General features: G+C 38.3%; 6 protein-coding genes, 1 long non-coding RNA gene and 1 pseudogene across 12 annotated transcripts in view; 6 read left to right on the forward strand and 2 right to left on the reverse strand.

Moving 5' to 3' along the window:
• Nucleotides 1-69, reverse strand: part of LOC141827985 (uncharacterized) — a 1,313-nt gene extending 1,244 nt beyond the window's left edge. The window contains exon 1 of the long non-coding RNA XR_012601728.1: nt 1-69. This exon is cut by the window's left edge and continues 99 nt beyond it. This is a non-coding gene — a long non-coding RNA (uncharacterized LOC141827985).
• Nucleotides 70-11,284: 11,215 nt separating this feature from the next.
• Nucleotides 11,285-13,056, forward strand: LOC141827950 (squamosa promoter-binding-like protein 16). Of its 2 annotated transcripts, XM_074715299.1 has the most exons (4): nt 11,285-11,515; nt 11,614-12,030; nt 12,146-12,279; nt 12,372-13,056. In XM_074715299.1, exons 2-4 carry the CDS (start codon nt 11,627-11,629, stop codon nt 12,926-12,928), a joined length of 1,095 nt encoding a protein of 364 aa, XP_074571400.1. In that variant the 5' UTR covers nt 11,285-11,515; nt 11,614-11,626; the 3' UTR covers nt 12,929-13,056. The 2 variants fall into 2 exon arrangements, with proteins under 2 accessions (XP_074571400.1, XP_074571399.1); XM_074715298.1 differs by having other exon boundaries at nt 11,285-12,030.
• Nucleotides 13,057-14,829: 1,773 nt separating this feature from the next.
• LOC141826635 (uncharacterized) lies at nt 14,830-15,109 on the forward strand. Its single transcript, XM_074713899.1, has one exon. The coding sequence runs from the start codon at nt 14,830-14,832 to the stop codon at nt 15,046-15,048; it is 219 nt and encodes a 72-aa protein (XP_074570000.1). The 3' UTR covers nt 15,049-15,109.
• Nucleotides 15,110-17,087: 1,978 nt separating this feature from the next.
• Nucleotides 17,088-26,540, forward strand: LOC141826633 (DNA N(6)-methyladenine demethylase ALKBH1A). 2 transcript variants are annotated; one of them, XM_074713898.1, is made up of 8 exons: nt 17,088-17,296; nt 17,379-17,524; nt 23,472-23,684; nt 23,751-23,818; nt 24,903-25,041; nt 25,190-25,256; nt 25,333-25,454; nt 26,254-26,540. In XM_074713898.1, exons 1-8 carry the CDS (start codon nt 17,196-17,198, stop codon nt 26,391-26,393), a joined length of 996 nt encoding a protein of 331 aa, XP_074569999.1. In that variant the 5' UTR covers nt 17,088-17,195; the 3' UTR covers nt 26,394-26,540. The 2 variants fall into 2 exon arrangements, with proteins under 2 accessions (XP_074569999.1, XP_074569998.1); XM_074713897.1 differs by having other exon boundaries at nt 23,472-23,818.
• Nucleotides 26,541-26,611: 71 nt separating this feature from the next.
• On the reverse strand, nt 26,612-27,061 carry LOC141827247 (uncharacterized). The gene has a single exon (XM_074714476.1). It carries the CDS (start codon nt 27,059-27,061, stop codon nt 26,612-26,614), a length of 450 nt encoding a protein of 149 aa, XP_074570577.1.
• Nucleotides 27,062-38,777: 11,716 nt separating this feature from the next.
• Nucleotides 38,778-39,845, forward strand: LOC141827248 (F-box protein At1g67340-like). The gene is made up of 3 exons (XM_074714478.1): nt 38,778-38,852; nt 38,939-39,101; nt 39,177-39,845. The coding sequence occupies exons 2-3, from the start codon at nt 38,949-38,951 to the stop codon at nt 39,843-39,845; spliced, it is 822 nt and encodes a 273-aa protein (XP_074570579.1). The 5' UTR covers nt 38,778-38,852; nt 38,939-38,948.
• An 8,316-nt stretch (nt 39,846-48,161) lies between these two features.
• LOC141827249 (F-box protein At1g67340-like) lies at nt 48,162-50,747 on the forward strand (annotated as a pseudogene).
• Nucleotides 50,748-64,371: 13,624 nt separating this feature from the next.
• Nucleotides 64,372-67,027, forward strand: LOC141828533 (TPD1 protein homolog 1-like). 4 transcript variants are annotated; one of them, XM_074715980.1, is made up of 4 exons: nt 64,372-64,453; nt 65,063-65,227; nt 65,395-65,460; nt 66,259-67,027. In XM_074715980.1, the coding sequence occupies exons 2-4, from the start codon at nt 65,146-65,148 to the stop codon at nt 66,624-66,626; spliced, it is 516 nt and encodes a 171-aa protein (XP_074572081.1). In that variant the 5' UTR covers nt 64,372-64,453; nt 65,063-65,145; the 3' UTR covers nt 66,627-67,027. The 4 variants fall into 4 exon arrangements, with proteins under 4 accessions (XP_074572081.1, XP_074572078.1, XP_074572082.1 ...); XM_074715977.1 differs by having other exon boundaries at nt 64,381-64,453; nt 65,019-65,227; XM_074715981.1 differs by having other exon boundaries at nt 64,381-64,453; nt 65,019-65,227; nt 66,274-67,027.
• The last annotated feature ends 4,009 nt before the right edge of the window (nt 67,028-71,036 follow it).

Raw genomic sequence — 71,036 nt, forward strand, 5'->3', positions numbered from 1 at the left:
ATCAAACCCTAAACTGAAGAAGAAGCTAAGGAGGGGAGAAGAAGAATATGGACTGAGGCCAGGAATACGTCGGCCAGTTGGCCGTCCTTTTATTAACCGAAGAGGATTGGGGCGTGGCGAAGATGATTAAATATTTCATTTTCAAATGCCGAATAATAACAATATACAAAATATTTTTTTAAAAAAAAAAGGACGAAAAAAAACGGAAAAGTGTCTCCGACAATCTTTTGTCTTTTCCGCTGGTGAGTACTTCGACCTCTCTGTCTCGACGTGGTGCGAGGTACGTGAGCGGGTGAATCTGTAGGGGGACGATTAGCCGGTGGCAGATTAGCGGGATCGAATGAACACGGAAGGACGGTGCGCCGTGTCCGGACGAGTCCGTGGTCGAAACGTGTCGTGCGCGGGAAGTGGACCCATGGCGGTACGGAGGACACCCCTGGCGTCGTCCGTAATTACGAGAGTGCCACATGGTGGGGCAGGGCCTGAGGGTGATGAGGACTCGACGTCGTACTCGCTGGTCGTATCCGAAATCATAACGCCTTATCCTGCTCGAGACCCGGAAAACTCATCAATGCATGTACTTTGTACAGTTGGATTTTGTTGTTGTTTGTGTGTGTTTTGTTTTTATAAAATTTTTAATTTTTTAAAAGTAAATCATTCACACTTTCATAAGACAGTTTTATTTTTCGACAGCGATAATAACTAAAAGCCTGTAAATTTCTCCGATCGTCTCCGTGCATCAACCTCCTTCCATCTCTTCAAACCATCAATGGAGGAACCGTGAACTCTGTAAACAGTGAACGCACGAATTAAAACAACAAAGTAATCGCAGATAAATGAGTTGATTTCCTACCTCCGCACTTGCTTCCTCCGGGAACATTCTTCCCGCACTTCCTGGCGACGAAGAACGCCTTCTCCAAGCTGATCGTCTCCTCGATCCCCGGCTGGAGATTATCGCACAGGCACGGCACGTTGGATTTCTGGACCAGGGCGCAGCACGCTGCGGAGGGATCCACCTTGGGGCCCGGGATCTTCACGTACTCCCTGCACGCGTCGGCGAGTTTCTCGACGATCACTCCGCAGATCCTGGTCTGGGCGCTCGCCGGTGAGGCGGCGGAGAGTAGGAATAATGCGGCGGCGACGGCCATCGAGCAGACGAACAGGGGCGTCCTGCGCTGCATCACGATCGAATTCCAAGAGCTTATCGATCGTCTTCTTGTCTTGAGTCGAACTGTGAAGCCTACTGTGCGGGATATATACAGATGTTAAGGCAGAATTGACGAACAATCTTGCAATAAGTCTGCCGTATTTGGATTCCATGTTTGGACGTTTAAGCTAAGGAAAGTGAACCAATTAGCTGTTATTTGATGGATGAATAGCTAGGTATTGAAGGATAAAATCTTTTCTTATCTTTTTTGATGGAAACAGTTTGTAATTTCCAAATCAACGGAAGCATATTCAATAATTTAATAAAATAGGAAATAAATCAAAATTGAAACTATTATAAAAGTTATTCTCTACTTCCAAATAAAACAATTATCAATTCTAAAGTTACCTTAAATGATGGAAAGCTTAAATGGAAATAACTTTAGGCTGTAGCGAGGGAGCATTTCATTCTATAACTTCTAGAGAACTCGTTAAGAATATAGAGGTTAGAGAAAAAATATAAATAAAGTAGTTAATAGGTTGATTGAAGATGTCAAATTATTGTACATTTATTAGATTTTGTTATGGCTAAATTTTGATTTTTTTTTTTGTCGAGTACGTATTTCTTCTCAGTAGATAGACTTGGCAAGTGATATTCCGTTCAAAATCAACACAGGTCCCGACTAAATTAGGATTTAACTACCGAGAAGACTTGTAGCGTTCACATTGTCATCAGCGATTTTTAGTAGTATTTTTTAAAAATAAAAACACATTTATAATAAACTTGTATATTTTTGAGTTTTTGTAATTTTTTTCTATAATTTTAGTTATTAATTTCTCAAATGCCTTCATGCCTTAATTTTTAATTTTCAAAAATAGAATGGCAAATTTATCCTTATAGTCTTTGCTGGTCGCGAACCCTAATGGGTTGACCATTGTCGGCCCAACATTGATCTGCTCCTCCTGTCAACTCAAATGTAATTCATCACTTCAAAAATGAGGAGCAAGCATGAGAATATATAAAGAATTAATGTGCGGAATTTACTGATTAACCCAAATGGATGTGGGTGGTCATGGTGAGTGTTTTGGTCAAATATTATGGATAGTTAAATCATCAATCAATGAATAATTTGACGTGCACATTCTTAAAAGATCGTTGGTGAAGAGGATGAGGAGAACCTTAAATGTACTTTAATAGAGGATTAGATTGATGTCAGAGAGTCCCAACAAACTACTCCGATGTTCAAATTAAGATTGCTTGAGGTATGCAAAGTAAAGCAAGAAAAAGAAGCAAGTCAGAGATCGATGGAGCCGAAAAAGAGAGTATGTGTGAGCCTAGAATTCAAACCTTTTACACGTGCTTTCTCTGAGGTTTATATAGTTATCAGAAGAGAATCTCCACATTGGACGCCACCTTCCTCTTCATCATCTTCGTGTGAGCTAGTAGGGGACTAGATTCGATAGTTATTGGTGGCTAATCCATTATATGAACACCACATGTCTGATGGGGGATATCTAGGGGATCGGATCAAACAACCTCCTAACTGTTCCATCATTCATATAGTGCCACATGTTTCAGAATATTTGCAATTTGTTCGCACATGTTCTCAGTGGGTTCTATAGAGTATAGGTCCAGTCCAAAGAGAGAAGAGAAAATGATGTTGATATTGAGTGATCCTGAGGGTAGGCAGTGTCAACGATGGAGGTCGAGATAGTGATTGGACTATCGATACAACTATAGACTGAGACCTTCCACAAGCAAAGGAGGCCAAGGCAGGTTGTCGGCCGTTGCCAATCAATCTCGGTCGTCAGACGACCATTAATCATCTCTATGAAAACTTGTGAAGTTTTCAGAGATTATTCTATCTTCGTCGGAAAGGGTTCCAGCCATTTGTCTATATCGACGGTCAAAGGTTGACCATCCAAACTTACACCGAAAATACAATTGTCGATGATAGTTAGAAAATCCTGAAAATCTATCACGATAAATATTGTTGCGTGTTTTGGTTATTAGGGTTTTTCTCTCGTATCGATCATTGTCGATCGTCGGCTAGTACCGAAGATGGTGATGTGACTCATGACTTAGAAAGTCATCCAGACAAGAGCTTGGCGTAGATCATTAGTAGAGGTGGAACTTCGACGAGGGCCGCTCGATTAATGTCATTTTCGCTGAGCGTTATATGCTAGATACACGCAGAATATTTATTATTCTGAAAAATTTTAAATTTTAGTTATGTCGTGTACCTGTTGTATAATTGTATGTGTGTGTTGTGAGTGTTATAATAATTAAGTTTAATTATTATTTTTCTTCAACTGCGCACGTTTGTGAAACGTATAAACACGCGCAATGCACCGAGACGATCCCAACAAGTACTTCGGCAAGGATGATACCATTTTGAGGGCATGCATTTTTTATAGTGCCTTATACTTATACATACCTTTTGCACACTGATAGGTCCCCTTTTGGGAGCATGCATTTTGATACACATAAATTAGTTAGGATTGTGAGGGTATGCAATTTGGTAGTGCCATGAGCTTAGGGTCTAGAGTATACATTTTTAGAGAACATGCATTTTTTAGTTCATAGAGAGCATGCATATAGCTAGGCCCACGACAAACCCATAGACTATTTTAGAGCTTGCATCCTACATATGCATAGAGTTTTGTAGTATCTCAGCGATCTACTAGGCCTCGTTCACCTATTCAACTAGATCACTTAGATAGGTGTGGGTAGTTGACCTAGGTTGTAGTAGCCGAGTCCATGTCAGACATCTCGTACGTCACACAGTGGTCTGCCAGACATACATTTTCTATTTCATACTGTATAGAATTGGGGGCATTACTCTAGTTGGCATCTCGTCAGTTTAAGGTAACTACCCTCGATAAAAAAAAATCCTTGATTAGTACTTGAGATGGAGACGTTAGCAGCATGGGACTCTACATGGAGAGATTCGTACAGAGGAGTGGACTGGCAGTTGATACGAGACACTCTGCTATATTTTGAGGAGGTGGATTGCGGTACGGCTGGTGAGATATACACTGGAGGGGAGGGCTATTTTGGCATTCTTGAGGAGCACCTTGCTAGCATAGATGGAGATTCATCGAATACCTACTATGAGATTATATATGCGAGTAGTGAGCACACACCCTATTATAGAGAGACTTACATTTGAGGTATATGAGGTATAAGAGAGCATATATACAGTTGTTTAGGATGTATTGGTGAATAGATCTACCAACGAAAGATCTATCTAGTCTACAGTAAATGACTCACAGTAAAGACGTTTAAAATTAATTCGTTTATGGCTAGGGTTTTGCCAAAAATCCCAAGAGAGTAAATAGATCCACTAGAAAATCTATCTAGTCTGCAACAAACGACTCACGGTAAAGACATATCAAATCTTTTGATAACTAATCACTTGATAAAAGTGAATAGAGATGATGGGTCATGTGCAGTAAGAGAGGTCCTATGCTGATGGAGGCTAAGGATCTTGGACTTGCGGTGCGAGCATGCCCATACATGTCCTCAGTTTGCTAGAGGATACTAAAGGACGCGGACCCCTAGAGGATGGTGGATAGCCTGAGAGGATGTTTGATTACATGTAGCGTCGAGGCACCTTTAGGAGGTGACTGTTTTGACATTGACAATAAAAATCGATCGATGCCTGATCCCCCGTGATCATACAAAAGATGGGTAATCAATCGCAGTACTTTTGATGTTGAATACATCGAGAGTGAGAGACATGTGAGCACTTGTACATCATACCTCGGATACCTTCTCAGATATGATATTTTGTTAGACATGACATGAATATGTGCACTCTTTTAATGATATATATTTTCTTTTTCATCAAAAAAGAAAGACGTGACACTTAACACCATTTATATATTGGTGCAATAGAGAGGCATTTTTGAAGCAACACAGATGATCTTTCGGGTCTGACTATCTTATGTATTCGCCCAGCTAAGGTTGTCGAAAATGACAAGGCAATTCCTGTTCGAGGATTTCTCTAAAGAAATGTGTTTCTTCAGCTCTTGTTTTGTAGGGGCTAGAGCTTTTTCTTTACGGTCACAAGGAAGCATCCTGCCTACTCTTGACTTTATCTTGGATGAATTTTGAGCTTATGTCTGTATCTTGGACTTTATCTTGGCTAAGGTTTTGAGCTTATGTCTGTATTTTGGATGAATTTTAGGTCTTCATTCTATTTCTTATTAATTTATGATAATTTACGGATATTAATTGATTTTATTTGATTTTGCAGAAAATTAGGATGAAACCCAATTATAAAGAATTAAAATTGAGCTAAGGAAATCAAGTCAAAAAGCCCACAAACATGCCCAATTTGGAGAAAAATTAATCATGGTTCAAGTCTAGCTCGAATCAGATTCAAATCTGGTTTAACCAGGTTTAAAATGGGTTCAATCCAGCTTGGGTACAGCTTAGGTTCAAGCCGGTTCAATGCTGGTTCAAGTCAGCTGGTTCAGCGCGTGTTTATAACGCGAAGTTGGTTCATCGCGAAAAGGGGGCTCATCTAAATTTCTTCTCCAAAAATTGTCGACACTGTAGCTTCTCTTTTCTTCTCCAAATCGCGATTTCCACCGCGAGCTCCCATCCATTCCATCACACACTGCTTCTTCACTCCTCTTCCCGATTAGCACGATCGGCACCGACAACCTTTACGGACGACGAACGTCGACGCCACCACATGAGACCTTGCTGTGAGTGGTTTGCTCCGACGAGCGACTTCTTCATCCTTGACGGTCGCAGATCTGTCACCGTTGAAGTGGTTCAGCTTCAGCAATTGGCGGCCGATGACTATCTGCACTGCAGAGATGCGCCGTCATGAGCGATTTGTTCCGACGGAGCTCTCTGTCCATCCGCATCCACCGGAGTCCGGCACGGCATGCCAGGCCAAATTCTGATCGCATCCTCCATCGAGAACACGAGGTAAGACTTTGTTTGATTTCCTAATCTTGTCTGTGGTTTGTAGCAGGGGGAGGGCTGAGCAGCGATCGAATCCGTGGTTTTCCCCAACTTGAGCTCTCCAACGATTGGCCATCTCCGGCGAAGTTCGACCGCTCCCCGTCAGTGTGAATCAACCAAGAGTTCTGCGGGTTTCTGTTCTGTGTCGATTGGGGAAGGAAAAACCCTAAACCTTAAGCTAAATTTCTTTTCTCTATTCTTAGCTCTGTTCTTTATCTGTTCTTACATGTTCTGTTCTGTCTGATTACAGCATCAAATCCCCAATTTGTTTGATTTGGTTGTTTGTTGGTTGTGATAACTAGATTGTTAATGATTCGGTTGTATGTTGTTAATAAATTGGAATGTTAAACTTGAGTTGTTAATGAATTGGAATGTTGAACTTGAGTTGGAATTTGAATGTATTGTTGTTGTGAACTTGAGTTGTTGATTCGGTTATGTTGAATTTGATAGCTTTTCATATGGTGATTGAATAGGATTGTGTTAATTAGGTTGTGGATGATATGTTTTATGGAATTGTAGCCGGTTACATGATGTATTGTTGTCATGATTCAAGTGTAAATGGATTTTGTGATTTTGATTAATGTTTATGAATAAGTTATTTTGTATTGTATGTTGTGTGTATTAGTGTTGAATGTTATATGTTATCATTGTTGTATGTTGCATGATGTGAAATCCATGTTGTATGTTAAATTCGTGATTATGAATGTGTAATAGGTTTTAAGTTGTGATTAGGAATGTAGAATTTAATTGTGAATAAATGAATTTTTTGTGGATGAATACGATCAACAAATAAAAATTCCGCACCATGTGTCTAGGATAAACTTCCATCATTGATTCCATGAGAGATGACCCGGACCTCTGCTATATTACCTAAGTGATAATTAGGAGTTTGGTTAATTATAAATTTTAATTTTGAAGGGTGTGAGTGACAAAAAAATAAATAAATAAAAATAAAATTTAACAAACAACAAACATACCCTCATCAAAACCCCCATAAAAGGCGGGTGACATCTTACCCGGAAGAGGAGGTGCATCTACTAAGGGAGGAGGATTTCCTCCTAGGGGTGGTTGCAGAAGGGTGTGTTGTCGCAGTGCTTCTTATACCACCTTGAAGACCATTTTATTGAGATTTTTCTGTATCATGACTATTACTTCAGTGTGACTTCTTTCTTCCATGGAGTCACAGTTGTCGGTAATCTTTTCAGTGTTAACCATCGCAGCATCTTGGCTCAATTTTTTCATAATCAGTACTAATTTATTCTCGCTAAATATCATAGCTGATTAAGCCATCAGTTAACGAACATTCTGACATGCGCTCTCTCTAGAGATCGTCGGTGAAGAGGATGTGGAGGAAATAAAATACACTTCAACAGAGTGTTAGACTGGCGTTGAAAGCCCTGACAAGCCACTTTGATGCTCAAGTTAGGGTTGCTTAAGCTATGCAAAGTAAAGTAAGAAAAAAAAAGCAAGTCAAAGTTTGATGGAGCCAAAAAAGAGAGTATATGTGAGTATAGAATTCAGATCTCTTACACATACCTTCTTTATGATTTATATAATTGTCAAAAGAGAATCTCCACGTTAGATGTCTTCCTCTTCATCATCTTCATGTGAGCTAATAGGGGATCAGATCTAACAGCCGTTGGTGGCCAGCCATTAGACGAACGACATGTGTCTGATGGGCGGTATCCAGGGGACCGGATTTGACGACCTCTTGACTATTCCACCATTCATACAATGTCATGTGTTTCGAAATATTCGCAATCATTGTGCACACGTGTACTTAGTAGGTTCTGTAGAGTGTAGGTCCAGTCCAAGAAGAGAAGAGAAAATGAGGCCAATGTTGAATGGTCCTGAGGGTAGGCAATGTCGACGACTGAGACCGAGATAGTGAGGATATTGACGGCTGAAACTCAAGATCTTCCACAAGCAAATGATGCCAAGGTAGGTTGTAGATGACCGAGGTCGAGACAGATGACTGTGGCCAAGACAGTGGGGATACCAATGGCTGAGATTGAGACTCAAATGGTGCCGAGATATGAGTCCAAGATAATAGTGGTGCTAAGATATAAGGTCAAGACAATGGTGATGTTGAGATCTGAGGCCAAGATAGTGGAGATGTCGATAGATGAAATTGAGACAGAGATAACGCTGAGATTTGATGCCAAGACAGTGGAGATATCGATGACTAAGACTGAGATAGAGATGATGCCGAGATCTGAGGTTGAGATAGAAATGATGTTGAGATATGAAATCGAGACAGAGAGGATGTCGAGATCTAAAACCAAAACTATTGTGGTGTCAAGATTTGAGGCCGAGACAGAGACGACATCGAGATCTGAAGTTGAGATAGAGATAATGCCGAGATACAAGGTCAAGATAGAGATGATGCTGAGATCTGAGGCCAAGATAATGAGGATACCGGTTCGATCAAACTTGCATCTCATCTCGGTTAGGTTTGATTGTCGTTTGATTATATTTGACTTACCTTGACTTTAACTACAGATCAACATGATTATTGATCCTATGAGTCGTGTGGAGGTAGTAAGGGTTCCACCACATCAGTGAGGATGAAGAATCACATATAATCTTCACAAGTATGTGTGGAGGTCTTTTTCATAGGCATTGGATCTAAGCAGATTTGGGAGCGATTAATTTTGACTAATGATCAATCAGCGGTTGTTGAGTCAATTCTACTTAGATCTAGTGGCTACGAAAGAGACATTCACACAACCCTTTATACTATTTTGAAGCATGATGATTATATTGTTTGCTAAACATCAACGTTCCCCAAAACGTCCTGATCAGTTTGATACTTGAGGAGACATCACAAAACGTAGGAAGAAGAGTTAGTATATAAAAGCACAAAGTAGCATTGTGAGGAAGAACTCTGAGGTCTTTTCTTGTTCATGGAACAAATATGAAACGACGAGTGTCACTCTCTTGCTCTATTCTACCTGATCATGCTAAGAGTTACGATACAGTTGGTAAGTGTGTTTTGGACCATCTCATCAGATCGACTAGACGATTTAGTTTCATGCCTCCACTGTAACCTTGTTTGTCTTTAAACTTTGGATTATCCATTTCTTAAGACTGAAGTTTCAGGCAACTCCAGTCCAAGATGCATAATGTACGTGGCTCCACTTTGGACACCACCACGCAATCCATAGATCAGCTTTGATTCACTTATAGATTACATTTTTCACTCCTCCCATGATTTTGTCTCAGTGGTGTTTGGCCCACAATATCACCATCCAACAGATGCAGATCTCACCTTTTATTCTCCTTAAAGAACAAACAACTATGCAAATTAAACTACTTTACTGAAGCAATCCAACATCAAATTCATGCAATGACATTCTTGGGCAGAGAGCGCTGCTCCAATTTTTTCCTTTCACTTTGCTTTTTTTTTCTTCTTCTTTTCTTTTCCAGAGCGCTGCTTCCGGTTGATTAATAAAGACAACATCGACATTCTCTTCCACTAACCTTGTGCGAAAGTTCTGAAAATTTAAAAGTGAAAGAATTTGCAGCCACCCTGTTTCAGCTCTGCGATCAGTAGTAATCTTGAGCATTATTGATGATCCGATCTGGGTCTGAGATCGATTGAATTTTTATCGAATCATCCTCTATAGATTTTTACCAAATGAATTGCTATTTGATCTGTCAAGATAACTAACAAGTTTGTTTGTTTGATACATCCTTTGCTCTGTCATACTCAAACCCAACTTTATTAATCTGTTGGACCAAATCTTTCATGACTCGATCTAATTTTGCTGAAATCGACAAAATTATTCTGATTAGTTTCGAGCTTTCTCAAGTTTAGCCGATCTATTCCAATGTCATTTTGATCCTATAGATTCTATATCGACGGAATCAAATATCCGCCACATGAACCCTTCCCTATCACTCACATAAAATGAAAAAGCTTGTCTCCACCATTCAATGTGGCACTCGATCGCTTTAATTAAGCTCAAAGGAAGAAAACAAAAGTGTCATGAATATTTTTTTCTCTAGTTCCTCCACGATTTTATATTTGTAAGCAAAGATCTAATCATTTCTCGGGGATTGGTTATCAGGAGTTTGTTCATTAAACTAAGTCACTAATTAAAGTTTGTCTCCCCAAATAGTAGGCTTTTTGCCTTAAAGCAAATCAAAAAAGCCTAGTGAACGAGGCTTTAAGTTATTCATCTTTCTGATCCTTTGCCAAAGTGACATGAGCACTAAGAGCAATTTGTTTTATTTATATTAAGGCTAATTTGAATTTATCGGCAACTTTATAGAAAGATAAATCAAATGTTTTTAACCAAATAACGCTGCTTTTTTAAAAATATATAATTCAAATTGCAAATTCAAATCGCAAATTCAAATTCAAATTGAATCCGAATTCGACTAATTTCAAATCAGCCACCTCGTCTCTTCTTTGGCTGGGGCACCGCCACGTCCCCACTTAAAATATCTGCGCGCCGCGACAAAACTAACCGGGCTTAGTTTATTAAACTGACGTGAGTGTTTTTTTTCATCGATTAGATTTCCTGGCGTGCAGTTGGTGCTCACTAGCGTGATCTTCTTTTATGATCTCAGGGGATCATGCAAGTGAATCGTGACCCATCCGTGTCGCCTCAATCAAATCATTAGGGCAGTTAAATAATAATTGTCATAGATTCCTCACGCGCAGTGCACCTGACCTGAGGAGCTCAGGCACGGTGAAAGTTATGGAGCAGAGATTCTGCGACGAACAGTGGGGATGTTAGTTGCGTACTGAAGCCAGGCAACTGGCAAAGGCAGGCCAGAGCGGCAGAGGAGAGGGTGAGAAGAGAGACATGTTATCATGAATGGTAGCATGGCGACATGATCCCTGCCTTCAGACCTACCTCCTTCCCCACACCTTCATTTCTCCCAACCGAGCTCGCAGAGTGGACAGGGGTGGCAATCACACCCTGTCACTTTTAGTTAATGGAGTCACGCCGCTGTCTCCCTCTCTTTCTCTCTGTAAATTTGCCAACTTACAGTGTTTCTACTGCTAAATAATTCTTCTACCTCAAGCCTTTATGCCTCCTTCTCTCTCTCTGTCTCCATACGCGTCATGTCTACTTATAGAGAACCGCTGTCTTCGTGCTAACTTGGTCAGGGGATGAGCACCCACTCCGCCCTCCCTCCTCTCTTTTACCACCCTTATTCAATGCTTGCATAATAATTGAAGGCTTGTCAGAGTTATTGAATGGTGGTGAGAGGGGAGGAAAGCGCGAGCCCCAGATTAGTGGATCTGTCACTGGGTCACTGGTCTCGCTCATAAACCTTGCACTGTCTCTCTCTCGATCCCCTACAGCTCGGCCATCTCGCCAAGTGGAGATTGTTATTAGCTGGATCTGTCTGTTGCGTTCAGTGCAGGTTTTTATTACTTAGATTTGCTCTCTCGATATCTTTTCATGGCAGTTGATTCTTGATTGGTGTTGGGCTTCCTTCTGTTTCGAAAAATAACTCTCGAGGAGGCGGCTTCCGATGGAGTGGAGCTCCAAGATGCCGGCTTGGGACCTCGCCGATCTGGAGCAGAGCGCGGAGCTCAACGTGGGCTCTTTAGTGGGCCCGAGCTTCGTTCTCGGGAGCCAGAGCGGCGGGCTCATGGATTGCTCCGTCGATCTGAAACTGGGTGGGTTTGGTGACTTTCGGCAGCAGGAGAGTTGGAGCACCCGACCGCCGGCGGCAGTGACGGCAGTTCCGTCTAGGAGAACCCGGGCGGGCGGCAATGGCGGCCTCGCCGCCTCTTGCTTGGTCGACGGGTGCAAATCCGACCTGAGCAACTCTCGGGAGTATCATCGACGGCACAAGGTGTGCGAAGTCCATTCCAAGACTCCGGTCGTGATGGTGGGCGGACAGGAGCAGCGCTTCTGCCAACAGTGCAGCAGGTAATCAAGGGGATGGAACAGGGTAGTCTGCAAAAACATGTCCATAATAATTAAATGTAATTATTTCTCGTTGCTGGTTGACATGTGAACGATGTTTGTTCACTGATAACCGAAGGTTTCACCAACTGGTGGAGTTCGATGAGGTTAAACGGAGCTGTCGAAAACGACTGGATGGGCACAATCGACGCCGAAGGAAGCCTCAACCAGAATCCATCAATCCTGCTGGCGGCGCATTTGCAAACAACCACGGTAAGACTTTTAGATTTTCCTTCTCGATCGTAGCAAATGAACTTTGATTCCTGTTAGTTCTGAAGCCATCTGTAAGTTTGTGTAATGCTCAGGAAGCAGGTTCTTGATGTATCCCTATCTGACTCCCACTCCAACACAAGGCCACAGTTGGTCCATCCAACCTGAAGACGCACCACGCAGAAACATCAAGCAGTTTCCTTTTCTGCAAGACGACAGTTCTCCCTTCGGCAGGGCACAGACCACATTGCAACCCTTTCTCGAGACGGTCTCCTCTGCAAAAGGCAGCAGCAGCAATAGAATTCTCGCTGAGGGATCGCCGGCGCAAGTGTTCAACTCCGATTGTGCTCTCTCTCTTCTGTCATCGGCTCAGGATGCGAGCGTCGGCGTGGGCCAAGTGCTGCCTGCCCGTAGGTTTCCTGTTCACCAGTCTCTGGTTGCAGGCCTTCCCTTCTCCGATGCTGCTCGAGCTTCAAGCTTTGTTTCAGCAGCGACTGGGTTTTCTTGTCCAGGGGTTGAGGATGAGCAAGTAGGCAATGTGTTTGTCTGTGAGGCTGGGGCAGGGCTTCACTGTCAGAATGTGTTGAATGTGATGGGAGGAGGAGAGCCATCAGAGGAGGCTTCACGAGCTCTTCCCTTTTCCTGGCAGTAAAATTAGTATAATCCAAGTTCTAACACAGTTTGATCACCTTTCCAGCTTTTCTATCGCTCTCGTCGATCGAGTTTTGGTTAATGTTCGCGATCGATTCCAATCTCTTTTCCTTCTTGTTGGAGAGCCTCTGCGACATTTTTTGTATGAATATGACCTTAGTAAATGCTCTGAATTACAGATCTGAGGGTATATATGGATGAATATAATTAATAATAAAAAAGAATTTTTATAAATATATCGACAATATATTAATCGTTTTGCTGGTGATTTTTTTTTCCACATACAATCCATTAATTTGTTTAAAAATAAACTAAAATTCAAAATTTCTGTTAAGAATTTTAAAATTGTATTTAAGAATTTTCTTTAAAAGAATGATCGTGCTCATTATAAAGTAAAATTTCAGTTGGTTAGTTCTTTTATTTTATCATAGCATGTCATTGTCATCTATATTTATTAAATATGCCATTAATTGATTTCTTTATATCAAAAGGATTTATTTTTTAAATTTATTATATCTTAAATTAAGTCATAAACAAAGTTTAATTCAAATTTAATGTTCATTGAAATCTAACTTTTTTGCTTTATTTCATGAATTGTGGTTTAAAAATATTGTATGACAGTAGATCAGATGAAATAAAAGAGAAAAGAAAATTCGAATTATAGAGAACTAGATGTTATTGTCTTTTAAGAAATTTAATTATCCGTCTAATTAATCTATCTTTTCGATTGAAGATCTAGAATAATAGATGAATGCGTGTGAAGGTTCATGCTTCCAACGGTCAGATGTGATGCATGTAGCTGCTCCATTTAATTTCGACCGTTCACAATTAAATGGATAAAAAATTAAAAACAAAATTTGATGGTTTTATTACCTTTTGGATTCACTTTTTCATAGAATCTGCCACCTCAGCGGTCTCACACGATCGGTCTCACAACTATCTATGAGGAAATAAATTGAGAAGCTATAGTTGACCACGATGGAGGAAGGCATTGTCTCAGCTTCGTCGAGATTCGACATTTGTCCACTTCAGTAACTCTGTAATCAACTCAACTATGTCCTAGGAACAAAAACTGTTGCTTTTGGATTCACGTAGCTATAAATGATAAGATTAATTATCGTAGATAGTCCGACAATTATCATAAATTGTAACAATTTATGTATGTTTTTTCTAGTTAGAAGTGTAATAGGAGATCCGAAATCAAGAGTCAGGCGCTGTATAATAGGAGATCTAGAATTGAGAATTGGATGTCAAGTAGTAAGACTCTTGGAGACAAGAGGAGGGTTATGGATAAGTATTGTTGCTGTCGCATCAGATCCTAATGAGTCTAACTTAACTTGAATGCGACTCAAAAGTTTTTGGGTCGAGACCTCCTCTAGTGGCTCACTAAACTCGTCAGCGGTTCAATTGAAATGAAGTTCGGTTTGTCTTTGACTTGATTTCTAACTTGACTAGATCTGACTCTATCTGACTTCTAACATACAGGTTAGTTTGAATTTTGACCTTACAGTGCCACGTGGAACCGAACTATCTCCACCACATAAAGTATGAACAATGTCCCAGCCAGCTTCTTCCTTCAGTACTCTATTATTAAAGCCCTTCAATAATTTCACATTTACACTTTGCTGATATATAATTAACGAGCCACATCCAAACTTTCTTCCCATTAATTTCCTACAGCTTAACAAAAGAATCCCAACTAAAGTGACCGATCGATCACCAAATGAATTAGCGTAAAGCTTTGCATTCCATGAATTATAAAGCAATTCCTCCCCTTGCCTTTGGCTTCTCCAATCATGACTGCTTTAATTTCTTATTGCTTAAGTACAGCACCAACCTTTCATAATAAAATTGGAAGCAGAAGAATCAGGTAACTCAATTAGCTAGCTAGCTTGTTGATCGATGCCTATGGTGGATTGGGGTCCGGTGATCGCCGCGGTGATTCTGTTCATCCTGCTGTCGCCGGGGCTGCTGTTTCAGCTGCCGTCGAGGACTAGGGTGGTGGAGTTCGGGAACATGTACACCAGTGGCATCTCCATTCTGGTGCATGCAGTCATCTTCTTTGTCCTCATGACCATCCTTGTCATTGCCATCGGAGTCCATGTCCAGACCACTGCTTAATCGTAACCAATTGTGTTATTTCCAAGTCTGCTCTCTTCTTTATTCTATTTTCAGTTGTAAATTGTGGATTTTGTTCAGTATTTGTTGGATGTATCATGCGCGTGAATGAATAATCCAGCTCTCTCACAATCATGCAGGCAACTGATGGGTATGTACGTACGGAATCTCAACAGTTTGGAGATTGAGTTTCAATTCACTTTAAAATCCTAATTCTTCAGTATGGCTACTGATACGTGACAGAAATTTGTGAAGTAAAAGAGGGAATCTAGCTTGAGCATCTTAATTATAAAGTTAAGGCTAAAAATAAATCAAACCACTTTACACAATCTCATTAAACTAACATATATTCAAATCTCATCGTGTACCTAGTTGTATGTGAGCTAGCTTAGCGTTCAGTTGTCAACTTGTCCAAGCACAGGAAGGAATAAGATATATAAAAACTTAACGTAGTTCAAATGGAAAGACGAGATAGGAAGATATTTCCTTTGTTTCATGAACTGCATTCATTGAAAAGAAGGGAGTGAGTTATGCATGAGAAACTTCAATCGCAGATGGTGTTATATAACACAGAGAATGGACTCAGCCAGGAGACCTGCGCTCAAGACCTGTGTTCTTTTGTGGGAACAGAACGCGACGACGGTTAATTAAGAGGGCATGGGTCAGTCCGCTGTAGTCTGTGCAGTGACCTGCACAGTGACCTTTGCCAACTTTTTTTCTTTTCTAAAAAGATGAAATGTATCAACTACGATAAAGAAATAAATTAACCTATGATCTGACAAGTCTATGATTTATATGTAAATAGATAAATCGAAAAATTAAAACTTTTGACAAAAAAAAAAAAAAGAAAATTTGTACATATTGACCTTTGTCAACTCTGACAAATTTATGATTGTATATTAAAGTAGTAAACAAGTTATACGTATTAAATTCAGAATGATCAACTAATTATATAAATAAAAAAATCTATTTTATAGTAATTATAAAATTATAATTGTTATAAATTTAGTAACGTAAATATTATATAATATAAGTGTAATATTATATACAAAAATAAAATAAATATATATATATTAAAATAATTATGATTTTATATAAAATACATATTAATAATAGTCAAGTTCGTTAGATATTAAATAAATATATCAAATCTATGTTAAAATAATTATAATTTTATATTTATAATATAAATATTAATATAAAAAAATAAATAAGTCTACTATTTCGTATCAAACAAAATTTAAATTTAAATTTAAAATGAATGAGTTAAAAAATCAAATTGGATCAGTACTTTTAATTTTGAATCCATCCCTGTAAGAGAGTCGGACCACCGATGTGATGGAACACAATTTTAATTAAAAAAAAGACATGTGATAATTGCAAAAAAAAAAAAAAAAAATACTCCCTTGATTTTTGTCTTTTTTTTAATTGAAAATATCCTTTTTAGGCTGTGTATAACGTTATTGTTCAGATTTTCAAGGTGATTTATCAACCATATTAAGTGAAATTCAAACTTTTAAAACATTTCAGAACTATGATCATGAAGGAAAAGAAATCGATTGTATAGCACATCCGGAGCAGCATGTTAGAAATAGATAAATTTCAATTTTTAAAAGTAAAATACTTCAGAATTATAATTTTTTACTTAATGAAGGAAAATCGATCAAACAAACGAATTTAACTTTTTATAAAAGAACTCGAGCATCATCCATAATATTGTACCATTGGAAATAATGTTTGCAATCAACTTTACAGGAATATAAAATAATTTACTTCTTCAATTTTCTCAGGTTTTAAAAACTCAATCTTTTATTTTTTTTAACATGAAAATAAAAAAAATTATTTTACAGGTTTTGGATTTATTTCTTGTTGTTTTTCTTTTTTGATTACTTTGAGATTTTTCATTACGTTTTGGACTCCAAGCTCAGAACTTCCGTGAACCCAATGCGATCTAGTATTTATAAATCTTGAGGGGTGATATTGAAATTTTTCCGAAAAGCTTGTTAAAATTTTGTCTTGCTTGTGTATAACATTGTGGCCGCCCGCAAAACAATCGGTGCTTGCATTCAAGCAATCGATTCGCCGGTACACTTGAGCATCCCTGCTCCGGCGACGTCGGTTGACAGAGGAAGAACATCACTGGAGGAGAGATGTACGGTGCCCAGTCAACCGACGAGGAACCAGAAAGGACCGCCTTCCGGCTGGCAGAGAAGCGCTACAAACTCTACAAATCCCTGCCTCCCAAGATCCGGTCCGCCGTCTGCTAAAACCCTAATCCTACCCTTTCTCTTTCTCCGCTTGCCCTCGTCAAAAGTGTGACTCTCTAATTGCAGGAAGAAGCCAGTTCTTAACCATACTGATCTGTTCGACGTCGTCGATTTCCATGCCATCTTGGAATCCGTTGATCCCGTTGATGGAATATTCAGATTGGATTGCCCTGGCTTTGATCTTCCAGTTTTTTGCTTCAGGGACAGGCCAGGTACGAAGTTCTGTTTCTTTTACTCGTTACTTTCGCAGATATTAAAAATCTAACGTGTCGGAATAATGGATTTATATAAAGGATTGAGTGAAAAGGATTTTTTTAAAGAAATTGATGATTGTCATCTGGTAAATAACAGTAACGTTGCAGGGAATAGAAAGCTCAGTGAAAGATTGAAGTAAGAGGGTTCTACTATTATGATTTGAGTAACTTAGTGTCGGGAATCCTCCTTATTGAGAAATGTAAAAGTCACATCCCTTGTGAAGACACACTTAGAAGGGTAAAGGTCGCATCCTCACATCCTCTGGAGAAGAGTTTCTTCCTTTATTGGAAAGTATGGAAAGTTGCTTGTAAGATGTATAAATAAGCATCTCTTACAAGAACCAGAAATACACAACAACAGCAAACACATTAGTGAGAGCCACAAATAGAGTGAAGAAATTTATGTTCTCTTTAAAGACATAAACTTGTGAGCCAGTTTTATACCGAAGTAAAATAGAAAGTGTGTGACTGTGTGTGTTGAGAGCCACCTTGTGAGGTGAAGAGACATTGTAATCCTACTTATATAGTAGAAGTGATTTTGGACGTAGGCATCAATTTGGCTGAACCACGTTAAATCTTTATATGTTTCCACGAGCTTCCACAACAACTATCTAGATTGTCAAAGTTCTAATAGTGGTATCAGAGCACGAGTTAAAGTCGTGTACTTCAAGATGGAAGGAAACAGTGGCATGTTTAAGTTGACAGTCGACAACTATTCATATTGGAAGTCGATGATGGAGGATCATTTGTACTATAAATATTTGTACAACCAATTCTCTATGAGTCGAAACTAGAAGAGAAGAAAGATATGACAGATGTGCAATGGGTGATCTTGAATCGAAAAGCTATAGGAACAATTCGTAAGTACATCGATAGAAGTTTATTTGAGCATGTGTCGAACTTCACAAATGCTTACGAATTATGGACAAAGCTTGAATCAATGATTCAAAAGAAGACCCCTCGAAACAAAGTCTACCTAGTGAAGTTGGAATATTGAGATGGTCAGAGTATGATTGAGCACCTAAATACATTTAAGGGACTTGTCAATCAACTGACCAAAGCCGATGTGAAGATAGATGATGAAATGCAACCACTGTTGCTTGTTAGCTCACTACCAGAGAGTTGGGATACATTGGTGATATCTCTCAGTACTTCAACCCCCTAAGGAAAGTGCACCATGGACCTTATCATTGACAACTTGATAAGTGAAGAAGGCAGGAGGAAGCAGAGAGACACTTATGGGCAGTCCGATGCTAATGTTGTAGACAATCGAGGGAGAAATGAAATCGACAAAAAGGTCATAAGAAAATGGAGTGCAGAAACTTCATAAGAGACTAGAAGTCTGGAAAGGTCAAAGTTGACCAAAATGTGTCAAAGAGAGAAGAGGCCAAGGAGACTGCTGCTACGATCACCACGATTGAAGAAGTATTCTTGATATGTGGTGAACAATACTTGAACATTATACAAAATGAATATTCATGGATTGTTGATTCTGGAGCCTCGTTCCATGTCACACCACACAAAGAAGTGTTCTCATCCTACCGAAGTGGCGATTTTGGTAAAGTCAAAATGGTGAACCAAGGAGTAAGTAGTATTGTCAGTATGGGCAATATCGACATGATGGCTGAAACAGGATGCATCCTTAGCTTGAAGGATGTTCGACATATTCCAAACATAAGATTGAGTCTCATATATGTTGGGAAACTTGATGATGCAGGAATGACAAGCTAGTTTGACAGTGAAAATTGGAAGCTAACCCATGGAAGCTTGATAATGGCTCGAGGAAAGAAAGAAGGGTCCTTGTATACTATGCAAGGATAATTGACCAAGGGAGAAGCAAATGTCGTTGTCAACAAAGAAAATCTGATGCTGTGGCATAAACGGCTCGGGCACATGAGTGAGAAGGGATTGCAGATCCTCGCTCGAAGGCAAATCCTCCTTGATGTTATTATTAAGAATCTTGAGCCATGTATTGATTGTCTTGCAGGAAAACAACACAAAGTTGCATTCTCTAGATCGGGTTATTCACATAGAAGGAAGCATGTGCTGGATCTAGTGCATACAGATGTTTGTTCTATGACTAAGAAGTCTCTTGGAGGTGCATTATATTTTCTCAGTTTTATTGATGACCAAATTCAAGAAAAGTTTGGGTGTATCTGTTGAAGACTAAAGACCAAGTTTTGGAGACTTTCAAGGAGTTTCATGCTCGAGTTGAAAGAGAAACTGGCTATTGGCTGAAGTGTGTTTCGGCCGACAATGGTGGAGAGTGCCGAGGTCCTTTTGAGTTCTATTGTAAGATTCATGGTACCGAGCATGAGAAGACCCCACCATACACCCCAATCGAATGGAGTAGCCGAGAGGATGAATAGAACAATTGAAGAAAGGATTCATTGCATGCTATCACATGAAAAACCGTCGAAGTTATTCTGGGGAGAAGCATTAATGACAGCTGTCGAAATAATTAATTTGTCACCATCTGTTCCTTTGGATGAAGCTATCCCAGAGAAAATTTGGTCAAAGAAGAAGATATCCTACAATCATTTGAAAGTGATTGGTTGTATAACATTTGCCCACATTCCCAAAGATGAAAGAGCCAAACTTGATTCTAAGACAAAGTAACGTATCTATCTTGGATCGCCAAGAGATGAGTTTAACTACCGACTATGGGACCCTGTTAGTAAGATCAGAAGTTGGGAAGTCGTGTTCTTCGAAGATCAGACAATCGAAGGCACAAAGAAAACTGAGACACCAGTACCTAGATTTGTCGAAAACTCTGATGATGCTCCAATCCCCGTGATATCCAGTACTCACGAAGGAGGTATGGATATTGACGAAGATGACAATACAGAAGAGATTGTCGAACAAGGGGGGGGGGGGTTGATCATAGTTAAGGAGATGAGTCGACCTAGTCGACCAACACTTAAGAAGATCTTATCGAGTCCCAGTTACGACGATCAACCAGGGAAAGACGACCCTCAGTAATGCACAACCCTGATGAATATATAATTCTAGCAGAAGAAGGAGAGCCTCAAAGTTATGAGGAAGCCATAATCGATGAGTAGAAGGAAGAATGGAACAAAGCAATGAAGGAGGAGATGTAGTCATTACATGATAATCACACATACGAGTTGGTAAGACTTCCTAAGGGTAGGAAAGCCTTGAAGAACAAATGGGTGTATAAGTTGAAAGTTGAAGAAAACAGAACTCAACCAAGGTTTAAAGCTCGATTGGTTGTGAAAGGATTTGGTCAGAAGAAAGGAGTTGATTTTGAAGAGATATTTTCTCCTGTCATAAAGTTTTCGTCGATCCGAGTTGTGCTTGGGCTTGCTGCTAGTCTAGATTTAGAAGTGGATCAACTTGATGTGAAAACTGTTTTTCTTCATGGAAAATTAGAAGAATAAATTTACATGGAACAACCTGAAGGATTCAAAGTTCCAAGCAAAGAAAACATGGTATGCAGATTGAAGAAAAGTCTTTATGGTTTAAAGTAGGCACCCTGATAGTGGCATAAGAAATTTGATTCGTTCATGGGTGAACATGGATTCAAAAAAACTCAAGTTGATCACTATGTTTTCATAAAGAGGTATGTCGAAGGTGATTTCCTCATACTCCTACTATATGTTGATGATATGTTGATAGTAGAAAAGAACCAAGTTGAAAAATGCTTTAAGCAAGTCTTTGGCAATGACAGACTTTGGACCAACCAAGAAGATTCATAGCATGCAAATTAGTCGAGATAGGTCGAAGAAGGTGATATGGTTATCTCAAGAGAAATACCTTGAAAAGGTACTTGAAAGATTCAACATGTGAGGCAAAGCCTGTTAGTACACCACTTGGTGGACATTTCAAGTTGAGTGCCAAGAAAGGAGGAACGTGAGCAATTGAGGAATGTTCCATATCAATCGATTGTCGGAAGCCTTATGTATGCAATGATTTGTACTAGACCTGATCTTGCATATGCGGTTGGTGTTGTTAGCAGATTCTCGTCAAATCCAAGACGGGAGCATTGGGTCGCAGTGAAGTGGATACTAAGATATCTTCGTGGGTCAACAAAATTGTGTTTATGTTTTGGTTAAGGAAAACCTATGTTGAATGGATACACAGACGCTAATCTAGTTGGAGATGTTGGTGGCAAAAAAAATCAATCTCTAGATATTTGATTACCTTTGCAGGGGGAGCTATTTCTTGGCAGTCAAAGTTATAAAAATGTGTTGCACTGTCGACTACTAAAGCAAAATATTTATCTGCCACTGAAGCTTGTAAAGAAGTGTTGTGGATGAAGAGCTTCCTACTGGAATTGGGATTTCGATAGGATAAGTATATCTTGTATTGTGATAATCAAAGTGTCATCCACTTAGCCAAAAATGCAAGTGTCCACTACCGCACAAAGCACATTGATTGTTGATATCATTGGATTCGACAGATACTTGAGGATAAGCAATTACAATTGAGAAAGTTCATAATGAAGTAAACTGGTCCGACATGATGACCAAGAACGTTTCGACAAAGATGCTCGAAGATTGTCGCTTGGGAGCCGGTGTGACAATATCCTCAAAATTAAGTCAGAAGGGGGAGATTTGTCGGGAATCCTCCTTATTGAGAAGTGTAAAAGTCACATCCCTTGTGAAGACACACGTCCTTTATTGAGAAGTGCAAAGGTCACATCCTCTGGAGAAGAGTTTCTTCCTTTATTGGAAAGTATGAAAAGTTGCTTGTAAGAAGTATAAATAAGCATCTCTTACAAGAACCAAAAATACACAACAATAGCAAACACATTAGCAAGAGCCACACGTAGAGTGAAGAAGTTTAAGTTCTTTTTAAAGACTTGTGAGCCGGTTTTATACCGAAGTAAAATAGAAAGTGTGTGAATGACTGTGTGTGTTGAGAGCCACCTTGTGAGGTGAAGAAACATTGTGATCCTACTTATATAGTAGAAGTGATTGTGGACATAGGCATCAATTTGGCCAAACCACGTTAAATCTTTGTTTGTTTCGACGAGTTTCTCCAACAACTATCTAGATTGTCGAAATCCTAACACTTAGCGATGTTGGGACCATTGTCCTTTGTATCCTAAATTCCACAAAATGCTCCCTTTTGTTAAAGAAATCACAATGGTATTTTTTAATCAAATAATTAAAATAATCTTTTTAAAAATATTACAATTTCAACAAAAAGAATCCTGTAACTATCTCCATCCCAAGCATCCAAATCCAATTCCAATTCCTCATTTCTTAATATATCATTGCTACTTGTTTTCCTCATTATATTTTTCTTTCATATTCTACTATTTGATTCTATGAAGTTCATTTTAGGTAGAATCAAGAGGCTGCACTGACTATGTGTTGTAATCCTCAGAAGGATAATAACTTTGTGAACATATTTCATGATTTTGCATGCTTGAGATGATATGGTCAACCATGATCGTGATCAGATCAATTTGGTTGTAATTTAGAATGACCTTTCTAAGGAGTTCCATGATGAGGAGGAATCGATAGGACAACATTTCAGGAGTGTCACCCTATCGTAGTCCCCACCTGCAAGGAAACCACCAGCAAGAGTCTAAGCAAGTTATCGAGTGGGATTGTTGATTTCTTAACAAAAATGACAGAGAATAGCTTTTTTAGAGAGTTGTTGAGTGCGATTGTAGATTTCCTAAGAAAAAGGACAGAGAATAACTTTCTTAGAGAGTTGTTGAGTGGGAAGTTGTTCCTTAAACTTGTCCATTGCTTAGACAGATATTTTGATGTCCAAGTTTAATGTGGTAGCTTTATATGATTGAGCGATCAATAGTATCTTTGTTAACTAATGCATTTTAAGAAATGTTATTGATTGACATTTTATATGGAACCTTGATTTCAGTTCTCATGCCATGATTCTGATGGTACTTATTTTTTGTTCAATTTAGGTTTTTATTTTATCCCACGTGCATTAACTATCGAGGAACAATGTTACTGGATTAGACAAAGTTTAGTTAGTTTTCCTCAGCCACCTAATAGAACAAGCCTTACTGCAATATATGGTCCAATTTCTGATTTATTTGCTGCTGTTCAAAACAAGAAGATTTTAGTTGAAGCAGAGAGCGCAGTTTTGAGTTTGGGCAATGACAAGATACATTCAGGTAACTATATGTTTTCAGAATCAAATGCCAACACATGCGTAGAGGCTCAAGGTTCATGCAAATCAGTTTCTGCATCAACACTATTGAGAAAACTTCGTTGGGGTACGCTTGGCATACAATTCAACTGGTCTAAGGTACAAAATCTCATATTCCTATGTTGAATTATTCTGTATATTTAAGTAAAACTTGTTTAGTAGGTTAAAATGATTCGATCTGTTGAAGGTCTCAGATCAGTCAAGTTGACTTAGAATTACAGGTAGTGTAAGGGCATAGAAGCAAACTTGACTATGAATTTTTTTTTGTACAGAATGGGATCAGTAGATATCATGAGTTGATAGGCTTATTGAGAGATAAATATTCATAGGATTTTGTTATCATGATAACTTCATAAGATTTGTGAGTTTAATTCACACTAATTATGTTTCTTGCTTAAGGCCATCATGTTAATATTTATGGAGTCTTGAGAATAATGTTTTAGTTTGTCAGACGGCTTCATTGGGCAGCATTCAATAATCATATCCATGTTATATTGAAAAGGCAAATATTGACTAATTGCCTGCATCTTTCATTTTTTTTCTTATGCAAAAGCTGACAAAAATTTGCTATCAGTGACCATTCCTGAGAAAACCTAGGTTCTCTTGATGTACCATTGATGCACACATTTTGAGGGTATGATCTGAGTACACTTAGAAGACTCTGAAATCTTCTAGTTCATATACATGTTATTTATTTATTCGTGAATGATATTTATTGTTCCATGTGTCAACCAATACCAAAACAACAGAAATACATTGTGTCGGCTTGTTATGCAATTGGATCCATGTTAGAAGGAGATCAAGCTGGCAATCTAAATGAGCGTCAAGGGAACTTCCACAGTGCAAACTGTTGGTCAGTAAGCACAAGGAATTGACAGAAATGGTGGAAACACAAAATCCTTAGATTGAACAACAGAGATGTTGACCCTGTGCCAGCCCAGCTAACTTGTGTCAAATGTACTGTCTCTTGGCGCACAGGTGTCAATAAAGAACCATACAATGAAGGACCCAAATGGATTTTGAAACCAATATTTTAAACCTTGTTCAGATATTTTATGAAGTTTTTTTTATTGTCATTCTGTTTGCCTGTTATTCCATTACTATAATGTCTATGTTCAAATTCAATTCCTCTGATTGTTGTCACACTACTAGTAGATCTAAGTATTATCTGTTGGTAATGTAGCGCAACTATGATTTCACCCTCCCTCACAATAAGATACCTGAGAAGCTATGTCAGCTTGCCAAGGGAATGGCTGTACCTGCTATGCCTTCTGGGGAAGAATTCCAACCTGAAGCTGCAATAGTGAACTACTTTGGTCCAAGTATGTCACTGTCTATCTAAGATCTATGTTTACTAATTAAATCATAAATGGATTCTGCAAGCTGGTAAGATTAAATTATTTTGAATGCTTTGAGTTATATTTAATCTATAATCCTATGATCTTAGCAGCCCAGATATATTCCTTGCAGGCGACATGCTGGGCGGCCATCTTGATGACATGGAAGCTGATTGGAGCAAGCCTATTGTGAGCATAAGGTATGCTCTTTTTCATTGGCACTGGGTGCTGGGCTCCTTGCAACTGGTTCATGAACTTCGTTAATCACTTTTGCAGCCTCGGGTGCAAAGCTATTTTTCTTCTTGGTGGAACGTCTAGAGAGGATATTCCTGTTTCCATGTTCCTTCGAAGTGGTGACATTGTACTTATGGCTGGGAAAGCAAGAGAATGTTTCCATGGTTCGATTTAGCTTTGCTTTCTCTATTTTTTGGTTTATTTTGTTACTGCTTATTGTGTCTAAGGTTCCACTTAGCTTGCTATTATCCTTTTCTCTATTATGTAATTAGTGGGGCCATCAAATGGTTTTGGTACCTGAATTTAAGTGTAAAGTGACAAATTTAAGTGTTCTTAGAGTATTATCTTCACTTCCCTTTAATTGAATCTGAAGTTTGCAAGTATGAATTGACAAATTATGAAGATGTCAAGATAGCTTGAGTTTTATTATTTCCTCTTCATATGAGGAGTTAACATCGAGACATATTAGAAGTTCAATATCACATGGAGAGATGAGAAGATTTTAGAGAAGAGATTGATTAGCATTATGACATCTATTATTAGGAAGAAAGGGGATATTGGAAAAATGCATAACCCTCTTATCTGCATACAGAATTAGTATTAGGGTTCCATTGCCTATTTTGAGTATAGGAAAATTGGGAGGTGACTAAGTTTTTGATCATTTACTTTGAGAGATGGTGGACTGAGTTTGAGAGGAGAGATGTTGGAGAAGACATCATGATCTATTGTATCTTCTTGAGTATCTTCACTTCTCCTTTAATTGAAGCTAGGATTTTGAAGTTTGCGAGTGTGAAGTGCAAAGAAAAGAGAGTAATTGTAGTTTATTTTTCGAGCTATTGTAGTTCTGAATTGTTATGAAATTTGCAATGGTGTTTGGCACAAACAGTAATGAAAGTAATAGGGTACTTTTCCTATTATGGGAAAGATTTTTGTAGTCTGAATCTCTTCTTTCTATTTGAACAGGAGTTCCACGTATATTCACTGATGACAAACATGCAGAGGTTTCAGTTCTCTTATCTCAATTTTCGGGCGAAGATGACTGCTGCATCACAGATTACATAAAAAATTCAAGAATAAATATCAATATCAGACAGGTCAACTAGTTGGGAATTCCAATTTTTGCAATACTTGTATCAATTTATTATTCACTTTTTAGCTCAAATGGCTTAGAATGATGTTAAATGCCGAAGTAGAATTGCAATGATAATGATGCATAATTGTTTGAAATGGATTGACTTGGAATAGTTAACTTGAGAGATGTTCATTTTATGATTGTGATCCATTTACTAGCAAGAACCTGAACCTTACATTCTAAGTTCTCCTATGCTTGGAATGGCTGACGACAATTGTGGCAAGTGATCTCCATGCAAGTAGAGCTGACCCTTCTGGTTGCTATCTCCTTTAGCCTCTCTGCTTTCTCCACGTCTTCTCTTGCTTGCTCCCATACTAGCTTGGCTCGTGCAAACTCTTTCTTTGCTAAGTCCAGCTCCCTCCTTGTCAGCTCCCTTGTTCTCTCAATGTAAGCCTTCTCAACAGCTGCAAGTCGGATCTGCTCAGCAGTATGCTGCCTTAATAATTGTAGTTTTTTGGCATAGCTGTTTGGTTCCTCTTTCACAGATGTCCATGGTGTCCTAACACTCATCGATAGACTAAGGTCAGGCAGAGAATGGGTAGTAGGATCACATCCTGCCATGGACTTTGGCGATTCAGAAGGAAGAGAGGCTGAGGACTGCACTAGTAGTTGCAGTTCTCTTGGATGATTATTTTCCATGGAAACCTAGAAAGGCAATTCAAGAGAGTTCTGTATTATGGCTAGTGACTAGTCGAACTCTTTATATACTAACTTCCCTATGCCCAACCTTTGTCAGCATCCACCACTCCAGTTAAGGAGTAAATTTGAAATTTGTAAAAAATTTTTTACAGCTCAGCAACTATCCTGATGGTTTGCTGTTTGTTATCTGCAAAAGTGACTTTGGTGTTTTTTTCCTGTCTTGATGAAAAACTATCTATATCCGTTGCTTGGATTTCATTGTGCTAATTAAAATAAAATAGTGCATTTCTGAAAATATGACTTATTTTAACATATTCAAGTGAAGGCTGAACCTTGATGATAATCCTTCCAGAAGCAAAACCTTTATCTTGTCATCTTTTTTCCTTGATTTTCTAACTTTCAATGTTTTAGGAACATTGACTTGGCACGATGTTATTGTTTACTGTTATTAAGGATGACATGGAATCTGATGTACGCTCATGGTCTTTTTCAAAGATGTATTTCGACTGAGATATTGACAATTTCAGAAATGATTTGATCATACATATCTATAGATATTGCTTTAATGAAGCAGATTCAAGTCTAAGTGGAAGTAGATTGTGCTTGTATATTTTCTTTGTTAAACAATCAGTTGGGCATTTTATTGTTGGTTATTATATACAGACTTTGAACCAGATTTAGACAAGTCTATTTGCCTCAGCAGCCTGTTCTTTCTGCTTTCCCTCATGTGGTTGGCTTTTTATAGTTCAACAGTTGTAAATGTTGCAATCATTGAACTGAGCACGTGCTTAGGTTGGGCAAAGTTTTGTGGAAGTTTTTGGTAGGTCTAGGTTTGTTTAACAGCTCACTATGTTTTTGTTGAATACCTGAGTTACCAATTGCTTTAAATTAGACTGTTCAACTAATTGATCCAAGCAGAAACAATGGTTCCATGAATGCAGAGCAAGCAGTCAAAATGACAAATTATTGATTGGTTTGGGCCATGCCAAGTTTGCTCGCTTTTGCTGGTTCAGTTGGCTTTCACATTGAACTGTAATTTGTCATTTTTATTTGGCCTCCACTTATTAACGACAGTCCTTTTTACAATTTAAGTGTACAAATCAGATGTAAACATTTTATGATAAGTCCTTTTCGAATCTTCCATGAATGTTTATATTTCTTTTCTATTGATGTTTGTGCTCTTTCTAGTTGGTATAGATTCCATTTGGGACTTAGATAGCCAACTTGTGATAACTTCTTTCATGTACAGAGGCTAGTGGGAAATATGTTTCCCACCTATTAAGACATGGAATTTGTACCTTTATTCTCTGGTAAGAATCCTTTCTTATTCTTGTACCTGCTTTGTCGTTTTGGGTGGGTCCTTCATTTTTGTAGTAAATGGTGCAAGTGAAGGGTTTCACATTAACCATCAATGCTTCATGTATTGATATGCATTTGCCTTTGTGATAATAGTTGCGAGAGCAAAAGGGGAGAGAATCGGGAATATGGAATATGCCGGGGACTCGGGGAGGCAACTCAGTTCACCTGTGCTCTGCTGTTTTGGCTCAGTTTACCAATTTGCTAAGAAAATTCAGAATTTGCTAGAATGCCTCAGAACGCTAAGTGAGTTTAATTTGCAAATCTTATCTATGATTCATGGGTGGATTTGTATATACCATTTTGGTGCTCAAGGCGTGAGCAAAAAGGTGAGGGTAAGTAGTAAGCAGGGACATAGAACGTGCTGGGGAGGCAGCTCAGCTCAGTTCAGTTCATCTCACCTGTACATATCTCAGGCTTTTTTGGTTGATGCTCTTGGCCGCACCACAAGAACCTGAGTAACGTAGATGCCTGCTTTCTTTTCAATGATTCATGCATTGATCATGGCTTCCCACCACCATCTTCAGACACACTATTACTCTTTGTCCCCTCTCTATTTACTTCAGTTGGCACATCAAACATGGTCCTGTGCCTGCGTGCTCGAGTGACAACCAATGTGGATGAGCCTGGAGTTTGAGGTGCAACTGCAACCAAAGGATTTGCAACTTTGCTCATGTCTTTTTGGTGGTGGTGTTGGTGGTTCCACTTGGCTTGTCTCACCATGATTGCAACTGATTTCTTGAACAGATGTTGAATATCGTAGGGTGGATGGTGGGATTCGCTGTGACGGATCAAATCTCGCATCAAAGAAGGCATTATTTATCGGTATCCTTGCACGTCAGTTCACTTTTATCCATTAGCCAATGTCATTGACGAGGCATCACAAAGGAGAACTGATTGACTACTTCCGGCGTAATTCACTTCGTTCTAACCTTCATCTCTTGTGAACACCGTCAGAGGTTTACGAATCATTTACTCGCTCTTTTTCTGCATTCTGATTCCCTCATTCCCCATGCCCGGCAAAGTTCATTCTCCCCTGTTCACAACTATTTACATGGTTGCAAGGATTGCAAAAAAAAAAACTTCTTCAAATAGGACAATGGGGAGGAAAGTTAGTATGAATGGGCTATGTGCTGTCACAGCATAACATGAGCTTGTTGGCACCTGTACAACCTGAGCTTGTTGAGCATGGGCCTAAGCTTCGGTGATCAGTTAGCCTATGTTTACTTCATACAATGGATGAGGAAAAGAAAGGAAAGGAAATAAATCCCTAGGGAAGGAGAAAGGAAATAAATAAAATCAATCCTTTCTAGATATTTGTTTACCTTGTTTAAGGAAAGAAAATTAAAAATATCTGTATTATCCAAAATACCCCGACGCATCTTCTTCTTCCTCGGGTCGAAACCGCTCCACCTCGCTGTCCCCCGCCGTCTCGTCGTCGCCCACGCCGTGAAGCTTCAGTTCTCCGGCACCCAGCCACCGCGCCGCCCCCGCCCAACCACATTTCGCCCAGCCACCGTATAAATTGAGGTGTTGGAAGCTTCCTACTTTGCCCCACTCGTAGCCATTTCTTTCTTTTTGTTCCTCCTCCATCAAAATGCAAGCTTCCATGGCTTCCCTCTTTCTGCTGCTGCTCCTGTTGTGTGACTAGCTCTTTGTTATTGATGGTGCTCGGCCTGATTCCATCGTCTTCCCTCTCTCCCACTCCCTCTTCCGTTCCCAAAATTCCAACTTTACCATCCTCCAGCACCTAAAGTCGTCGGCGCTCCACTCGGCGGTGCGCCACCGTAGCCGCTGGCACACGAAGGAGCGCTGCCGAAAGCAGGTCTCCCTCCCTCTGTCCCCCGGGAGCGACTACATGCTCAGTGTCGCGGGGTTTGACCGAGGCCCGCTCTCGTTGCCCGCCCAGCTCGCGGCTCTCTCGCCCTCCCTCGCCGCCCGCTTCTCCTACTGCCTCGTCTCCCACTCCTTTAAGCAAGACCGCCTCCTCCGGCCCAGCCCGCTCATCCTAGGCCGAATGGAGTCTAAGCCATCGGAACTGGACCAAAATCCGCCGAGAGGAGACGGAGGCGGAGAGCTTCGCGTTGAGTTTTGGAAGAAGACAAGGATAGTTACGTCTTTTTATTTTCCATCCTTCCTTTTCCGCCCGATTTGGAGGGGAGCGATTTTGACAGAAAATCCATCAACATATGGATTAACTTTCTCTCCCTTCGTAAAAATTTAGAAAAGTAAACAGTGGATGCATACATGCAGAGGAAAACTTTCCTCTGTTTCTCTTTCCACACCTCCAAATAAACTGAGCAAATGCATGTGGTCCAGACCCACGAGTCAAATTACTATTTAAGGGCATCCACAATACAATCAAATATTTCATCCAAATATTTGTGGTCCCCACATCCACATCATCAATCAAATATCTCCTTCCACAAATATCCTAACTTTCACAATCAAATATACCACAAATCAAATATTTATGGGTCCCACCATTATCCCTATCTCACTTCCAAATATCATATTAAATATTTCATTAATTAAATATTTATAAATCACACTACCATTTTATTAATCACACCCTACCTACCCTTTCATTTTTTTATTTAATTTTAATTATTATATTAATTTTTTATAATGAATTAATTGGAAATCACCGGGCAAAACTTTGTGCCCGGTGATTTCAAATGTTCTCTCAAATATCCCCCTCCAATAGGGGATATTTGAGATATGGGGATATTTCTCCAAATATCCTTTCAAATACCCCTCTATTGGAGATGCCCTAATAGGAATTTTAACATAAGAAACCAAGTAACCAAGAAATGAAAAATGTGATTTCACCAAACAAGCAAGCAAGCACTGATAAGGTGCGCCATCAAAAGAAGGGAAAACAAATTAAGAAGCAAAGGCAAAGAGGTGAAAGTGTGGGTACCGGTATTGCGACTTCTATGTATGCCCACGTATATTTTACTTCTTTTCTCCCAAAACTTGTCGTATTGCAACCAATAACTTGGTCCATACGAAACGATGAAGAGATGGTTAAACATTACACAATTCAGGGCCAATAAAAGCTTTATGATAGCAGCGCCCTTGTCTTGTAGGTGACACAAAGTGAAAAGTCGCGGACTCGATGCACGTTACGTACGTGTTGCCTCGGCGAGAGGGCGCCTGGATGGAAAGGGAGAAGATCACGTTTTCGCTTTAGAAAGGAGCCGTGCCGCCGCGTCCGACGGCGGCTGCCGGCGAACATATTCGACACGAAAATGATATAACTAAGTGGCAAGTGCCCCCGGCCCGTAGTCTTCACAGACAGCCGCAATACAGACTCAAATAATTAACTAAGTTTAATTAATATATTTTCTTTAGAAAACAGAATCAATATCTAAATCACCTTAATTTGTTTCTTATCTTTTATCTCCTTTTTTTTTCCTTTCCAAATAAAAAAAAAAGACGCCGTAAAAAAGACGAGATAAGGAATTGAAGTAGGATTACTATAATATATTTTTTTTGTCAATATCAATAACGTGACATCTCTCCTTCTACAAAAAAAAAAAACATATTCATCTCACTAACCCACTAACCTAATTTTAAAATATTTTAAAGATTTGAATTACTAAATCTATACTTTTCAATGTGTTCACAAAAATACACCAATAATTGTTTGATTTGGTAGTAAATAAAATTAGATTGGTAAGAGTTTTCATTAATATACTTGGGTTTAAATTTGCATAACAGTAATATAAATATTAAAATAAGACTGATATGGAGGAAGACTGCATGGGATCACATGCAGCTAATCTCGATTAGGCGTAGTATCAGGTCGGATCGGCCTGGTAGGTTGTGTTGGATCAGTCTGGTAGACCCAGTTCAACCCTTTAGATCTTCGAGCTTGGGTTGATCTGAGTGGACTGAGGGTTTTTGCACGTGGAGTAATGCATGGATGAGAGGGGAGCAATGGTAGAGTTAGCCGGTTGATCTCGAATCCTTAGGCTGTTTTTTTCTCTTTCTCATATTCATCTTTTCTTCCGTCCCTACAGCCTTCTTCTCAATATCGTTGTCGGCCCTGGGCTAAAGCTTGCTTAAGCTAATACGTGACTCCGCCCTTGGTGGGGAGACCACATCTAATTAGCATGTAACAGAGTGGGCATTAAGGTCCCCTCTCTCCTTTTCACTTATATAACACTACAAAAATAACCTCAATCAACGACAAATTTAATGATCGAATTTATTTCAGTTGCTAATTTTACGACTAATATTGTATTTCAATCGCTAAATAGCAACCGAGCTGGATTCAGTCACAAAATAGCGAGTGACAACTAGTTCAATCGCTATTTTAGTGATTGATTCCATGTTCGATTACTAAATTAGCAACTGAACTCGAATTCGATAGTTAAAATAGCGATCAGACACATATTCGATTGCTAAAATAGCAACCGAATCCATTTCAATCGCTAAAATAGTGATCGAATTCTATTCAACCTCTATTTTAGTGATCGAGCCCAAGTTTGGTCACTATTTTGGTGAGCAAACTCGTGCTCGATCACGAGTTCGATCACTAGATTTGGATTAGGGTTTAGGGTTTGGATTCGTGTAAGATTTGAGTTGGAAGTTAAACTTGGGCTCAATCGCTAAAATAGCGAGGGTTCGATTGCTACAATAGCGACCCAACCAAGGTTCGATCGCTAAATTTTTTTCCCTAAATCTCAAATCCATCAACCACGCACGTTTGTCTTCTCCCAAACACTAATATTTTCCCCCAATCCTCCGATCTCCTCTCTAGCGCAATATCTTCGATGGGATTTCTCTCCGACATTGTGGGGTGGTGATAAGTTTGTCTACTTCAATTTTTTTTTTGCTGGTTGGGGGGGTGGCGGCAGGGGCTGCCATTGGGTCGGTGTCGAGGTTGGTGGTTTTGACGGGTCTTGTCGCACGGGGGTGGTGGCGCAGCCAATCCCGTGGCTCGATTGCGGGGTTGGTGGCGTGGTCGGTCAGCCATAGGGCTAGTGGTGTGGTTGGTCAGCCGCAGGGCTCGTGGCGCGGTCGGTCTCGCGAGCGGCCACGGGGGCTAGTCACGCGATCTATCGATCGTGGAGTTGGTAGCACTGCCGATCCCGCGGCCAATCACGAGGTTGCCTGGGGGCTTGAGCTTAGCGCCGACCGGGTCATAACGGGGCTGCCAATAGGGTGTAGGGCTGCAGGGGCCGAGAGCAGGGATGTCGAGGCCGAGTGTAGGGTTGTCGAGTTGGCCGCGGGGCTGCGAGGCCGCGGGGCCGCAGGCCGAGGGATTGCCGAATGGTCATAGTGTCACTGCTTATATTTTTTTCATGTAATTTTGTTCCGAATGGTCATAGTATTGCTACTTATATTTTTAAAAAAAATTAAAAAATGACAATGTACTTCTGGTTCTACATAGAGACATGTAGACTAAGATATGAAAGATTTTTATTATCATGAATTTTTGATAAGTAATTTAAATATTATTTATACTAACCATTATTCTCTGATACATGTTTTTGATATTTTTGTAGAAAAAATATACTAGGAGTCAGACCACGAGGAAGAATTCAAAATAATTTAGAATAATTATTATCAAAAATTATACAAAGACCTTATGTACAAGTGAAGAAAAAAATGAGAAAAAAATCATCATATATGCCTTATGAGGTTTGGGATGAATGACAAGCATTTAGGTTGCAGAAAAATGACAGTGAAATTCAGCAACTGCTCAAAGCAATAGAAATCTTGAGGTCGATGGCATGAGTACTGAATCATCAAAGCATATAGCGGGATCACGATCAATTATAGAGCATGTAATAGACTTGGTGGATTTATAATAATATTATTTAGAATTTTTATAATTAGTAATAATTTTTAATTTTAAATATTTTATCTTTTCAGACAAATACTTTACATAGACCCAGTACTTGTTGGGAGATATTTTGCAATATCCACAAGAAAAAGATACACTTTTATGGATACGAGATCCAAGGCCATAGACATAAGAATATAAATTTTACTACTACTCACATTTAAAAATAACTAACTTTATTAATTATTTATTATCTAATACTAATAAATTTTTAACATGATAATATGACTAATTGAGTTGCATATGCATCTCAACCTGATGTAGAGGGAAATGACCTAGTGAGGTTATCAGATGAAGCAAAAAGAATGCCCTCTACCACCTTGGCTTCCATGCATGGATTGCATATGATCGTGTAATGGCTCTTAGGGCCAGGGGTCGATTTAGTTCTCAATACAATGAAGTGCGAGAATTACGTCAAGAAAATCAAGCACTGAAAGATTAGGTCACGATATTAGAGCAATCCAAGAAGTCGATAGATGCAATGGCGTAATCAAAATCTTCAACTGCCCTGGGCTAATTAATAGGAATAAGCTTAACTATTTTAATTTTTGAATTTTGATTTAATATATTAAATTAAAAATTATCGAGCTGCACTGGGCTCCAGCCCAGTAAGTGCAGCCTAGCATTGGCTAAGCTAGTGGATAGATGATCGAGTCAGGATAACAATAGAGTAATCAAAGCGATCGATTGATGATCGGGTCAAGACGACAGTCGATCGGTAAATGTGAGAATTCTTTGATCGCTATTCATTGATGTGTCATTTTGCTTTTTCCACGCCGCATGGTTTCAATTCACAGGAAACTCAAGACTCAAATGCTCCTGATAAGTAGATATTTTGAGGTGTGTTAACTTTCAATTTTATTTTTATATTTATGGTCCATTAAACATAATAATTGGTTTCGTTATACTTGATATTATATACAATGCTAATTATATTTAATTATATACAATGCCAATGATTTTATACTATATTTTGAATTAGTTTCAGAATATTAATTTCATAACATTGTGTATATCTGTTTTAATATTAGTTTCATTATTTTTTGTGTGTATTTGATTTAATAACTTATCATATTTTATTGTATGCAGGATTGGATGATGGAGTTATTTTTTTGTTGAGGATAATGACATGTTTGTCTATATCATTTTGATATGGTTTGTATCGTAGACTGATTTGTATCAATGATAGTGTTCATATCATTTGGATATTGATTGTATCATAAACTGATTTGTATCATGGTTTTATTTGATGCAGGATTGGATGATGGAGTTTTTTTTGTTGAGAATGATGACATGTCTGTCTTTATCATTTTGATATGGTTTGCATCGTAGACTGATTTATATCATGGATAATATTTGTATCATTTAAAATTGATTGTATCGTAGACTGATTTATATCATGGATAGTGTTTGTATCATTTGGATATTGATTGTATAGTTTGGATATTATTTGTATGGTTTATATATATATATATATATTGTATCGTTTGAATATTTTGTATCATTTGGATATTATTTTATTACATTATTTGATATGAATTGTGTATATGATATGTTTGTGATATGTATTGTGAATATGAATTGTTTATATATAATAGGTTAGTGATATGAATTGTAAATATTGATTGTATATATGATATGTTTACGATATGGATATGGATTGTATGTGATAGAGTTTTGATATATTTGTATGTAAATAGGATATAAAATAGAAAAATGGGGATGCTGGCGAAATTTTTTAAAAATTAATGATAGAATTAGCGGCCGAACTAGGATTCGATCGCTAAATTTAGCGATCGAATTCTAATTTGTTTAGATATATATTGTATCGTTTGAATATTATTTTATTATATTATTTGATATGAATTGTGTATATGATATATTTGTGATATGTATTGTAAATATGGGTTGTATATATATGATAGGTTAGTGATATGAATTGTAAATATTGATAGTATATATCATGGATTTACGATATAGATTGTATGTGATAAAGTTTTGATATATTTGTGTGTAAATATGATATAAAATAGAAAAATGGGGGATGCTGATGAAATTTTTTCAAAATTAATGATAAAATTAGTGACTGAATTAGGATTCAGTCGCTAATATTAGCAATCGAATCCTAATTCGGTTGGTAATATTAACAACATAACTCTAAATTGGTCACTAATATTAGTGACCTAATTAAAATTCGATCGATAAATCAAATTACGATAAAATTTTTTATGATTTTTTTCGGTTGTTAAACGGATTTAACGCAATCAAAATTTATTGCAATCGAAATTTCGATTGCTAAATGTGAATATTTTTGTAGTAAGGTAACGTTGTCATCGGGCAAAGGGGATATGTGATTTTTTACTATCTCAATTGCTTTGCCACTCTCATTTCTCTTACGTTTGACTTGAGAGGTTCGCTGAGGCCACAACATTCCTCCTGTGCTAGATGGATCTCAGATTTAATCCACAAGGGACCCGATCTATGCCCCACCAACCTGTGCCCCACTGACCCGTTGTGAGACCGATCCATTGCGAGGTCAACCTACAATGAGTGATCCGACAAAAATTGACCCAGAAAGAAGCAGGCTTGACCAGTACCCGACCCATGTCCCCAACCTATTCAAACTCTCTATTAGCCCTCAGCCTATCATCTGATTTCAATCAGATACATTTACAAACTCTGAACATCACCGCCAGATCAGCAAATTGATTATAATCCAGAAATGTGATTATCTTAGTGACCTATGATTTTCTGTAATTTTGGAGATTAACTAAAAATCTTTCCTTTGGTTACCCTATGATTTTAAAATTGAATTAATTGAAATGTATCGAGAAATCTAATTGAAGCCAAGTTAATTAATTCAATAAATTTTAATTTAAATACTTATAAATTTAAAAGAGATTATTTATTTTTAAATTTAAAAAAATAAAATTAATAAATTATATTTATTAATTTAATAATATATTTATTTAAATAATTATTTTATTAAAATATATAAAAATTTATTTTAAATTTAAAAAAATAAAATTAACAAATTATATTTATTAATTTAATAAATTATTTTATTAATAAATTTAAAAAATTTATAAATAAATTATATTTATTTTTTATATATTATCAATTTATTATCATCATTAATATTATTAATTTAATTTATTTTAAAAATAAATTGAATCAAGCGTAATATATAATATTAAACTGGTTAGGTTTTATTCTCTCCAAATAAATAAGTTGAAACAAACAACATTAGGTTATGTTTTGTACCTCATAATTTTGATTATGTGATTATTTGATAATCACATAACTCAGATTATGTATGATAACTTAAATCAAACACACTTTTAATATTTCATTCTAACTATTAACTTTATCAATTTTCTTGAATGAATACGGTGCAACACATATATGATCCTCCCATGATTTTATTTCTTTAAAAGAATTAATAACATTAACAAATAGGGAGCAAACCTCTAATAGGTTGTTTAGTTCATTACTTTTCTTGTCTGTATGATCCTTAATTTTAAGGCACCTGATTAGTCAAACAATAAATTCCCAACACTCATTTCCTTCCTAATTGTCAAACCCAATCACCGTCGAATATTCATAGTTAAGGTCGACCAAATTATCTCCATTCATGAACCAACCTAAAACGCCAAATTAATGTAGTGTAGTGGTTGGTTTCTTTTCTTGGAAGAAGAGAACACTGATGAACAAAATTTAATGCATGGTGGAGTCAAACACATGGACCATTACTTATACTATATATATATATATATTCTAATGTTAATTTGACGTGGAGTTAATAAACAAACAAAAAAAACTAGACATTATCATCAGAAAATGTGGAGTTAATTTTTTCATATTTTTTCTTGAAATTTTAATTTTAAAAATAATTAAGATTTCTCTCTTTTTTTAAAATAAATTTAGAATATTAGACTTTGTGTATTTTGAGTTTTTTAATTAAATTTAATTTTTGATAGTTTGATATTTATTTTGTATATTTTTAGCATCGAATTACCTTTTGATATTTTCTTATTTCTTGCTCAAAATTTACATCGAATTACCTTTTTTTTCCTAAAATTAATAATCTAAATTTTAGATATCCTTCCGTTTTTAGAATAACACGGTATTGCAAATAATTGTATTTCCAAAATTGTAATTTTAACGATCGAAATAAATACGCAGTCACGTAACCGATGCTCACGATCAGCCTTTAAAACGCATGCCAAATTCAATCATCCGAATTTGACGTTTCGAAATCGCTATAAAAACCACGGCGCCCTGATCCTCTCGATCCACGATCTCATATAAATCGGAGGCATGGGTTCGAGAACTGTCTGCTGCTTTGGTTCCGAATCGGAGCCCTGCAAACGGAGGCGGCTGCAGTTCGACGGAGTGGAAGATTCCGGCAAGAAGACTGATTTCTTCGATCATCTACCTGATGATATCGTCCTGTCGATCGTGGAAGATTCCGGCAAGAAGACTGATTTCTTCGATCATCTACCTGATGATATCGTCCTGTCGATACTCTGCTGCCTCAGTGCCGCCGCCGAGCGCCCGTCGGATCTGATAAGCGTAATGCGAACGTAGGAAATTTTGTTTCTTTGGTCCGAATTTTAGTGGTAAAATTCTGATCTTGAAGTTTTTTTTGTTGTTGGCAGATGCAAAAGGATGAAAAGATTAGGGAAGAATCCTCTGGTTCTTGAGAAGGCGACGTTGAAATCTATCTCGATCAGGGCTCACAATTGGTCGCCGCAGGCACACGGGTTCCTGAAGAGGTGTGCCCACGCAGGGAACTTAGAGGCATGCTACTTGCTCGGGATGGTGGGTGCCTTCACTTTGCTCATGCTTTCCTTCTGAATCTTTCCCTCAGCTCGTTTAATTTGTTGTCACTGACAGATAGAATGCTATTGCTTGAGAAGCCGCCACCCCAAAAAGTCGACGAGAAAGGCATTGCGCTATTTATTACGAGCCTCCCAGGGCGGTCATGAGCAGGCGATGTATTCACTCGCCTTGATTTTCTTTAATGGCACTGGAGTGGGCAAAAGCCAAAAGAATCTCAGTATCGGATTTTCTCTCTGTCTTCTCGCAGCCCAGCATGGCTACGTTGATGCGATTCGAGAGATTGGGCATTGCTTGCAGGACGGCTATGGCGTCCCCAAGGACGTGGCCCTTGGACGCCGGCTCCTCGTGGATGCCAACACCCGTGAGCTCGCTGCCCTTCTGGCCGAACAGCCATCTCTTTGCCTTGCGGCGTCCAACCACGACTGTCTCCATAGCGATTTCGGATACAACGTGCCCGCCCCCGAGATTCACCCTGCCAACCGCTTCATGGCAGAGTGGTTTAAGACGAGGCAGAAATTTGGCGAGAGCGTTCGACTGTGTGCCAACGCCAACTGCAGTCGGCCGGAAACGAGAAGATTTGAGTTCCGGGTATGTTCTATGTGTACGCTTGTTGGCTATTGCTCCCGGGCGTGCCAAGCGGTTCACTGGAAGACGGCTCATATGGCTGATTGCACAGCCATAGTTATCCCTCTCCCTGTTCTCCCTGCTATCTTTGATTTTTAATTTAATTTGTTGGCGAGATTTGTATGAAATCAGATCTCAATTAATTAATGGATTCGAATGTTCAATAATAATTGTTTGATATTGTACATTAATTAATCGACTATTAATAAAAATTTGATTAATTTGATATTGAGAACGCAATCAAAGGATGCTAGGCATCTGGATTGTCCGTCATATGCACTTCCCGATTTATCCTGGTAGTCGGTGAGAAACTTTCGTGGACCGGGCCGGCCATGAGACTGAATGAGATTTATCATTTTTTAAACTTTTGTGGAACTGACCGGCCACGATTGAGTCCATGAGACTGACTGGAATTTATCATTTTTTGATTAATTTGATATTTGATAAATTAAATAATTTTATATCGATACGATTTATTTAATTTTAAAAGTAAAATTTAATTCTTTCAGTTTGTCTAAAAAAAATTAATTAGTTTTAATAGTAAAACTCAATCAATTTGAGTTTGTTCATGTTTTATCATAAAAAATTAAAAAATTTAAGACGAATATTAAGGATGAAATATATTCATAATAAATTAATAATAAATTTTATGATGAAAGAATTATTTATCATGAATAAGTGATGAAATATTAATTCGTTGAATTTAAATTGACGACAAAATTAAATTTTTATCGCTGAAATTACGATGAAAATATTTTTAAATTAATTTCGTCGTCAAATGAACGAACATAGATTCATTGCCAATGTTAGGAGCATTAAACCCTAAATCGTGTTGTTCTCTTCTTTCTTTCTCTCCCTTTGTGTAGATCTCTCAGGAATGTCGTCGTCGCCTCTTCGATGTCGATGTTGGATCTCTCCAATGATCGAAGGCCGTGATATAAATCTAGTATTTCTTCCTCTCCCTCTCCCATTAAGACCTGCCCCCCTCTCCGCACGACGCTGGTGGCACACTGCGGGCCAGGGGCCCTGGCCACTGGCCGAGGGCTGACGCCCACTAGCTAGGGGTTGGGGCCCTACGACAACTAGTCGGGGCCCAACGGCAGCTGGCCAGGGGTCGCGGGCGCAGCTCGACGGGCACTAGCCAAGGTATTGATGCAGAGAACACTAGATAATTGAATAGATATTTTGATTCATGACAAAGAGTTTAAGTTAAGATTGTAATGTGTACTAATGAGCTAAAATGAGTGTGCAAGGAATATAGGAAAAGTCCTAGTTGCGGCTTGGCAAGGAAGTTCTGGTCTGGAGGACTAAACAAGAAAGTCCTGGTTTAGAGGACCAGACAAGGAAGTCCTAGTCAGTGGGCTGGGTAGAAAGACTTAGCAATCAAAGTACTAGGCAGGAAGTCTAGGCGGGTCAGTGGACCAGACGCTTAGTGGAGTGATGGGTCAGCGAAGACTAAACATCGAAGGAAAGTCCTAGGGAGCGAGGATCAGATGCTGAACAAAAGTCCAACTAGGTCTGGAGAACCAGATGGTTGACAAAGGTAATCTCTCTTGAAAAGAGTAAGTGAGGATGCATTCCCTTGAAGGAGAACAGTAGGCGTCGATCTGACCTAAGATTTCATTGAAAACTTAAAAGTCAAAATCAGACAGTTGAAAACTATCTGAATTTGAATTTCTTATAAAATATATTTTGTACTAACTCTGTGATGCAGGAAATTAAAAGACTGGAACTTGAGTTCCGAGCGTCGTATAGATTTGAGCGATCGGATAGTCCAGACACCCAGATTGGGTCCAGGCTCTCAGATGTCAGCCGATCAGGCCAGCAAGGTTGATGAGGTGGCGAGCCAGGAATGGTTGGTGACATCTCAACTTCCAAGCGCTCGAAAGGCGGAGAAGGATAAGCCACGACAGAGTCAAAGCTGACCCGACAACCCCACATCAGCATTCCAGGCGTCCGAAAGGGATACAGGTGCCTAAAGATGCTAAGTTAGCATCGAGAGCGGATCGACAAGTCGATGTGGAAGCTCCTAGAAGGAGTTTCAGGCGTCCAAAAAGAGTTTTAGGTGTCCGGATCAGTCAATAAAAGAAGTTGTGAAGGGGAACCCTAGTGGATCCATTCATACTCAATTCACGACAACTTTGCACGCAAATGACGCTTTCAAAATGCTATCGCAACACCGAAACATTGTACCGACAACCGCACGACCTTGCTAACTCGTATTTGTCAATAAAATTGATTTTGATTTTTTGTCTATACTGTAATTAATTGCTAGGATGGTAAAGTGTTACCGTTCCTACATCCTTTTGTAAAGGTGAAACTCTTTCTCGAAAGAGAAAGAGTTTAATAGTAAATTTTTCATTATAAGCGGCCAAGGATTGCGAGCCTTGGAGTAGCAGGCAGTGGTTGTAAACCAAGTAAAAATAAACATGAATTTACTTATATTTTTGCTGTATTTTTGCATACTCGAGTTACGGACTTTTCGAATACGTGAAAAAGTGATAAGTGCTATTCATCCCCCTCTAGCGCTTGCTTCGATCCTACAATTGTTATCAAAGCAAGAGACGCTTGAAATTAGTGCAACCACTAATCAAGCAAATTTTTTTCATCGTTTTAATTTTTTTAAATTTTAAATTTCTTCCCACATTATTAATCTAAGTCCAAGTCTTAGAACATTCTTGTTGTTTATTTTTTGTGCAAGAATTTTACGATGGCCCATTAGGAAGGCTACAACACCGCTAGACCTCCCATGTTCTCTGGAGAGTACTTCATGTACTGGAAGGGAAGAATAGAGTACCATTGAAAACTCAAGTGGAAATGTGGATAGTGATCCAGACCGACTTCATTCTCCCAACTGATGCAGACGAAATCTCGCAACCCTACGAGAAGTGGGACAACGCAACAAAATGCAAGATCGAGACAGATGCAAATGCCACCCAGACCTTACAATGTGGTCTTACAAAGGAGGAGCTCAATAGAGTGGGTCCATTCATAAGTGCAAATGACCTATGGGATTAGTTCATTGAGTTACATAAAGGGACCTCCGACACTAAGGTAAGTAAGCGTGACTTACTTCTTAATAAACTCTATAACATAAAAATGCAGGATGAAGAATCTACAAATGGACTACACGTGATGATACAAGACCTACTCAATAGTCTACATGCTATAGGACAACCAATGGAGAACCGCGATATCATAAGGTATGCTTTGAAAGCGTTCCTAAGGAACACCTTATGGGCATCAATGGTTGATGCTTATAAGGTTTCTAGGATACCTTTCAAAAATCAAACTTGATAAACTTTTTGGTAAGTTTGAACTCTAGGAGCAAACTAACACCAATCCAGCCAAAAGAGGTATAGCTCTTCTTGCAGGTCAAATGAAGAAATCGGAGTCAAAGGCAAAGCACCAACCCAAGCCCAAATTCAAAAATGAGTCGAATTTAGAAGGAAGTAATGATGAAGTCACCACTGAACTAGTCAACCTAGTTCAAAAAATATTCAAAAGAAAGAAGGGCTTCAGAAAGTTAGATATCAGGAAAGTGATCTCGAACAAGTAAGCTGGATCAAGTCGAACTACACTCAACAAGGTCGAAGTAACGTGCTACGATTACAACGAGAAAGGATATTTCAAAGCTGAATGTCCTAAACAAAAGAAGGAGAAGAAACTAAGGAAGAAGGCGTTGAAGGCAACATGGGACGAGTCTTCCTCAGAAGACTCAGACGAGGAAGAGAATGCAAGCTTCCTAGCTCTACTGGCACGAAAGCAACTAGTCGAGACTCCCGAATCCGAAGCTGAGTCCGAATCATGTCATGGATTCGTATCCGATTCAAAGCAATAAGTTAGTTGAAAATTATATTCTATAATTTACTACTTATCTCGTAAACTTGCTAAGTCACAGTTCGGATTAAATCTCTCCAAAAGAAGGTTACACTCCTTAAGGAGAAGACTGACTCTAGCTCCTCAATGGAAGATGTTTAGAGTGGAACTTCGACTCAAGTCCAACAACTTGAGAAAGAAAATTCTACCCTAAAAATTCAAGTTGAGGATCTTAAAAGATCACTGAAAAAGTTTACTTCAGGCTCAAAGTATCTTGACATGATGCTTGAGACTCAAAGGGTCGTGCACAACCAATCTGGACTTAGACGCAAATCAAGACATAGATCTTATCTGTCCTTAGTCAATTGAACCCACAAACCACGCGTCAAAGCATGAGTTCCTAAGGGGGGAAGGATATTGGGTATGAGTTTTTTGAACAAAACTCATAAAGTTGCTGGTAGATTTTCTATCACCTCTCCAGCCATAACGATACAAATACATAACTTGACTGAAGATGTTAGTCATTTGAAGGACATAATAATGTAAAGGGATCAGGAAATGAGACAAAGTGATTAGGAAATTAACGAATTGTGTCGACAACAAAATCTAATCATACAACATCTTCAGTTAAATTCTGCTCCAAGTCAGATTTCTCCCACTTCTCGTGATGATGGCGACAACGACGATGATGATAGTGGTGATTTTTCATGAGTTTTTTTTGTGTATGATTATTTTTTCTTAGAATTAGTATTTTTAACATTTGTTATTTAATTAAGTTTGTAAATCCTTCATTTACATAATTTTATTAGTACTGTTAATTTTTTTGTAATAGGATTGGTGAGGTCAACTAATGTGTTACAATTTGGAAATTCATATTAAAAAAAGTAAGTCTTTAAATAATTAGTTTATATGTTTCTTTTTAAGAATGATACATTTTTTTCTTTCTTTGTTTTTTTATGTAGGAAGAAAAGACATATGGAAGGAGAAGGAAGCAGTGTCTCCCAAGGAAGAAGACGATGACGATGATTTTGTATCTTTCTTTCGTCTTGAGACTTATTAATATAGATTTTGTCATTTGGATATCAGGACTTGGTGACTTGTTGATATGTATTTTGTTATTTGGATTTTGTATCATGATTTGAAGGAATGTTTGATATGGATTTTGTATTATGATTTGAAGGAATGTTTGATATGGATTTTGTATCATAACTTGAATTTTGTATCATGACTTGAAGGAATGTTTGATATGGATTTTATATCATGACTTGAAGGAATGTTTGATATGGATTTTGTATCATGACTCGAAGGAATATTTAATATGGATTTTGTCATTTTGAGATGTATATGTGATTTGTGTGGATTGAAATTGTGTTGTATGACTAGGTAAGTTATTGTGTCATGTTGTTTGTAAAATTTGCATCAATTCTATCCATTGTTTGTATAGATGAGAAAATGCAAAAATAGATAGGATGGTTGGGAGAAAAAAATCACATTTTGCGACGAATTCTACGATGAAACCACTTTCGTCGTAAACATATCGTAAATTACTATGTATCGTTATAATTCTTGATGAAAATCTAAATTCGTCATCAAATTCATCACCATTGATGGCGATGAATTTTGCGTTCAATCGACCAATTGACGACGAATAATTTTTTATCATGAATATTACGATGAAATTTTAAAATTTTATAACAGAACTTGACGACAACTTAATAGCAACGAGAATTTATTCATCGCATTGTCATCACAAAATTTTTAGCAACGAATTTATTTATAAAATTCGTCCCTAAATTGTGATTTTTTTTGTAGGTCTTGAATTTTTCTCTTGAAAGACTATTTTTAGATAGAATGTTATGGCTCGGGATATCCGAAAGGATTGAGTTATTTATGCTTTTGCTCGGGGATATCCGAAGATGGTTGTGCTATTCCTTGGGGATTTAGAGTTTTAGGATTTATAATCTGTTAAGATTTTTTCCCTTTTTTATTAAGATTTTTTTTTTGTATCTTAAGATTTTAGATTTATTTAAATAATTATTTTGAATGATATTAAAGTTCATATTTTTAGTTTAATAATATTTTTGACAATATCATTTATTTTTCTATTTTTTAATATTTTTTTTTGAATAAATAAGTTTAGATTATATTGATTTCAACGTTCGTAGTTAAACCAATAGAATTAATACAACCTGTAAGATAATCGTTATTCTGTTTGGCGTCAGTTAATATTAGAATTTAATAGATCCAATGAATGATCGTCATGGTCGTGACAGGCAAGTTCTGACTGAGGAAATCTGTCACCGCGATTACGGCGCCCAAAATAAGATACTTGAAGATCTACAAAGATAAGTTATAGAATTAACTCAGCGTCTAGTGATTTTAAATCTTAAAGGTCGTAAATTCTCTTATCTTAATTCGGAATCCACTTTTTCAAAACTCTATCACAATCGCGATAACTGTGGTTGAGATTAATTGTACACAGATATCAGATGTCTGTTGAACTTCTCGAATTTTCTAGTGCGTTGTAGAGCGAGAAGTTTTTTGATTGATTTAACAAAGTGGAGTTGATTTTTTATTATAAAGAAGTATATGATCATATGAAAGTACAAATAGTTGCCGTCAAACTCAAAAGTCAAGCATCCACATATGTGAGTAATTACGATGCTAATGAGATAGACAAGGCAAAAGCAAGATTATTGATTAAGAAAAGATGAAAAAATAAAATGAAAAATCACTTTCTTCTCTCCCTGTGAGAAATTACTCTCAAATTTTATTTCAGCAGTTACATACATTGAGGTAGAATGTAAAATCCCAACGCATCCTAGTTGGTGAAAAACCGCATAATAGGAAGCCAATGATCAAGAGCGACCAAAATAGTCGATCAGTTCACCCTCTGAATTCACACCCTACCCAGCAGTCATCGCAGATTGAGAAGGCTTTACATGAGAATCTAGTGGAATCTGTTGAAAGAAAGGTTGAATATGAACGGACAAAGGTGGAAGGAGCAGAATAGAAATTTGCTGAGGTTGAAAGAAAACTACTTGCAATAGAATATTTGCAAGAAGAAGCAACCAGAGCACGTAAGTCCACATTAAGGACATTAGATGATATTGAAGCTCGGGAAGATGATCTCAGGAGGCGCCGTTCTACTTTCAAGTCTGAGTGCGATGCTAAGGAAAACGAGATGAACCTTCAAAGACAACAAGCCTTATGTGAGAGCCAAAAGGTTCTGTATGAACAACATGTGAGATTACTGGATAGTCAGAGATTATTAAATCAGAGAGAGGAATTCATCTTTTAAAGGACGAAAGAGTTAGATTGCCTTGAGAAAGAACTTGAGGAAGCAAAGGGTAATCATGAGAAAGAAGCTCGATCTCTCAGAGTAGAAAAATCCAACTTTGATCTAGAAGTTGCTGCTTTTGCAACTAGAGAAGAGGCCATTGTTAAGCGTGAAACAATGCTTGATAAAAAAGAAACTGGTTATCATTCTTTAGCTTTTGTTTGTCCTCCGTCCGAAGGAACATCTCTGGCTTCTGCAGAACCTACTGCCTCATCCAAATTGGATTCTTTCAACAGTGTTTCTTCTGCATCAAAGGAAATGGAACATCAGCAAATTAACAAACTTGAAGAGCTATGGAAGATTGATGCTTCTTTAGATCATTGAGAAGCTTGGAGTTGATGATGAACCACAACCTATGTCATTGAAGTATGAAGATGCATACCAGTACCAAAATCTATTTGCTGCACTGATAAAGCTTGAAGATGACTATGATAAGGAAGATAATGAACTCCAGACTTGTTGTTGGAGATGAATTATGTCTGCCGTACTCTGGTGACACAGCTCATCCGGCATGACAATCTATTGGATATATGTGACTTTCAGCTCAAAAGTCACCTACGAAGAACCATGAGGCCACCCTTCACCCTGATCCTGACATCTACGAAGAGATCTCCATCAAGAAAGAGGCCACCTCTAGAGCCGTCATCGCTCTAAGCGCCAGCTTCCCTGCCGACTCCCTCACCAAGGAGATCGAGGCCCGCGTCGTATCTATTGGCAGCATAAAGCAAGCCAGCTGCATCCTTCTCCATAATCACACCCTTTACAGATGGAGAGAGGTCGCCAGCTTCCCTGTTAGTTACGACAGAACATATTTACAGAAGAAGGCAAGGATTCCCTCACCAAAGAAGCTTTTGTCTCGGTCATCCCTTCGCATTGCGAGCCTCTGCCTGTGTCGAATTCGGCCTACCACTTCCTCATCTCCCATGGCAACATAAATTTTGGGGTTGCGACCTGCTATAAGGAGAGGTTTCCAGTAGAGCCAACCAAGGCAAACGTGATCATTGTAGGCGCTGGCCTCGCTGCCGCAAGACATGATGTCCTTTGAGTTCAAAGTTGTGGTTTTGAAAGGAAGGAAGAGGGGTGGAGGTAGTGTACACAAAGAGGATGGAAGTTACAAACAAGTTTAATTTGCGGCAACTGATCTGGGTGGAAGCTTGTTGATTGGCACCCTAGGGAACCCGCTTGGAATCATAGCCAAGCAATTGGGTTCGACACTTCCTAAGGTCAGAGATCGTCCATTGTACAAGCCAGACGGGATGCCGGTGGATCCGGACTATATCAAGGTGGAGAATGCTTTCAACCAGCTTTTAGATAAGTTCAGCCAGCTGAGGCAGTTTATGAGAAAAGTTGCGTATAACTGCATTGGGACTGCGCATGAGCTGCGCGACCTTTCCACAAGTGCTGACCCATACCATACCTCCAGATACGCTACCTTTCCAGAGTGCGACCCATACCATTCTAGATACGAAGATACATTGTTAGAGGTAAATTGGCTCGTCAAAGTTGATTTTCGTAAGATTTAAAATATGTTAAAAATTTTTTCTTTTTTATTACTATTTTTTACATCTTAAGATTTTAAATTTATTTAAATAATTATTTGAATGATATTAAAATTTATATTTTTTAATTTAATAATATTTTAAACAGTATCATTTATTTATTTTTTAATATTCTGAATTAATAAGTTTTAGAAGAATAATTTCAACATTCACAATCAAACTAACAAAATCAATATAATTGGTAAGATAATCATTATTCTACCGGTAATACCAATGATGTACTCACTCACTGTTAGGCTGAACAAAAGCTCGATTAAATCGAATAAGTTGACCGAATTGATCGAATTTAAAATTTTAATTCGGTTATTTCAGAAATTTAATTTTTTTTCTAAAAAATTAATTAATTCAGTTTGATTTCGATTTTAAAATTTTTTATTCAGTTAAACTGAATAAATCAAATTAATTAAAATTAAAAAAAATTATAAATTCTTAAATAAGTAAATTTATAAATCTCTACTTAATTAGTAATTCTCTCATAATATTTAAAAAATTTAGTTATTTCTGTTAATTCAGTTTTCGACCGAATTAATCGATATTTTATCGATTCAGTTTGTTCAATTTTTATTTAAAAATTTGATCAATTTTTTAATTAGTTTAATCAAAAATTTAATTCGATTCAATCTCAGATAAAATTGGTTATTTTAATTTAATCGGATTCAATTTTAATGGTAAAGTTGGATATAATTTACACTTTTACTCAGTTAACAACCAATATCTTTTTATAAAATTCAATTCAACGTTATCTTATAAAAAAGATAATTATTTCAAGTGAAAATAACCCGTTTAAAATATTAATAACAATAATATTAGCGTACCCAGAAGGTTCCATAAATAGCATATAGGTTATAAATAGCATATAGGATGTATGGTTAGATATTAATTCTAATCTTAATTTTTTTTCATCTTCTATGTTCTTTTTCTTTGCTCATCCCATGACGACTTAGATATCAAAGAGATTTCATTGGGGGCAACTCATAGTGAGCTCTCTAATGCATGTTATTCTTGCAAAGTAGACCATATCACTAGAAAAAAGCATCGTCAACAACTTTTAATGATGCATCAAATTTTTACTGTGCATAAACTAGGGTTATGACGCTAATGTTAAAAAAGAAAGGCATCGTCAAAGGTCACACATGGCAAGAGGAGCGAGAGAGTCGAGGTCTCCTTTGTAGATCTGGTTTCGCTTTCAGTTTGGTGGTCGAGCATGATGAAGGTTGACTGTTCGACTTCTCCATGAGATGGACGTGTTGGTGCAGGGAGCACAAGAAAGTACTAGTTGCGGCTAAGCATAAGAAAGTCCTAATTGCAGCTAAATAGTGGAAGTCCTAGCTGGAGGCTAGGCAAAGGAAGCTCTGACTTGAAGGATTAGGCAGAAGATCTGGTTTGGATGACTGGACAAGGAAGTTCTAATCAAGAGGACTGGACGAGAAAGTCCTGGTCAGGAAGACTGGATAAAAAAATCTTGATCAAGAGGACTAGGCAGAAAATCTTGACGGATTAATTAAGAATACTAGATCAAAATCTAGACCGATCTTGACGGATCAAGAGCATCAGATGGAAATCTACGCGGGAACTTAGAGGCATGCTACTTGCTCGGGATGGTGGGTGCTTTGACTCTGTTCATGCTTTTCCTTTATATAGAATACCATTGCTTGAGAAGCCGCCACGCCAAAAAGTCAACGAGAAAAGCATTGTGCTATTTATTACGAGGCTCTCGAGGCGGTCATGAGTAGGCAACATATTCACTCGTCGTGATTTTCTTTAATGGCACTGGAATGGGCAAGAGCCAAAAGAATCTCAAGATCGGATTTTCTCTCTGTCATCGCGCAACTTAGCTTGGCTACGTTGATGTGATTCGAAAGATTGGGCATTGCTTGCAGGACAACTATGGCGTTGCCAAGGATGTGGCCCTTGGACGTCGACTCCTTGTGGATGCCAACACCCGTGAGCTCGCTGTCTCTCTCATTAGCCAACCCGTCGCATCCACCGCTGCCCTCCTGGCCGAACAGCGCTCTCTTTGCCTTGCAGTGTCCAACCACTATCTCCATAGTGGTTTCAGATGAGGTAGAAATTTGGCGAGAGCGTTCGACTATGTGACAACGCCAACTGTAGTCGGCCGGAAATGAGAAGATTTCAGTTCTAGGTATGTTCTATGTGTACGCTTGCTGGCTATTGCTCCCGGGTGTGCCAAGCGGTACGATTCACTGGAAGACTGTTCATATGGCTGATTGCACAATAGCCATAGTGAGACTGATTTGGGTCCCTGCTATCCTTGCTTTTTAATTTAATTTGTTAGCGAGATTTGAATGAAATTAATAGTTTATTAGTGCAGTGTTATGAGATAAATCATGTGGGACTGTTAAGGTAACGAATTCTATTGAAGTTAGTAAATAAATACAATGTTCAATTTGTCAAACTCAACTTTAAAACTTAGAAAAGAAGTTTTGAAAGCTCTTTGTGCAATTCTTTAGTTGGGCAAGGTGGAAGTAATATTTTCCCATCAACTCTTTGAAGAGATAAGATTGGGAGTGAACAAAATATCGGTGTAAACTCAAATCGAATTTTAAAGTTTAGTTAATTTGAAATTTTAAATATTTTTTTAAAATCTCAATTTATTTGATTTGGTGTTGATTTTAAAATTTAGAATTTGATTAAATCGAATCGGTATTTTTTTGTATTGTTATGATGAACAATTGACTATTATACCTCAGTCGGTGTTTAAAAGAAAAAAAATTAAATCAGATCTCAATTAATTAATGGATTCGAATGTTCAATAACAATTGTTTGATATTGTATTATTAATAAAATTTTGATTATTTTGGTATTCAATTAAATTTAATGATTTTATATCGATTCGATTTATTTGATTTTAGTAGTAAAATTCAATCCATTCAGTTTATCTAAAAAAATTAATTAGTTTTAATAGTAAAACTCAATCAACTTGAGTTTGGTCATGTTTTATCACTAAAAAAATAGATAAATTTAAGATGAAATTAGCGATGAAATATATTCATCATAAATTAATAATAAATTTTATGACAAAATTCAATCCATTCATTTTTTTCCGTTAAGATTTTTTTATTAAGATTTTTTCTTTCTTTTATATCTTAAAATTTTAGGTCTATTTAAATAATTATTGTGAATGATATTAAAATTTATATTTTTGATTTAATAATATTTTTGACAGTATTATTTATTTTTCTATTTCTTAGTATTTTTTTGAAAGTATTCTTCCGACAAGTATGACCTACCCTATACTTACATGTAAATTGGGTCATGAAAGTTTCAAATTTTATCTTAGGGTTTTGAGTCTATTTAAGTTTTAGTATTTAGAATATATTAAAATTTTTTCTTTTTTATTATGATTTTTTACCAGATTTTAAGTTTATTTAAATAATTATTTAGATGATATTAAAGTTTATATTTTTGATTTAATAATATTTTTGATAGTGCCGTTTATTTTTTTATTTCTTGGTATTTGTCTGAATCAACAAATTTTATAAGATTAATTTTAACATTCGCAATTGAATCAATAGAATCAAAACAATGCGCAAGATAATCATTATTCTATCGGTATCACCGATGATGTACTCACTCGCCGTTAGGGTGAGCAAAAGCTCGGTTAAATCGAACAAATCGACCGAACTGATTAAATTTAAAAATTCGATTCAGTTATTTCAAAATTTGAATTTTTTTCTAAAAGAATTGGTTAATTCGATTTGATTTTGATTTTAAAATTTTTATTCGGTGAAACTGAATAAACAGAATTATCAAAATAAAATTTTTTTTATAAATTCCTAAGTAAGTGAATTTATAAATCTCTAATTAATTTATAAATCTCTCATAATACTTTAAAATTTTAATTATTTCAGTTAATTTAATTTTTAATTAAATTAATTAATATTTTATCGATTCGGTTGATTCAGTTAATTAAAAAAATTTAATTCAATTCAATTTTAATTAATTCGATTTGATTCAATTCAATTTTAAGACATTCACTCCTACTTGCATTTTCTTGACTGACACTAGAATGGGCAAGAGAAAGAAGAATCTCAGATAAAATTGGTTATTATATAAATTTATTTTTATGTTAGTTTGATTTATTCAATTTTAATGGTAAATTTGGATATAATTTACACAATTTCATATCTACAGTTAACAACCAATATCTTTTTATCAAATTCAATCCAACATTAAGTTATTTCTTTTATAAAAAAGATAATTATTTCAAGTGAAAATTAATTTTTATATAAAATATTAATAACAATACTATTATCAACTCTATAGTACTTGCAATCTACAACTCCGCAATCCATTAACCCGTTTGGATTTGAAAGCATGAGGTTATAAATAGCATATAGTTAATGATGAATGGATGCAAGCAACCTCGGTGAGCTCTCTGATGCTTATTATTCTCGCAAAGTCGACCATATCGCTAGAAAAAACATCGTCAATAACTTTGAATGATGCATCGAATTTTTGATGTGCGTAAACGACGGTTATGACGTTAATGTTAAAAAATAAAGGCATCTTCAGAGGTCACCCAAGACAAGAGGAGCAGGAGAGCTGAGGTCTAGATCTAGTTTCGCTTTCAATTTGGTGGTCGGGCGCAATGAAGACTGATTATTTAACTTCTCCATGAGATGGACGAGGCTGTAAAATCCCACTATTTATACGATTTTTTACCAAAGGACGCACCTAAAGTTAAATAATCCCCAAAGGGTGCACCAAAGTTTAAGATTTCTTTATCCATATTTTTTTAAACAATACATTTTTAATAAAAATTAAAAAATAATAATTAATGGACTTAGTAGACTTAGATTGTACCTATTCCAAGTCTTGTAAGTTTATACAGTGCCCGGAGTCTAATTGTAATCTCAATTATCATCTCGAAGCATTCCAAGCAGTGCTAAGTATTTTAGAAAATTTCAGACATTATGTCAATTGACACAGATCCATAACTTTTTGATTGAGACTCAGAACCATAATTGTATAACATTTTTGTCTTCTCTATACTCAACTCTTCCCTTTTATAGCAACTTTTCATAAATCCATCAATGAGTTTCAATGAAAACTCATTAATGGACTTAGCAAACTCAGATTGCACACATTCTAAGTCCTGTAGATTTATATAGTACCCCAGAGTTTAAATGTACCCTCAATTACTGTTTAAGGCATTCCCCATACTACTCAAAAGGTTTTTTAACTTTTAGAAAATCGTGGTGCTGATTTTCGAATAATAACACCACAATGGTATTGATTTTCCGAAACCAACACTAACCTTTTTGAGAAGAACAAAATGTTGTCGTGTTGAACAACACCAAAATGGTGTTGATTTTTGAAATTAAAATCAGTACTAGATTTCGTGTCAATTGACACAGGCCTATAACTTCTTATAGGAATCATGATTACACAACATCTATACCTTATCCACACTCAACTCTTCTATATCATGATAATTTTTCAGAAATCCAAATCCTCTAGGTCTATTAATGGATTTCAATCAAACTCTATTGATGGACTTAACATACTCATATTATACCTATTCAAAGACTCGTATGTTTATGCAGTGCCCTGGAGTCCAAATGTACCCTCAGTTATCATCTCGAAGCATTCCAAGAAGTGCTTAGAAGGTTTAAAATTTTAGACTTTGTATCAATTAGCACAGGCTCATAACTTCTTAATTGAGACTCAGAATCATGATTGCACAACATTTATACTTTTTCCACACTCAACTCGTTCATTTCATGATCATTTTTGAAAATTCATTAATGAATTTTGATCAAAATCTATTGATGAACTTAGTAGACTCAAATTGCACCAATTCTAAATCATGTAGGTTTATGTAGTGTCTCGTAGTCCAAATGTGCTCTCAGTTACTGTTTGAAGGCATTTCTAATATTGTTCAAAAAGTTTTTAAATTTTTAGAAGACTATGATGTTGATTTCGAAAGATCCACTATAATGTTGTTATTCAAAGATCTGCATTGAGGTGGTGACGTTTTGATAAAATTAGCATCAAAGTCGTGATAATTTAATCAAAACATAACTAAAGTAATTTATTTATTTTTCATTTATATTTTTAATTTAATTTTATTTTTCTCTTATAATTAACTATTTAATAATAATAATAAATTTTATTTTTTTTATTTTTATTAATGTTCCTTCAATTTTATATTTTTTTATTAACTGTCTTTTGTATTTTAAAATTTTTATTTTTTAAAAAAAATGGATACATTTAGGAATCATCATAAGTTTAATGACTTAATTTTTATTAAAAATTAGTTTTTTAAGATCATGACTTTTATATGAATTCGATAAAATAATTAAATTTTTAATTTTTTTATTTGATTCAGTTCGATTTAAATAAAGAAAATTAATTTTTCCTTTAATTTAAAATTGAAAAGATGAGAAAGATATATAATAGAAAACAAATATGCTCGTTAAAAAATATGAAATTTTGCGCCCCAATATTACTCAACTTTAAATAGAGTGGTGATACACAATATGAAATGGTAGCATGAAATCGTAGCATGACACTCACATTGGTAGCCATTTGCATGCAGTGAGACCCACTACATGCAAAAGTGTCATGCTACACTTTCATGCTACCATTTCATGGTAAGAATCATTTCTCCTTTAAATAAGCCTTCGATAAAAATCTGCTTGTTTATAAATTATACGTGGGAGATCATCCTGTTGACCCAAGCCTCTTCGAGAACGTCATCCTCCGGGATCGAGGCGGAGAAGGGGATGGGATGGTGGAGCAGCTGGAGTAAGATTCGGACCTAGCAAGGAAGGGGTAGCAAGAGAGGTGACTTTTCCTTTCTCGGCCATCTTCGTTGCTTGCCCGCTCTCCGCCGTGGCTGTCATAGCGGAGACGGAGCACTGATAGCCGTGGGGAATGCTGGGAGGGTCCAAAGAGACATCTTTTTTGGGATCCATCCAAGCAGGTGTTAGAATATTTAATTTATTATATATATTAAATATTCTATTAAATATTCTGTTTAGAATAAATCGTATTAAATATTCTGTTTAGAATAAATCGTCTAGAATAAGTCCCTATACTCATGTATAAATAGGGACCTATGGCTTGTAATATTTCAATTCAATTCAGAAAGCATATGTTTTTTACCGACATGGTATCAGAGCCCTAGATCATTGGCTTCTATCTGGCGCCGCCGCCACCATCCGGACGCCGCCACCATCCGAAACGTGCTTTCCCTTCTTCCCTCCCATCACGCTGCTTTCCCTTCTTCCCTCCCATCACGCTGCTGGTCGCCGAAGAAAGAAACTGCTACAGCAAACAAAGCAAAAATTGGTGGCCCATGCAGGTTCGAACTGCCGACCTTCCAATTGGTGATTTCTTCTTCTAACCATCATCCTAAAGCCATGATGCTACAAAACTGCTGCAACCATTGCCTTTATTTGGGAGAGGCGACGTCCTTTATTTCCATGACACCTCGTTATTGGTAGACTCCTTCCACTGTCGACGCCCAAGCCACAACAAGACGCAGCGAGGTCAAGGTACTCTAGCAATTTTGATGGCTCCGGTGGTCGAATTTTGATCGTCGACTCCTGCTTCGATCGTCGACGCATCTGTGTGGTCAGATTTTGATTTCGTTACTTTCGGATCTGAATTACTTCCTTGAATTCTTTCTTTATGTCTCTCAATATGGATCGTGTTAATGCTCGATCGGACAAGTCTGCTAGATGTCGTCGTTGTCCGAATGCTGAACATGCTTACACTCATTGCCCCAACATTGAGTGTCGTTATTGCCACAAAAAGGGTCATGTCCGTCAGAACTGCCCAAAACTGAGTCGCAGATCTTCTACAGCTGGTTCTTCCTCCTCCATAGCCGCCGTCACAAAGGTTTTGCAGCCGCCTCAGCCCACTACTCCTACCCTTATGGATATCCATAAACTACTCACTCAGGTTTTATCTACCAAACCTTCATTAGCCACCACATCAGGTAACCGACAATGGTTCTTAGATTCTGCTTGTTGCAACCATATGACCTCTAACATTAATCTGCTACATTCTATAAAACCTCTCACCACCTCGCCTCCCATTCACACTGCAAATGGTGCCCCCATGAAAATCACACATACTGGTCATGCCACTTCACCATCTCTCCAAGATGTCTACTACATTCCCCATTTAACATTAAACCTTGTTTCTATTGGTCAGTTGGTTGAGCAGGGACTTACTGTTATTTTCACGTCTTCTGGTGTACAGGTTCAGGATTCGCAGACGGGCCAGATTCTTGGGACGGGGCGCAAGAAGGGTCGCCTGTTTGAGCTTTGTTCCCTTCAACCCTTTCCTTCTATCTCTGCTGTCGTTTCTCCTTCTTCCATCTATCAGTGGCATCTCAGACTTGGACATGCTTCATCACATAACCTCCGATCTCTTGCTACTAAAGGTTTTTTTGGTTCTATTAAATTTGAATCTTTTGATTGTGTGCATTGCAAGCTTGGCAAACAACCAGCACTCTCTTTCTCAAATAATCATTCTATTGCTGATAAACCTTTTTCCCTAGTTCACTCAGATATTTGGGGGCCCTCTCCCATTGGAACGTTCAAAGGTTATCGATATTTTGTAATCTTTGTTGATGATTATTCCCGATTCACTTGGATTTATTTTTTGAAAAATCGTTCTGAACTTGCCTCGACTTACTCCACATTTGCAAAAATGATTCAAACACAATTCTCATGTCCTATTAAAACACTCCGCACTGACAATGCTTTGGAATATAATGATTCTACCTTTCTCAATTTTCTTTCTACCCAGGGCACTGTTGTTCAACGTTCATGTCCTTACACTTCACAACAAAATGGTAGGGCTGAACGTAAACATAGGCACATTCTAGATACTGTTCGTGCCATGCTCCTTTCTGCTTCGTGTCCTGATCGGTTTTGGGGAGAAGCTGCCCTTACTGCTGTCTATACAATCAACCGGATGCCTTCTTCTGTACTTCAGGATGCCATTCCTTACGAGAAACTCTTTGGTCAGCCACCAGATTACTCCATTCTTCGTCCATTTGGCTGTGTCAGTTTCGTCCACCTTCCCCCACATGAACGAAACAAATTGGAGCCTCAGAATCGTCTGTGTTGTTTGTTGGGATATGGGGTAGAACATAAAGGCTATCGTTGTTGGGATCCTGTGTCAAATCGAATTCGTATTTCTCGTCATGTCACCTTTTGGGAACATAAGATGTTCTCTTCTGAGTCCAAATTTACCATTCCTTTTCATACTGATTCTCCTTTCTTTGTTTTGGATCCACCTCCTTCTTCTGCAGATCCCGAGCTCACACAGATTCATGTTGACACTGCCGATGCTTCCCCGTCAACAACTGATTCCCCTTTCTTTGTTTTGGATCCATCTCCTTCTTCTGCAGGTCCCGAGCTCACACAGATTCCTATTGACACTGTCAATGCTTCCCCGTCACCTCAAGCTGACTCATCTGCGTCTCTTGAACAAGCATCTCAAGTCCCTGCTGCCACTGGTCGACGTTCAACCCGTGTAAGTCGTCCTCCTTCTCATCTCCTTGATTACCATTGTTTCTCTGCCATTCTATCTAACCATGAGCCTAGGACTTTTCGTGAGGCAAACTGTGATCCAATGTGGCGTGAGGCTATGTCTGAGGAACTGCAGGCTCTTGAGAAGACTGGGACTTGGGATATCGTTGATCTACCACCTGGCAAGAAACCTATTAACTGCAAATGGGTGTACAAGATCAAAACAAATTCTGATGGATCTGTTGAGCGCTACAAAGCTCGTCTTGTGGCCAGAGGTTTCTTACAGGAGTACGGCATTGACTATGAAGAGACATTTGCTCCTGTTGCCCGTTTGACTTCTCTACGTTGTCTTTTAGCTATTGCTGCTGCTCGTCGATGGTCTCTTCACCAGTTGGATGTGAAGAATGCTTTTCTTCATGGAGATCTTTCTGAGGAGGTTTATATGAGTCCGCCGCCAGGTTCAGACATTTCGGGGAAGGTATGTAAGTTACGTCGTGCTCTTTATGGTCTGAAGCAGGCACCACGAGCTTGGTTCGCCAAGTTCAGCTCAGCACTTATTCAGTATGGGTTTACCGCCTCTCCCTATGACTCTGCTTTATTCATTCGTCGCTCCTCATCCGGGATTATTATTCTATTGTTATATGTTGATGATATGGTGATCACTGGAGACGATGCCTCTGGAATATCTGATTTGCAGACCTATCTTCATCAGCATTTTGATATGAAGAGTCTTGGTAAGCTGCGTTACTTTCTAGGTCTTGAGATTTCCGACACGGCAGATGGTATCTATTTGTCCCAGGCAAAGTATGCTTCTGACCTCATCTCCCGTGCTGGTCTGACTGACAGCAAGACTGCATCAACTCCACTTGAGGCAAACTGTCGTCTCACTCCTCTCGATGGCGCCCCTCTTGAGGACCCCACACTCTATCGCCAGTTAGTGGGCTCCCTGATATATCTGACAGTCACTCGTCCTGACATAGCTCATGCAGTTCACATCGTTAGTCAGTTCATGACTAGTCCCTGTACAGCTCATCATTCTGCTGTATTACGTATTCTTCGCTATGTTAAGGGCACTCTTCTACATGGTCTTCACTTCTCTGCTGATTCATCATTGGTGCTCACTGGTTACTCTGATGCTGATTGGGCAGGCGATCCCACTGACCGACGCTCCATCACTGGTTATTGTTTCTTCTTGGGTGATTCCCTTGTTTCCTGGCGAAGCAAGAAACAGACTGTCGTTTCTCGTTCCAGCGCTGAGTCAGAGTATCGTGCACTTGCTGATTCTACTTCCGAGCTTCTTTGGATTCGACGACTTCTCTCTGATCTTGGCATTCCTCAACCGCCAGCCACCGATCTTCATTGTGATAGTCAGAGTGCCATTCAAATTTCTCGAAATGATGTGTTTCATGAGCGCACTAAGCACATCGAGATCGATTGCCATTTTGTACGGCAGCATGTTAGTGCTGGCACTGTGCAATTGCAGTCCGTGTCTACCGAACATCAGATTGCAGATATCTTCACCAAGTCTCTCTTGCCGGGTCGCTTCTCTATGTTATTGAGCAAACTCAAGCTGATCTCTACTCTACCACCTTGAGTTTGAGGGGGGGTGTTAGAATATTTAATTTATTATATATATTAAATATTCTATTAAATATTCTGTTTAGAATAAATCGTATTAAATATTCTGTTTAGAATAAATCGTCTAGAATAAGTCCCTATACTCATGTATAAATAGGGACCTATGGCTTGTAATATTTCAATTCAATTCAGAAAGCATATGTTTTTTACCGACACGTAGCTCGAATCCATGCAAAGATCTTGAAAGCTAGGAATACCAGGTGGGCTTTGTCCCTAATTGCTTCAGTTATTCGACTACTCTAGCACGGGGTGCTGATGTGCAATTAAAGAAGGTTGGTGAACAAGTTCATTGTTGTGGGCTTTGAGTTCTTTGATGTTGTTATTGGAAATGCAATTATAAACCTTTATGTTAAACGGGAGTGAATGACCAGTGTTTGCAAATCTTTTTATGATATGAAAAATTGGAATGTTTATTCATGCATGACACTAGTTGGGCTATTTAGCGTGGAAGAAGTGTAACTTACAAAGTGGAGTCTCAGTTGCAGAGTTGATCCTGGTTGTACAGATTCGTGGCATCACTATCAAGATCGGTCTGGATTCAGAGGCCAACATAAGAGATGTATTTATGGGAGCTTGTGAAAAATCTTTAAATACGGGCAAATTGAGTGAAGCTTCTGGTTTTATGTAAGAAAGGTGGAAATCTTAAAGTTTTTGGTCTCTGTAGTGAGGACAAATTGTGAAAGGCGACTAAAGGAGACAGATAAAAAATAAGACAGTTGATTTATCTGCAGTAGCAAAATTTGGATAAGTCACCTTACCAATCAAGGATGCCAACATTAATGGCACAACAAGGGCTATCTGTCCTGAGTGGTAGTTATACAGTGCACACGAAGGATATATCACATTTCCAGACATGTCATGAACCAGATTCCTTTAGTTTATCTTCTATAACTAACATAAATTCTGTTATGGAGTAGTCAAGAACAAACCAAGGATTACTCAACCATCATTCAGGTTTTCATGCGGTGTAGTTTCTGCTTGATGACAATCCTCGATTGCTTGTTGATCAATTTGTCAAAATGAATTATCGATGCTCATTCTATTGGAGAAAATCTTCTTCAGTCACAACAGCATGTGCAATAGTCTAATCAAACTTGTGTACAGATTGTTTAGAACTAACATCAGTTACCGCAAAGGCATCAACAAAGCATGCAGAACCAACATCAACTGATACCAAAGAATGACCCTTTGAGACAGTCCTCGTCAGCCTCACATTTTGACTTACGGACCTAGTACCAGCAACATTATTCTGCTGAAGTTCATGACAAAAGTGTTCAAGTTTTAGGTCCTTGCTCAACTCTAAAGATTGTAGTGTTTCGATTTCAAAGGATTCTCAGTGGTAGTTGCATCCACACCAGCAGCCTGATGGATTTCAGTTGTGTATGTAGTGGATCAGAAGTGGAGGAACTCCTGCAGTTTCAGTGTCATCCTCAACTAATTCAACAACCCAAGACCGTTGATAAATTATCATTCCAATAACTTCAGGAAGAACTTTATCAAAGATTGTCTGGGAAAAACAAAGCTCGACAACCTCTTTGCTCTGCTCGAGAATTGGATCCCACAAACGGAGAATATATGAAGCGACAAAACCATTTAAAACAATAGAGATGGCTATTGCTTCTACATCATGCTCGCAGTGTCCCTCGAAAAAGGGAATGTGCAAAGAAGCTAACTGTGTGAAAGCTCAGGAGTTGATTATGCATATGGATACCTGTAGCAGGGATCTGCGCTAGTTTCTTCGTAATTGTGTAGCAGAGATGCTGAATTCGAAAGAAAAGCATGCGACGTGATAGACTTCGCACGTACTTGCATGTACTTGCACTTCTCCCAGATCCCAGGGGCGTCCCACAGTCTTTAGGATGGAACCTTGGCATCTCGGATAATCGGGATTTCTTCCCAAGTCCTTTTATAACTTTTTATATTGATTTACTAGTTCTAAACTTATGGAATCATTTCCTCTAATTACTTCTTGGAATTTTTCAGATTTTATATCTCCTCTGATATTAGTGACTAGCAAGTGCTTAAAGGTCCATTGAGTTAGGTGCAACTGATTCAGGTATTAAAGGTATGATGTCTGTTGTGCTAAGAGGAGGATGAAGACGTATGATATCTGCTATATCAAGGAGAGGATGTAGAGGTATGATATCTGTTCGGCAGAAAGAAGGATGTAGAGGTATGATATATATTGTGCTGAGGGGAAGATGTAGAGGTATGATATTTGTTGTGCCGAGGGGAGGATATAAAGGTATGATATTTATTATGCGGAGAGGAAAATGTGGATGTATGATATTTATTGTACCGAATGGACAATATAGAGGTATGGTATCTGTTGTGTCGAGGGATAGCTTGGGAATGATGAGGTGCGCTTGGGGATCTCGTGGAGTAGTTCAATTGGGGGGCATCGGGAGAATGGGGGAGTGACTCGAGGTTGAGCGGGACCAAACTGTGGAAGGGTTTATGTGTTGTGCCGAGGGATAGCTTGGGAATGATGAGGTACGCTCAAGGTTCTTGTGGAGTAGTTCAATTGGGGGGGGGGGGGGGGGGGGGGGGGGGGGGGGGGGGCATCGGGAGAATGGGGGAGTGATTCGAGGTTGAGTGGGACCAAACTGTGGAAGGGTTTATAAGGATTGGGTAAGGAGTCATTCGGAGAAGTAGTCTTTTGGATCAGAGGGGGTTAATTCCTTGAAGCCAAATAGAAAAGGGTGGTGCTTCGATTTTGAATGGGCAAGATAGGTTGGAGGGAGAGTAAGCGACTAGGCTAGAATATGAGGGATGATTGATAATGGAGTCAAAGGTAGGTTAGTATCTCTATGTAAATGACTATGGGGGAGCAAGTCAGGGCCCTACGCCCGAGACCTCCAGGCCCCTATGCTCGATGGAGTTATCATTATCCGAGTTCCTGTGCTTGAAGTGCCTAGGTCTTTGTTTCCAACGAAATCATCATTCGGGTTCTACGCCCGAGACCCCCAGGTCCTTATGCCCAATAGAGTTATCATCATATGAGTCTTTGTGCCTGAAGTCCTAGTTCCTGCGCCCAACAAAATCATCATCTAAGCCTTACGTCCGAGACCCCCGGGACCTTATGGATAGAATTATCATCATCCAGACCCTACACCTGAGACCCCTCGAGTCTATATATCCAGTGGAGTTATCATCATTTAGAGTGATTCGAGGTTGAGTGGGACCAAACTGTGGAAGGGTTTATGATTGGGTAAGGAGTCATTCGGAGAAGTAGTCTTTTGGATCAAAGGGGGTTAATTCCTTGAAGCCAAATAGAAAAGGGTGGTGCTTCGATTTTGAATGGGCAAGATAGGTTGGAGGGAGAGTAAGCGACTAGGCTAGAATATGAGGGATGATTGATAATGGAGTCAAAGGTAAGTCAGTATCTCTATGTAAATGACTATGGGGAGCAAGTCAGGGCCCTACGCCCGAGACCTCCAGGCCCCTATGCTCGATGGAGTTATCATTATCCGAATTCCTGTGCTTGAAGTGCCTAGGTCTTTGTTTCCAACGAAATCATCATTCGGGTTCTACGCTTGAGACCCCCAGGTCCTTATGCCCAATAGAGTTATCATCATATGAGTCTTTGTGCCTGAAGTCCTCAAGTTCCTGCGCCCACCAAAATCATCATCTAGGCCTTTACGTCCGAGACCCCCGGGACCTTATGCTCGATAGAATTATCATCATCCAGACCCTACACCTGAGACCCCTCGAGTCTATATATCCAGTGGAGTTTTCATCATTTAGACCCTACGCTCGAGAATTTCGGATCCCTGTGTCTGGCGAAGTTATCATCTTCTGGGTCTCTACCCCCAAAGTCCCTTGGTCCTTGTGCTCGATGGAATCATTATCCGAACTTTGCGCCCAAGACCCAAGGTCCTTATACTCAACGGAGTTACTATCATTCGAGTCCTTACACACGAAGTGCTCGAGTTCTTGCACCTGGCTGAATCATCATCTAGGTCTTTGCACTTGAAGCCCTCGAGTTCCTGCACCTGACGGAATCACCATCCGGGTCCTTGCACTCGAAGCTCTCGGGTTCTCAATTCGGCCACATTCTTATTTTCCCAACCTCTTGTCAGCAAAGGAGATCCAAATTTCATTGATTTTCCTACATCATGTCGGATTATCTTTAATTTATTTTTTGAAATATATTCATGTTCTAAAATCCACTCGGCCCCTAAAGTTTCCATGTTATGTCTGTGCTTTGGACCCTAAATTGAGTCTTGTTCGCACAATTTCTCGACTCTATTTGGAGGAGGTTCTCATATTACCCAGGAGGTTCTCATATTACCCCCGAGTACTGGCAATTCACAACCTGCAATTCACTGACCCATTAGGATTTGAAAGCATGAGGTTATAAATAGCGTAGGTAACCGAAGGAGGAAGCTATGTTTTGACATTAATCCTAATTCTAATTCTCTTCATCTTTTATATTCTTTTCCTTTTCTTGATCGTGATCTCACGATGACTTAGACAGACATAAGGATGAATCTCGCCGGAGCAACTCCTGGCTTTTAACCGAATATAATCGTCATTTACTGCTCCATTACTCATCGTTTCCACTATTTTCCTTTTGACATTTAAGCGCGGGCATTTCTGGTAAAAGGCTAAGTGAACAACAAGATTACGAAAATACCCACGCGGTTTGGTTCCCAGATGTTAAATCGGATTAGTGAACCGGTAGAACATAAACCGGGTGTCAACCCTATATAAGCATCCACTGATGAGATATGAATCATTCGACTAATCCTTCTCCTCATCGCTCATGTCTCGCCGCGCCTGGCTGCACGATTCCCGACAGCAATTGTAGCTTCCCCGTGCGCCCATGAGGTTCGATCTCTTCTCCAAAACCCTTCTCTGTTCCTGATTTGGATCTATGTTGTTTTTGTTTCCTATTCTTGGGCGCATCGAGCTCGGATCGGAGCGGCGGAGAATAGATCGCGAGCTTGGTTGTGTTTGTCCTTCGTTTTCCATTCTGGTGCTACTTCGCCGATCTGTGAGTTCTTCCTCCTCCTGCTCTGCCGCCTGCCGCCTGCCGCGAGCATTTCCGGCTGCGGGCCTCCTCTCGGCACCCGAGGCTGTTTCCGCTCCGAGCGACAATCGCTCGGCGCGGAGGGATTGCCCTCGTGAGGCCTCGAGTCCCGAGGCCCCATGCCGCAAACGGGAATGTTGTGGGAACACCACGAGTTTCCTTCCACCGAAGCGATCCTCCTTTTTGCCTTTTTGGAGATTTAGGGCAGCGACGGGACTGATTGATCGATCTCCACTCCCTGTTGTAGACTTGCTTTTGGCTCCCAACCCGAGGCGTCTCCAAGTCAAATTTTCCTCTTCTCCTTTTTCTTTGTCGATAAAGTTGTGCTTTACATTGACTTGCACCGCCCTTCTTCTGCTGCAGCGTAAGTCTCTTTATAAAGAGTTCTAAAGCGCAAAGGTTTCTAGTTTCTAGCTAGGGTTTCCATTGAGCCTGCGATCTCCTCCTGCAAACCAAGAATCGAGGGTGAATATTTCGAGACGTGAGGAGGATGAAAGGCGATTCAACACGGCTTTTCGCTGCGGCCACGGCGGCAATTTCGGCGGTTGCGCTCCTGCTTCTGCTCGCCTTCGGTCAGTGTCAAAACAAACTCCTCTTGCTACTTTAATTCTCCCTTCCTTTTTTTCGCAATTATAAAAATTATGTATTTTTGTTCATGGTTATTTTTATTTATCGATCTTTCCCCTCCACGGTCGATTATAATTTTGATCGATTAAGATTTGTTCCTCTCTTTGTCCAGTGTTCAATCTGCCGCGGATCAATCTCGTCTCCCAACACCACCGCAGGCTACTTCAAGTTCATGAAGGTATATCACTATTTCATAATTAATTTAATGGCATACCCCAGGATGCCCCAAGCCAATCCCAATCCGTTCAATCGCCATAACTGCGTGAGATCGAACGGCCGCACGAGCCGGAAGCGGGGCCCACGGGTGGTTGCGCTGCGCGCACCGTGCGTCCGCCCGGAGCTACCACCGTCCGCACGACAATTACTGAACCTGACAACTAATTCCCTGCTGTCGTAACATGTTGTCGAGGATCGAAATAGTAAATTAGAAACTGACAACCCCTCGCTCTGCTTCATCTCTCTTATTCTCATCTTCTTCTGATGTTCTGCCGGTCTATTTCTCATTTATACCCTCGTGTTGTTTTCCACCAGCGGTTGAGTTTGATTTTGCTTGGGTCTTGGTCTCTTCATGGATCTGGTTAGGCTAAGTAAAACACAGCAACTTCTGCTGCCGAGATGCAATGCATCCACCTCGTTTGTTGTACCTCATTTTTTAAACATAGCTTTCGCCTGAGTTTGGTTTTGTAAGTGTTTGATTAGTTTAGTGATGGAAGCTATTAAGATATGCTAAAGGAACTTTTTTTTTTTTTGTAAGTTGCTCTAGTACATGTAAGTCTGCGCGACGCGGCCGCACTCTCGCTTAGAATACGATTGTGGAGGCGCAATGCTCTCGGCCTTTTTATATGTTAAGATGTTGGGCTTCATGATGAGACAAAAAAGATTTCTTTGTCGCCTGTCACTTCAATTTTATTTTGTTTTTAATTGCGCTGTGCGTGACTTTTTTGTTCATGTGCTTAATTGTTTGCATTGTTGGAAGGGGATGATGGTACAGGTTCAACGTCATCGAGTTCTACGGAGCGGATTGGTGACGCGTGCAGCATCGACGACATCGTAGTGCACCAGGGCGCGACGGGGCCACTGCCGAGCGGGATTCCGACGTACACTGTGTCAGTCCTGAACCTCTGCTCCGTCTCCGGCGGCTGCGCCGTGGGCCACATCCATCTCAGCTGCGGTGCCTTCAGCTCGGCCCGCCTTATCAACCCCCGCGTCTTCCGCCGCCTCCGCATCAACGACTGCCTCCTCAACGACGGCCGCCCGATGGCCCCCGGCTCCGTCGTCTCCTTTCAGTACGCCAACTCCTTTTCCTACCCCCTTGCCATCTCCAACGCCTCGTGCGTGCGCTAGGGTGCCCATGATCCTGACACCACGACGTACGCCTATAAACAGACAAAAAAACAAGAAACTTACATTTTAATTCCTCGTCCTTTTCTCCCTCGCCCGACCTTTTTAGCTGTCTCTGATGCTGGCAAGCGTCTACTTTGTTTCCCAACTTTACTGCTCTCTACTCGTTTTGGGCCTTTATTTAGGCCACAGGCATAGCTGCTTCCTGTGTACATAGGTATATAGTTGAACACAAAGAGAGAGAGAGAGAGAGAGTATTATAAACATAAATCACTAGTAGTAGTTAATGAGAACAAGTTACCTGGATGTGTAGGATGGCGTCTCATTTGATTTGCACCAAGAAGATAGTGAAAAGCCACTTGCGACATGGCAATCAATCAAAGGCTGTATATTGCAAGTATTTTGGTACTATATATATATTTATATATAATACGGAAACGAAATTATTCGATTGTTCTCATCCTGTATTGATTATTTGATATTTGATTACGTTAACCTGAGCAGGCTTCTTTTTTATTTTGACAAAATTTGCTGACAAGTGTTAGTACTAGTATACGCATGATGAAGGATGGGCACTGTTACTCCAATGATGCCGACAACAGCCGTACCAATTCAGTTCCTTCCACTGACTAAAGTTAAAGTAGAGTTGCAAACCTAATTATTTTTAGAGCCCGAGCCTTTATTATCCACATCTCTAATCCACTGATAATGCAACTCTTTTTCCCGTACTCGAGCACTGAAAGTCCCTAGTAGCCCGGTTTATAATGGTCTTAATTTGTAACCTGTCTTCATCTTATTGGTACTTGAAGACTACTTAAGTACTCACACAACAGTGAGGAACTTTAAGTTATAAATAGATGATGCGGTGATTCAATATCACTGCCTCTTTTTCTCCACAATATACTGACATGACTATTTATTGAGCTAATATAATTAAGAAACGGCTCAACAAGTTCATGATTATTAATTGAATGGAATTATATATATAACAAAAATCAAAGGAGCTTTTTTTATTGAAATAGTCAAAAGAGTTTTTTTATTTATTATTAAAAAAATATTTCATCTCACTTCAATATAGATATTTATCTTTAATCAATATTAATAATCTTATTAACAACGATAAATATATAAATTATATTTATCTCTAATCAATATTGATCAATATTATATTATAATAGTTATATTATAATATAAATAATATATTTTTAATCAATATTATTTAGTATTATATTACAACAGATATAAAACCGTAATTAATAATAATTATGAGATAGTAATTGTACAATTATATAATAATTATTTTTAAACATAAATGTAGTATGAGATGAGATATAGTACTATTTTGATAATAAATAAAAATTTTGACGCATGGGCATTGGGCCCAGACAAAAAAAAAAATAGTTATTATACATTTTTACCTTAAAGCCTAAACGTTCGTCTCCTTCTCTTTCTGCGGCAAGCCATGCCCTCCACACTCCGCAGCAACAAGGAAGCTCAATCAAAGATAATTCTAAATTTTTGTTGTTTCTGTTCTGTTAAAAAGATGGTGACGCAGACACACCGCCGCTCGTGCTGCCTAACATGGCGAGTTAGCCTCCCAAGCGATCGTGGCCCCACTAAGTAACGACGCAACATAGCTAATCCAAACAAATTACTAGTATTCATATATCTATTATCTTTCTCCTCTCTGTTGTTGGATTAACCGGTTAAGCTGAAGCAAGTAGCACCCAATCGAAAACTCCACCTTTGCGTTTGCTCCATGGCATTAGCTTCTGCTGTCACCGTGAGGAAGCCTACAATCGGCTTCCATCGGCCCTCGACAGGCTCAGAAATCTTAAACCATAATAAGTATATATATCTTTAGTAATTTTCAAAGATCAATACGGTATAACAGATATAAGAATCATACAAATTCATACAATGCATGTCATGTCATACAATGCAACAGTCATATATCATACAAGTGCAATAGTCATAATCATACAAGTGCAACAGTCACATACAAAGATACTGTAAACAACAATGCAATATAATATAACAACAAATATATGGTAGCACTAACACAGGCAGTGCTATAATGATTGCACCCACATAAGCAGTGCTTATTTATTTATTTTTATTAGGAAATCACTATATCCATAATACATAGATTTTTTAAAAATTCAAAATTAAAAGAATAAAACAATGGAGTTGTTAGAGTTAAAGAATTTGATTTTTCACAACTACCAACAGATCCTGGACTAAAAAGTATAATTTGTGTTTATAATATTAATATTAGGGATCAAATTTAAAGGACATATTTGTAAAATGATCCATATCAACTTTCAGGTTACAAATTCTCAAAATAAAAAATTTGAAGTAATCCAATTTGGATAATCTAATTTTTTATAATTTAAGGAATTAGGTGATTGATTGGAATATAGTATAGAAAAAGATGTTGCGTTTGTATTGCTATCTTTTCAAGATAACTAAGGAAAAATAAATAGGAGAGATTTTTGTCAGCGAAGGATTTACAAATTAAAAGGGTAAAGATAGGTTAAATATTTATATTGGTCAGCCTGATAGTGAACATCATAAAACTCGAATGAATTGTGAAGCTTTAATAAATCAAGATGAACATATTCAATCAATTTTGCACAAACAGTCAAAGCAAATGTAAAATAATTATCATATCCATCTCAATATATGTTTTGATTGATTATATTAGAGTTTTGTTACAACAAGGGAATTCATTTCAGGATCATGATGAAATTGAAGATTCTCTTAATCCAAATAACTTTATATTGGAAATTATTTCACAATCTATCGAAAATTGTTGTTGGAGTTACAAGGGACTTTCTGAATTAAAAATTATAACAAATTCAACTTTAGACTTATCTATTAAATGGTCTGAACTGATACTCTCAAGCTACCGGCAAGAAGGATGAGTTGTAGTATTGTCTGAGTACGAAAAGGATCTCGATGGCTGACTATCGAGTGTTTTTCGAGCTCGAGTGGGAAGTTGAGCAATGAGTGTTCCTGAGTGTCTGCTTCCTGGGTCCAAGTGGTAGGCCGAGTCCGAGTAGGGATGTCACCCGACTGTCGAGGTCGAGTGAGTCGAGCACCAAGTCGAGATATTGAATCGCTCAAGCAAGTTGCCTAGTCGAGACACCGAATGTTCGACTGTTGAATATCACCCGAGCCTGGTACCCAGTTGGGAAAGCGATGTAGCGTACTCGAGAATTAATCTCGAGTCTGAGTGGGTTTTCGAGTGTTCGAAAATAGAAAAGTCGAGGCTTGCGTTGAATACAGTTTCCTTAAAATATATTCATCCCCTCCGATGGTGTTTCGAGGTTACATTAGACGTCTGTTTTTCAGGATACAACTACAGAACCACAAATGCAACCTAGCACAGGTTGTTTATGACGAATTGAGAGAATACCCAAACGCTATCACACTAGCCTTGTCAAGTGGATTACCCGATAGGGAAGAGAACGAGGTGTAGGTGTAATCAACCTCCATAGTTATAATGTTTGTTTGACAATATGTTAAAGGGGGGGGTTGGTCAAGGTTGACCAAGTTGGTGAGAGAATCCAAGCAAGTTAAGTTTGATTGGATGCTTGAAAATAAGTTGGAGAGAAGTCCAAGTAGGGCCATATTGATCAAATGCTTGACGATCAAGTGAGAAGTATAGTTAGGTTAAGGTTAACCAGATTACTAGTAAATTTAGGAAAAGTATAGACATGTCAATGATGATTGAATGTCTGGCAAGGGAAAAGTCTAAGCATGTTAAGAGCGACCGGATGCTTTGCTAGAGGAAAATCTTAAAGGAGTGGATCTTAAGTAGTGAGAAGTCTTGGAGAAATGAATTTCAAACAAGAGAAAAATTCTAAAGGGGTTAATCTTAAATAGTGAGAAGTCTTGGAGGAGTGAAACTCCAAACAAAAAATTCTAAGAGAGAGAACTTCAGGTAGTGAGAAGTTTTAGAAGAATGAACTCTAAGCAAGTGTGATCCATAGGTTCGAGCGACCAAAATAAGCTTTTCGATTGACTGGACCAAGAGATTTTGATCAATCAAAGTATAATATTACTAATAGTATTTTACATTACTATTATTGTTATTGTACTAATTTAGTATTACAAGAAAATCTTAGTCAATTGGGTCGATCGTTCACTAAGAAGAAGTCCAAATAGGTCAGTTGGATAAATTGTTTAGTAGGTAAGTTAAGGTAAGTCCTTGAGATACCCTTCAGATCAAAGACAGTGAGGACGTGCCCTATTTGGGAAAAACCTTAAGCATTGATCCGACTAAAAAAATCAACATAGGTTTCTAAGTCGAAATCAGACAATTCTAACTATCATATCAAGCATACATATATTAACTATTATAACTCTGTTTTGCAGGATTATTATGTATATTATGCTAATTTTATT

Source organism: Curcuma longa, chromosome 4 (assembly GCF_044706935.1).
Source record: "Curcuma longa cultivar G26 ecotype Majalengka, Jawa Barat chromosome 4, ITB_CL_G26_1.1, whole genome shotgun sequence".
Lineage (NCBI taxonomy): Eukaryota > Viridiplantae > Streptophyta > Magnoliopsida > Zingiberales > Zingiberaceae > Curcuma > Curcuma longa.

Coding starts and splice junctions, on each gene's coding strand:
- LOC141827247 (XM_074714476.1), bottom strand. CDS start 27,061: ATGGAAAATAATCATCCAAGAGAACTGCAACTACTAGTGCAGTCCTCA.
- LOC141826635 (XM_074713899.1), top strand. CDS start 14,830: ATGCCTATGGTGGATTGGGGTCCGGTGATCGCCGCGGTGATTCTGTTC.
- LOC141827950 (XM_074715298.1), top strand. CDS start 11,627: ATGGAGTGGAGCTCCAAGATGCCGGCTTGGGACCTCGCCGATCTGGAG. Junction 12,031..12,145: donor TTCTGCCAACAGTGCAGCAG/GTAATCAAGGGG, acceptor TGATAACCGAAG/GTTTCACCAACTGGTGGAGT. Junction 12,280..12,371: donor CGCATTTGCAAACAACCACG/GTAAGACTTTTA, acceptor TGTAATGCTCAG/GAAGCAGGTTCTTGATGTAT.
- LOC141826633 (XM_074713897.1), top strand. CDS start 17,196: ATGTACGGTGCCCAGTCAACCGACGAGGAACCAGAAAGGACCGCCTTC. Junction 25,257..25,332: donor AAGCCTATTGTGAGCATAAG/GTATGCTCTTTT, acceptor TCACTTTTGCAG/CCTCGGGTGCAAAGCTATTT. Junction 25,455..26,253: donor AGCAAGAGAATGTTTCCATG/GTTCGATTTAGC, acceptor CTATTTGAACAG/GAGTTCCACGTATATTCACT.
- LOC141828533 (XM_074715980.1), top strand. CDS start 65,146: ATGAAAGGCGATTCAACACGGCTTTTCGCTGCGGCCACGGCGGCAATT. Junction 65,228..65,394: donor CCTGCTTCTGCTCGCCTTCG/GTCAGTGTCAAA, acceptor CTCTTTGTCCAG/TGTTCAATCTGCCGCGGATC. Junction 65,461..66,258: donor GCTACTTCAAGTTCATGAAG/GTATATCACTAT, acceptor CATTGTTGGAAG/GGGATGATGGTACAGGTTCA.
- LOC141827248 (XM_074714478.1), top strand. CDS start 38,949: ATGAAAAGATTAGGGAAGAATCCTCTGGTTCTTGAGAAGGCGACGTTG. Junction 39,102..39,176: donor CATGCTACTTGCTCGGGATG/GTGGGTGCCTTC, acceptor TGTCACTGACAG/ATAGAATGCTATTGCTTGAG.